Source organism: Staurois parvus, unplaced genomic scaffold (genome assembly GCF_062004578.1).
Source record: "Staurois parvus isolate SC_StPar_1 unplaced genomic scaffold, SC_StPar_1.0 ptg000647l, whole genome shotgun sequence".
NCBI classification, from domain to species: Eukaryota; Metazoa; Chordata; class Amphibia; order Anura; family Ranidae; genus Staurois; species Staurois parvus.
The window spans coordinates 1,806,065-1,876,050 of record NW_028318443.1 but is presented as its reverse complement, the minus strand read 5'-3'; the positions used below and the strand labels follow the sequence as shown (position 1 = coordinate 1,876,050).

General features: G+C 45.7%; 1 protein-coding gene across 1 annotated transcript; it reads right to left on the bottom strand.

Annotated features, from left to right (window-relative positions):
- Window positions 1–28,196: 28,196 nt before the first annotated feature.
- LOC149448968 (uncharacterized) lies at window positions 28,197–57,716 on the bottom strand. Its single transcript, XM_089694020.1, has 8 exons — window positions 57,674–57,716; window positions 50,433–50,837; window positions 42,280–42,576; window positions 39,100–39,465; window positions 33,215–33,316; window positions 31,061–31,082; window positions 30,068–30,110; window positions 28,197–28,331 (listed from the first exon to the last, which is right to left on the bottom strand). The coding sequence occupies exons 1-8, from the start codon at window positions 57,714–57,716 to the stop codon at window positions 28,215–28,217; spliced, it is 1,395 nt and encodes a 464-aa protein (XP_089550146.1). The 3' UTR covers window positions 28,197–28,214.
- Between the last annotated feature and the right edge of the window lie 12,270 nt (window positions 57,717–69,986).

The window sequence follows — 69,986 nt, the reverse complement described above, 5'->3', positions numbered from 1 at the left end:
TATGCTGTGGAGATGGAGGCAGGGAGTCCCTCGCATTCCTTGGCACAAATGGCCCATAGCATGCTCACTTGCTTGCGTAGCGACAGCCGAATAATAACCATCAGACAGAGGGATGACTTTTGGCTGTCCACCTTGTTGGACCCTCGCTACCGTTCAAAAATGGTGGCCTTTTTCACACCTGCTGAGAGGGAGGCCAAAATAATGTACTATAAAAACCACCTATGTAGTCAGTTGGTCTCTGCCTTTGTGCGCCAACGTCCATCCTCAGACACTGTGGGCCCTGTGCGCTCGGGTTCCGCTGCCATGGCAGCAGGGGAGGGGTGGGGTGGTAGGAGCAGTGGCAGCTCCACCAGCAGCGCCCCCCTCAGTCTGCAGTCGATGATGAGTAGCTTTCTTCACCAGCGCAGTGAGGAAACTACTAACCAGCCGCAGCAGCAGCAGCATCAGGTGGACCTGGAGCAGGAGCTCAAACAACAGGCTTGGGCCTACTTGGACAGCACCCTGCCAACCGAGGTAGACAATCCCCTTGACTACTGGGCAACGAAACTTGACCTTTGGCCCCAACTAGCTGAATTTGCCCTTGAAAGGCTGTCATGCCCGGCCAGTAGCGTGGCATCGGAGCGCGTGTTTAGTGCGGCAGGAGGTATTGTAACTCCGCGGAGGACACGACTGTCCACCCAAAGTGTGGAGAGACTCACGTTTGTGAAAATGAATCAGGCGTGGATTAGTCTGGATTTCAAACCACCAGTTCCTGACACAACTGACTAAATCCGCCATGAATCATGCCCCAAACATGTGCCACTTTCAGGTCTCCTCACACTGCTGGTGTGTTCCATTTTTTGTCATAGGGTGCTGGCAGATTACGGGCCTCCCATTGCTGCTGCCAGGCCCGTAATCTGCCATGGGCCCCAGTACCGCCTCCTCATGCTGCTGCCATGTCCAGAGTGTCTCATGGATCCCTGTACGGCCTCCCATTGCTGCTGTCTCTATCGCCACACTCTGCCATGTGCCACTTTCAGGTCTCCTCACACTGCTGGTGTGTTCCATTTTTTGTCATAGGGTGCTGGCAGATTACGGGCCTCCCATTGCTGCTGCCAGGCCCGTAATCTGCCATGGGCCCCAGTACCGCCTCCTCATGCTGCTGCCAGGTCCAGAGTCTCTCATGGGTCCCTGTATGGCCTCCCATTGCTGCTGTCTCCATCGCCACACTCTGCCATGTGCCACTTTCAGGTCTCCTCACACTGCTGGTGTGTTCCATTTTTTGTCATAGGGTGCTGGCAGATTACGGGCCTCCCATTGCTGCTGCCAGGCCCGTAATCTGCCATGGGCCCCAGTACCGCCTCCTCATGCTGCTGCCAGGTCCACAGTCTCTCATGGGTCCCTGTACGGCCTCCCATTGCTGCTGTCTCCATCGCCACACTCTGCCATGTGCCACTTTCAGGTGTCCTCACACTGCTGGTGTGTTCCATTTTTTGTCATAGGGTGCTGGCAGATTACGGGCCTCCCATTGCTGCTGCCAGGCCCGTAATCTGCCATGGGCCCCAGTACCGCCTCCTCATGCTGCTGCCAGGTCCACAGTCTCTCATGGGTCCCTGTACGGCCTCCCATTGCTGCTGTCTCCATCGCCACACTCTGCCATGTGCCACTTTCAGGTGTCCTCACACTGCTGGTGTGTTCCATTTTTTGTCATAGGGTGCTGGCAGATTACGGGCCTCCCATTGCTGCTGCCAGGCCCGTAATCTGCCATGGGCCCCAGTACCGCCTCCTCATGCTGCTGTCAGGTCCAGAGTCTCTCATGGGTCCCTGTACGGCCTCCCATTGCTGCTGTCTCCATCGCCACACTCTGCCATGTGCCACTTTCAGGTCTCCTCACACTGCTGGTGTGTTCCATTTTTTGTCATAGGGTGCTGGCAGATTACGGGCCTCCCATTGCTGCTGCCAGGCCCGTAATCTGCCATGGGCCCCAGTACCGCCTCCTCATGCTGCTGCCAGGTCCACAGTCTCTCATGGGTCCCTGTACGGCCTCCCATTGCTGCTGTCTCCATCGCCACACTCTGCCATGTGCCACTTTCAGGTCTCCTCACACTGCTGGTGTGTTCCATTTTTTGTCATAGGGTGCTGGCAGATTACGGGCCTCCCATTGATGCTGCCAGGCCCGTAATCTGCCATGGGCCCCAGTGCCGCCTCCTCATGCTGCTGCCAGGTCCAGAGTCTCTCATGGGTCCCTGTACGGCCTCCCATTGCTGCTGTCTCCATCGCCACACTCTGCCATGTGCCACTTTCAGGTCTCCTCACACTGCTGGTGTGTTCCATTTTTTGTCATAGGGTGCTGGCAGATTACGGGCCTCCCATTGATGCTGCCAGGCCCGTAATCTGCCATGGGCCCCAGTGCCGCCTCCTCATGCTGCTGCCAGGTCCAGAGTCTCTCATGGGTCCCTGTACGGCCTCCCATTGCTGCTGTCTCCATCGCCACACTCTGCCATGTGCCACTTTCAGGTCTCCTCACACTGCTGGTGTGTTCCATTTTTTGTCATAGGGTGCTGGCAGATTACGGGCCTCCCATTGCTGCTGCCAGGCCCGTAATCTGCCATGGGCCCCAGTACCGCCTCCTCATGCTGCTGCCAGGTCCAGAGTGTCTCATGGGTCCCTGTACGGCCTCCCATTGCTGCTGTCTCCATCGCCACACTCTGCCATGTGCCACTTTCAGGTCTCCTCACACTGCTGGTGTGTTCCATTTTTTGTCATAGGGTGCTGGCAGATTACGGGCCTCCCATTGATGCTGCCAGGCCCGTAATCTGCCATGGGCCCCAGTACCACCTCCTCATGCTGCTGCCAGGTCCAGAGTCTCTCATGGGTCCCTGTACGGCCTCCCATTGCTGCTGTCTCCATCGCCACACTCTGCCATGTGCCACTTTCAGGTCTCCTCACACTGCTGGTGTGTTCCATTTTTTGTCATAGGGTGCTGGCAGATTACGGGCCTCCCATTGCTGCTGCCAGGCCCGTAATCTGCCATGGGCCCCAGTACCGCCTCCTCATGCTGCTGCCAGGTCCACAGTCTCTCATGGGTCCCTGTACGGCCTCCCATTGCTGCTGTCTCCATCGCCACACTCTGCCATGTGCCACTTTCAGGTCTCCTCACACTGCTGGTGTGTTCCATTTTTTGTCATAGGGTGCTGGCAGATTACGGGCCTCCCATTGATGCTGCCAGGCCCGTAATCTGCCATGGGCCCCAGTACCGCCTCCTCATGCTGCTGCCAGGTCCACAGTCTCTCATGGGTCCCTGTACGGCCTCCCATTGCTGCTGTCTCCATCGCCACACTCTGCCATGTGCCACTTTCAGGTCTCCTCACACTGCTGGTGTGTTCCATTTTTTGTCATAGGGTGCTGGCAGATTACGGGCCTCCCATTGCTGCTGCCAGGCCCGTAATCTGCCATGGGCCCCAGTACCGCCTCCTCATGCTGCTGTCAGGTCCAGAGTCTCTCATGGGTCCCTGTACGGCCTCCCATTGCTGCTGTCTCCATCGCCACACTCTGCCATGTGCCACTTTCAGGTCTCCTCACACTGCTGGTGTGTTCCATTTTTTGTCATAGGGTGCTGGCAGATTACGGGCCTCCCATTGCTGCTGCCAGGCCCGTAATCTGCCATGGGCCCCAGTACCGCCTCCTCATGCTGCTGCCAGGTCCACAGTCTCTCATGGGTCCCTGTACGGCCTCCCATTGCTGCTGTCTCCATCGCCACACTCTGCCATGTGCCACTTTCAGGTCTCCTCACACTGCTGGTGTGTTCCATTTTTTGTCATAGGGTGCTGGCAGATTACGGGCCTCCCATTGATGCTGCCAGGCCCGTAATCTGCCATGGGCCCCAGTGCCGCCTCCTCATGCTGCTGCCAGGTCCAGAGTCTCTCATGGGTCCCTGTACGGCCTCCCATTGCTGCTGTCTCCATCGCCACACTCTGCCATGTGCCACTTTCAGGTCTCCTCACACTGCTGGTGTGTTCCATTTTTTGTCATAGGGTGCTGGCAGATTACGGGCCTCCCATTGATGCTGCCAGGCCCGTAATCTGCCATGGGCCCCAGTGCCGCCTCCTCATGCTGCTGCCAGGTCCAGAGTCTCTCATGGGTCCCTGTACGGCCTCCCATTGCTGCTGTCTCCATCGCCACACTCTGCCATGTGCCACTTTCAGGTCTCCTCACACTGCTGGTGTGTTCCATTTTTTGTCATAGGGTGCTGGCAGATTACGGGCCTCCCATTGCTGCTGCCAGGCCCGTAATCTGCCATGGGCCCCAGTACCGCCTCCTCATGCTGCTGCCAGGTCCAGAGTGTCTCATGGGTCCCTGTACGGCCTCCCATTGCTGCTGTCTCCATCGCCACACTCTGCCATGTGCCACTTTCAGGTCTCCTCACACTGCTGGTGTGTTCCATTTTTTGTCATAGGGTGCTGGCAGATTACGGGCCTCCCATTGATGCTGCCAGGCCCGTAATCTGCCATGGGCCCCAGTACCACCTCCTCATGCTGCTGCCAGGTCCAGAGTCTCTCATGGGTCCCTGTACGGCCTCCCATTGCTGCTGTCTCCATCGCCACACTCTGCCATGTGCCACTTTCAGGTCTCCTCACACTGCTGGTGTGTTCCATTTTTTGTCATAGGGTGCTGGCAGATTACGGGCCTCCCATTGATGCTGCCAGGCCCGTAATCTGCCATGGGCCCCAGTACCGCCTCCTCATGCTGCTGCCAGGTCCACAGTCTCTCATGGGTCCCTGTACGGCCTCCCATTGCTGCTGTCTCCATCGCCACACTCTGCCATGTGCCACTTTCAGGTCTCCTCACACTGCTGGTGTGTTCCATTTTTTGTCATAGGGTGCTGGCAGATTACGGGCCTCCCATTGCTGCTGCCAGGCCGTAATCTGCCATGGGCCCCTGTACCGCCTCTTCATGCTGCTGCCAGGTCCAGAGTGTCTCATGGGTCCCTGTACGGCCTCCCATTGCTGCTGTCTCCATCGCCACACTCTGCCATGTCCCACTTTCAGGTCTCCTCACACTGCTGGTGTGTTCCATTTTTTGTCATAGGGTGCTGGCAGATTACGGGCCTCCCATTGCTGCTGCCAGGCCCGTAATCTGCCATGGGCCCCAGTACCGCCTCCTCATGCTGCTGCCAGGTCCACAGTCTCTCATGGGTCCCTGTACGGCCTCCCATTGCTGCTGTCTCCATCGCCACACTCTGCCATGTGCCACTTTCAGGTCTCCTCACACTGCTGGTGTGTTCCATTTTTTGTCATAGGGTGCTGGCAGATTACAGGCCTCCCATTGCTGCTGCCAGGCCCGTAATCTGCCATGGGCCCCAGTACCGCCTCCTCATGCTGCTGCCAGGTCCAGAGTGTCTCATGGGTCCCTGTACGGCCTCCCATTGCTGCTGTCTCCATCGCCACACTCTGCCATGTGCCACTTTCAGGTCTCCTCACACTGCTGGTGTGTTCCATTTTTTGTCATAGGGTGCTGGCAGATTACGGGCCTCCCATTGATGCTGCCAGGCCCGTAATCTGCCATGGGCCCCAGTACCGCCTCCTCATGCTGCTGCCAGGTCCAGAGTCTCTCATGGGTCCCTGTACGGCCTCCCATTGCTGCTGTCTCCATCGCCACACTCTGCCATGTGCCACTTTCAGGTCTCCTCACACTGCTGGTGTGTTCCATTTTTTGTCATAGGGTGCTGGCAGATTACGGGCCTCCCATTGATGCTGCCAGGCCCGTAATCTGCCATGGGCCCCAGTACCGCCTCCTCATGCTGCTGCCAGGTCCACAGTCTCTCATGGGTCCCTGTACGGCCTCCCATTGCTGCTGTCTCCATCGCCACACTCTGCCATGTGCCACTTTCAGGTCTCCTCACACTGCTGGTGTGTTCCATTTTTTGTCATAGGGTGCTGGCAGATTACGGGCCTCCCATTGATGCTGCCAGGCCCGTAATCTGCCATGGGCCCCAGTACCACCTCCTCATGCTGCTGCCAGGTCCAGAGTCTCTCATGGGTCCCTGTACGGCCTCCCATTGCTGCTGTCTCCATCGCCACACTCTGCCATGTGCCACTTTCAGGTCTCCTCACACTGCTGGTGTGTTCCATTTTTTGTCATAGGGTGCTGGCAGATTACGGGCCTCCCATTGATGCTGCCAGGCCCGTAATCTGCCATGGGCCCCAGTACCGCCTCCTCATGCTGCTGCCAGGTCCACAGTCTCTCATGGGTCCCTGTACGGCCTCCCATTGCTGCTGTCTCCATCGCCACACTCTGCCATGTGCCACTTTCAGGTCTCCTCACACTGCTGGTGTGTTCCATTTTTTGTCATAGGGTGCTGGCAGATTACGGGCCTCCCATTGCTGCTGCCAGGCCGTAATCTGCCATGGGCCCCTGTACCGCCTCTTCATGCTGCTGCCAGGTCCAGAGTGTCTCATGGGTCCCTGTACGGCCTCCCATTGCTGCTGTCTCCATCGCCACACTCTGCCATGTCCCACTTTCAGGTCTCCTCACACTGCTGGTGTGTTCCATTTTTTGTCATAGGGTGCTGGCAGATTACGGGCCTCCCATTGCTGCTGCCAGGCCCGTAATCTGCCATGGGCCCCAGTACCGCCTCCTCATGCTGCTGCCAGGTCCACAGTCTCTCATGGGTCCCTGTACGGCCTCCCATTGCTGCTGTCTCCATCGCCACACTCTGCCATGTGCCACTTTCAGGTCTCCTCACACTGCTGGTGTGTTCCATTTTTTGTCATAGGGTGCTGGCAGATTACAGGCCTCCCATTGCTGCTGCCAGGCCCGTAATCTGCCATGGGCCCCAGTACCGCCTCCTCATGCTGCTGCCAGGTCCAGAGTGTCTCATGGGTCCCTGTACGGCCTCCCATTGCTGCTGTCTCCATCGCCACACTCTGCCATGTGCCACTTTCAGGTCTCCTCACACTGCTGGTGTGTTCCATTTTTTGTCATAGGGTGCTGGCAGATTACGGGCCTCCCATTGATGCTGCCAGGCCCGTAATCTGCCATGGGCCCCAGTACCGCCTCCTCATGCTGCTGCCAGGTCCAGAGTCTCTCATGGGTCCCTGTACGGCCTCCCATTGCTGCTGTCTCCATCGCCACACTCTGCCATGTGCCACTTTCAGATCTCCTCACACTGCTGGTGTGTTCCATTTTTTGTCATAGGGTGCTGGCAGATTACGGGCCTCCCATTGATGCTGCCAGGCCCGTAATCTGCCATGGGCCCCAGTACCGCCTCCTCATGCTGCTTCCAGGTCCACAGTCTCTCATGGGTCCCTGTACGGCCTCCCATTGCTGCTGTCTCCATCGCCACACTCTGCCATGTGCCACTTTCAGGTCTCCTCACACTGCTGGTGTGTTCCATTTTTTGTCATAGGGTGCTGGCAGATTACGGGCCTCCCATTGCTGCTGCCAGGAGGCAGCAGGGTCGCAGCAGTGTCAGTGGAGGCAAACGGCCACGGAGTAGAGCACCAGCTCCACTGCAGCCTACCACCACGGCCAGTAGTGGTGCCGGTGTGCACGGAGAAAGTAGCAGTCAGCCAGTGAGGAGTAGCGGGGGCAAAGTTTCCTACTCGGCAGTGTGGCAATTTTTCGTCAAGCCGCCCGAGGAAGTAAACGTAGCCGTATGTCGACTATGTGGCCAGAAAGTCAAGCGTGGCCAGGGGGCCCATGTTGGGACTACAACGTTGCGTCAGCATATGCAGCGTCGCCATTCGGTGGCCTGGGAAAACCGTGATAAAGATACGGCGGTTCTGCCTGCCCCAGCCCAGGGTTCCATTTTGTCATAGGGTGCTGGCAGATTACGGGCCTCCCATTGCTGCTGCCAGGCCTTAATCTGCCATGGGCCCCTGTACCGCCTCCTCATGCTGCTGCCAGGTCCACAGTGTCTCATGGGTCCCTGAACCGCCTCCCATTGCTGCTGTCTCCATCGCCACACTCTGCCATGTGCCACTTTCAGGTCTCCTCACACTGCTGGTGGTTTCCATTTTTTGTCATAGGGTGCTGGCAGATTACGGGCCTCCCATTGCTGCTGCCAGGCCCGTAATCTGCCATGGGCCCCAGTACCGCCTCCTCATGCTGCTGCCAGGTCCACAGTCTCTCATGGGTCCCTGTACGGCCTCCCATTGCTGCTGTCTCCATCGCCACACTCTGCCATGTGCCACTTTCAGGTCTCCTCACACGCTGCTGGTGTGTTCCATTTTTTGTCATAGGGTGCTGGCAGATTACGGGCCTCCCATAGCTGCTGCCAGGCCCCTAATCTGCCATGGGCCCCTGTACCGCCTCCTCATGCTGCTGCCAGGTCCACAGTGTCTCATGCCATGTGCCACTTTCAGGTCTCCTCACACTGCTGGTGGGTTCAATTTTTTGACATAGGGTGCTGGCAGATTACGGGCCTCCCATTGCTGCTGCCAGGCCCGTAATCTGCCATGGGCCCCTGTACCACCTCCTCATGCTGCTGCCAGGTCCAGAGTCTCTCATGGGTCCCTGTACGGCCTCCCATTGCTGCTGTCTCCATCGCCACACTCTGCCATGTGCCACTTTCAGGTCTCCTCACACACTGCTGGTGTGTTCCATTTTTTGTCATAGGGTGCTGGCAGATTACGGGCCTCCCATAGCTGCTGCCAGGCCCCTAATCTGCCATGGGCCCCTGTACCGCTTCCTCATGCTGCTGCCAGGTCCACAGTGTCTCATGCCATGTGCCACTTTCAGGTCTCCTCACACTGCTGTGTGTTCCATTTTTTGTCATAGGGTGCTGGCAGATTACGGGCCTCCCATTGCTGCTGCCAGGCCCCTAATCTGCCATGGGCCCCTGTACCGCCTCCTCATGCTGCTGCCAGGTCCACAGTGTCTCATGCCATGTGCCACTTTCAGGTCTCCTCACACTGCTGGTGTGTTCCATTTTTTGTCATAGGGTGCTGGCAGATTACGGGCCTCCCATTGCTGCTGCCAGGCCCCTAATCTGCCATGGGCCCCTGTACCGCCTCCTCATGCTGCTGCCAGGTCCAGAGTCTCTCATGGGTCCCTGTACGGCCTCCCATTGCTGCTGTCTCCATCGCCACACTCTGCCATGTGCCACTTTCAGGTCTCCTCACACACTGCTGGTGTGTTCCATTTTTTGTCATAGGGTGCTGGCAGATTACGGGCCTCCCATTGCTGCTGCCAGGCCCCTAATCTGCCATGGGCCCCCGTACCGACTCCTCATGCTGCTGCCAGGCCCGTAATCTGTCATGGGCCCCTGTTGTCGCTTGTTGGTATATTCCGCTCATTCAGATGCTCCTTCTCCTGCTACTCCTCTTCACGGATTCCGTCAGCAGTCTTTCTTGGAATCCGTTTCCAAGAGACAACAGTTTGCGAGCACGCACCCGACGGTGCAGAAGCTGAACGTCCTCCTGTCCAAGTTGCTGCTGCCAGGCTCGTAATCTGTCATGCGCCCCTGTACCGCCTCCTCATGCTGCTGCCAGGTCCAGAGTGTGTCATGGGCCCCCGTACCGACTCCTCATGCTGCTGCCAGGCCCGTAATCTGTCATGGGCCCCTGTACCGCCTCCTCATGCTGCTGCCAGGTCCAGAGTGTGTCATGGGTCCCTGTACGGCCTCCCATTGCTGCTGCCAGGCCCGTAATCTGCCATGGGCCCCCGTACCTACTCCTCATGCTACTGCCAGGCCCGTAATCTGTCATGGGCCCCTGTACCGCCTCCTCATGCTGCTGCCAGGTCCAGAGTGTGTCATGGGTCCCTGTACGGCCTCCCATTGCTGCTGTCTCCATCGCCACACTCTGCCATGTGCCACTTTCAGGTCTCCTCACACTGCTGGTGGTTTCCATTTTTGTCATAGGGTGCTGTATGGCCTCCCATTGCTGCTGCCTCCACCGCCACACTGTGGCTCCACACTCTGGTTTTGGCCCTGTGACTGCCCAAATGAGTGAAGTGTGCGGTGATTCTAAGATCGACGGCACTCATCTGCATGTCATACTGACTGACAGTATTATTTCTCTTCCCCAGCAGACTCCAAGGGCATTTAAATTAAAGGTACAGTGTTCTGCACTAATATAAAGGCTCTCTGAAGCCTAGAAACACCCTTTTATAAGTTAAATTCGCAGCGAATATATTCGACTCGAATCGAAATTTTTCCACGAATTCGCCGAATTAGTCGAATCGAATTTTTTAATACTTCGCTCATCTCTATTCACGACTATTCTGCTTCCATTTGTTGTGGTCGGGTTGAAGTGGATTGGTGGGAGTCCACGGGTAGGATGTTCCATGTCTTCAGGAGTTCTATGCCTGCTTCTAGGTTTTTGACCGTGTAGAGCCTTCCTTGATGCTTAACGATGAGTTTCGTGGGGAAACCCCATTGGTAGCCGATACCATGGTTCCACAGCACTTTGGTTATGGTAATAAGTTTCTTGCGGTTGAGAAGTGTAGCTTTGGATAAATCTGCAAACAATTTTATATTCGCCTGAGAAGCCGGAATTGAGGTAGGGTTTCTAGCAGCCGTCATGATTTTTTCCTTCACGTGGTAGAAGTGCACACGCGCTAGGATATATCTGGGTATTGCGACCGGTAGGAATGATGGTTTTGGTATCCTATGTGCGCGGTCTATGGCAACTTCCACGTCCGTCAGAGAAGGAATGAGGGGTTTCATGTATTGCTGGATGTAAGGTACTATGTCACCTGTAGCAATAGTTTCCGGTATTCCGCGGAATTTAATATTATTGCGCCTGGAGCGGTCTTCTAGGTCTGCCAATTTTAGATAAATTTGTTCTATGTCAGCTCCGTGGTCTGTGTGGGCGTCTATGAGGTCATTATGTGCCGTGAACATTTCCCCCATTCTGTTCTCAATATAGCGAATGCGTCGGTCCTGATTTTGTACCGCGGATGAGATTTGCGATATAGTTGTTGTCAGGTCGCCATATAGTGTTTGTCGCAGGGATAGTAGCATACTTTTCATTGAAATTTCAGTGATAGGGTGGGCAGTAGCAGGAAAGTTATCAATTAGAGATGAAGTAGAAATGGCGGTAATTGTAGGAGGAGAAGAAGATTGCAGGTCAGAGTTAGATAGTATGTCCAGTCTGGGTCTGGACTTAGCAGGGCTTGTAGAAGGAGACGGGCGGAGAGGACTCACCCGGGTCTCCTGGGTATAGTGGAGCCTTGAGCCTGGGGTCTGTGTGCTGCGCTGTGTCTCCCTCTGCTTGTGTGAGGAGACTCTCAGCAGAGGAGCCGGCGCCATCTTGGATGCAGGAGCTGAGAGCAGGGAAGAAGCTCGTCAGCTTCCCTGGCTGCCCTGGTGATCTGCGGCGTCGGGGCATGATCCGGAGGGTGGCAGGAGCCTCTGCTACCCCTTATGTCTCTGGGGAGAGGCTGCGGTGTGTCTGGGTCCGGTGTGTGCCGCAGTAATGCTGACGGCGGGATGGAGCTCTCACTCACGAGCTGTCATCCCAGAGCCGGCCGCGCATGCGCCCTGGAATTCTACTTTATAGAGCAGTATGTTTGTATTATTGTAAGTAATATTAGATAAAGGATAGGTTCACCTTTGGGAACGTTACCATGTTCCACCTGTTTTTTGAGTGGAACATGTAACATGTTCCCACTGCCGGAGTCACTTAGGATGGAGAGTGAATATGTAATTTACTGCCCTCTTCCTTTTCTACATAGTTACATAATTAGTCCATCCAGTTCAACCATTAAAAAAATTAAAAAGTTATAATCCTTCACCCACAGTTGATCCAGAGGAAGGCAAAACACCCAGCAAAGCACGATCCAATTTGCTCCTGTAGGGGGGGGAAATTCCTTCCTGATCCCCCGAGAGGCAATCGGATATTCCCTTCACATGAACACAGTGAGTGATGGATACCGATTACTCACTGTGTTCATTCATAACTGATGCATAGTAAACTGTGTTTACTGTGCTTCAGTTTATGATTGGACAGGAGACTCTGTACAGAGCACTTTCTGTTCATTCACTGTCCAGTGCAGCTGAGGATGCAGAAAGGAACTGGGGAATGTGTTTCCTCAATCCCTTTCTCTGTCTCAAAAGTGAGACTTTGGAGGTTTGTTTATTTATTTATTATTTCAGGTACTTATATAGCGCCATCAATTTACGCAGCACTTTACATATATATTGTACATTCACATCAGTCCCTAACCTTCAAGGGGCGTAAAATCTAAGGTTTAGACCCTGGATAACTCACTAATGATCCCGCGACAACATTGTGAAAACAAAATGTAAAAAATTGTAAAACAATAAAAAATGTAAAAAAATGTCAAAGCCACACCTAATATGCAGCATAATTTAGTAACATTCACTGTTTTCCACAGTACACTACCCACACCGCAGTTCACCATCTCCCTGGCATCAGCATTACTTTGCCCAGGGGCTATTAAGATGCCACTGCCCTTTACTCCTGAACACTGAACGAGCGTTATACTATGTGTAATATATCTTCTCTGTTCTGAGGTTGGGGAGATCACTTTTTACATACATGCAGAAGGAAACATGCAGTTTGACACATTGAGAACATTTTCATACCCCTGTAGCACTACCTCCATAGGGGTTGCTGATGAATTAGGTCCCTCTATAGTCCTGCACAGCCAATCATTCAGCATTTTCTACATAAGCTTGCATTCAGAGACAGAAATCAATACTTAAGTGTTGGTTTTGGTATTTATTGAGGGGATTAGAACTTGGATAGGGTAAGGAGAGGGTATAGGATGCCCAAAGGAACAGATATGAGGACAACTTCCTGAACTATTCACAAGCTTTTCTTCTTCAGCAACACAGTCCCTGATGGAGAGCTAGCCAGCGTCTCCTTAGTGTACCACCCCAGACCCTAGATGAACCTCTCTTCATCCAGCAATCTGGAGACCTTCGTCCTGAGCAGGGGATCTGGCTCCTGATCCATTAAATAAGGTGCACAGTGTCATGGAAATTTTGTATTGTTGGTCGAACTTTAAATGTGTCATATATTCGTGTTATTCATATGTCTCTCGTGTGGCTTAATTAAAGCTCTGAAGGCTGCAATTGGGCCATGCACATGTACAATGTATGTATTACAGTACTCAGCTTGGTAATGGATGAGATGGCAGATCTGCGCTTATAGACCGGCGTGTATACCACCACGGCATTCCATGCGAATGCTGCTGTCAGTAGACCGTGGGCCTGTATCCACATATCAGCAGCATAGTACCACGTGGGCTTCATAACGCAATGCGCAAGCGGTGTGAACTCCACGTGTAGGCTTATGCATATCTTACAACCCATTACTAATCTGAACTGTATCTTGGATGGATGTGTTTTAATAAAGATCGTATCGGGCCCATCCAGGTACAGACTGATATTTTTAGGAGATGCTTGTGCAGAGAATTTACATACCAATAGAAGCTAGTAGGACAGGAAATATGACCTCAGATGGCTCATAGGGGGGAAGGGGAGGAAGTCTGCTGACCTCAGAAGACTCATGGGGGAGGACCAGTGATAGATAATAGCAAAGGCTATGCTCCAATTGGAATGTACATCCTCTGTATAGGTACTCCCCATTGCATTGTTCGGTGGGAGGGGATTGACTTTATTCATGTGGGGGGCATGTGTGTATTTTTAATAAAACAGAGAGCTGAGCCTGAAGCCGGCCCTTATGTGGATTGCAACCAGCCTTAGAGTGTCGTGTGATCATTCTAGGGTAACGGAGCTCCAATCACCTACATTTCAACAGAACCAAAGTATTTGGATGGGCAGGAATCGTGTAGTTTAGCTGCAGTCGTGGTAAGCGAGATTCGCACAGCTTTATGGGGGATTTCTGCGCATCCAACTGCGAGTACTCACGGTAAGGAGAAATTCGTTAAAGCGAATTTCCAAGACAGTTTGGCGAGCCTGGTGGATACTAACGCGTATTCTTGCGTAGCTAACCAAGAACGAGGGGGGAATGAACTATCATGAACTAGCAAAAAGTATGCCGGCACATTTCAGGTCTCTCTGCCATTAAGAGGATCGCTTTTTGCGCGTTCGTATGGCTGATTTCGCTCTCTGTTAGCTAACAAGAAATACCGCTTAACAAGGACCTCGTTTTTTGTCCTAAACTCTTGATTTGTGGGTGAAAGACAAGGGTTTGTCTCTGCGGAGAGCAGCAGAGGGGTGGGTTTGGTTGGCTGGATTTGGTCAAGTTTAAAAATCTTCCAACCAAAAATTAAACGGGTATATGTTTTAGTGGGTAAAAGTTGTTGCATAGTGTTAGGTAAGTATTTGTGGGCTGTAGGTACTGTGGTGATTGCTTTACCCCCCTCCACGTGAGGTAATTATTACAGTGCTGAAAGGCTTAGGTTAATTGTTAACTGTTGTAAGATCTGTGTTATGTAGTCTGTACAATGTTTTGTGGTACTACCGCTCCCAGCAAGCATGCAGCAGTGGGTCCTTTCTGTTACATGTGCATGTTAGTGTGATATGTTGGTGTTTTATGTCTGTTCTGTGATCGTGCCAAATTGTGTTGTATGTGTGCTTCATATTGTTGTGTAATTCTCCAGTGTATGTTCTGTCCAAACGTCTGTTTTATGTAAGAGGCAATTTTGAGGCTAGAGTCTGCCGTGTGCTTCCCTGTGGGGGGCCATTCTAGTGTTACCATGTGCTTCCCTGTGGGGGGTCATTCTAGTAATGACCATGTGCTTTCCCTGTTGGTGGCCATTTTGTTGGCTACCATGTGCTTTCCCTGTTGGTGACCATTTTGTTGACTACCATATGTGCAGTAATCTCTATGCAATGTGTATGCAGTTTTCTATATGCATTTGACCCATATTGTGTTTTTAATCCAAATTTTTTACAGTTTCATTTGTTTGCTTTTAGCTTTAAATTTGCGTATTGCCAGCCAATTTAAAGTGTGTTAAGCGAGTTTTCCCCTCACGTGTTCCACATTTAGTGAGCGCGGTGAAGTCTGGGTTTTTGCACATAGATTTCTTGTATAGTGATTATGTTTTTCTTGTGTTTTTCCTGTTAAAAGTAGTTCCTTATTGTAAAGCGGGTTTGTTTTAAGCTGCTGTGTCGCGTGTTTCACGTCCAGCAGACTTTTTGTGTAAACGGTTCTAGGTGGTTGCAGTGAAGATTGCGTGTGTAGCGCAGATCGTTTAGCGGTGTTGGTATGAGTGATTTTTGCGTCAGCAACAAGGTTACTTTTGCCGCAGTTTTTCGGTTTACCTCTGTGTAATTGTTTTACTGTGAAACGTCCCGTGTTTTTCATAAGGATCCACTTTGTCCTTTTTAACAGTTTTTCAGGTTGAAAAGGGTTTTTTTCTGTGTGTATTAGGAAAGTTTTTTTCTTTACACAAATTTCCTAAAGGTCAGTTAGCAGGTTTCTGCCCAACCAGTGACCCCTAAGTAACATCCAAGAACCCCTCTTTTTGTTTTGACTTGTGTTAGCTACTGTGTGCAGGGAGAGAAAAGCCACTTTCATCATTGTGCGGTGTGGCCTGCCAAACACAGTGGGTGATGAGAGCCACATAAATTACGCTGTGTGAGTGGGCGGTCCAGGGAAATCCTGGTCACCACAAACACTTCGGGTGGTCAGGATCACATAAATTGCGCTGTGGGAGTGGGAGGTGTGCTCTCAGTCTGACCGCCACTTGATGCGCTTCGGGTGATCGATAAGTATCACATAAATTACGCTGTGCTGGGAAAGTGGTGGAATCAGGCCTCTCGGTAGGATCCCACCGAGTGCTCCAGGGGGTAAACAGGTACCCGGACGCGGGATATATACCAGTGACTAGTCACGATGGGCAGTAGTCAGTCCATGAAGAGAGAGGGGGAAGCAGCCCTCTTCAGGGTAAGGACAGCTGCACAACTGATGAAGGTGAGTTTGGGGGGGAAGTCTACAGAACCCCTCAAAAGGTGGAATAAATGGTCGAAGGGTACCAGATGGGAAATTCCCCGGGAAGGTACATTTGACGCATGGAGGTGGGAAAAATTCATCTCTGAATTTGAAACACGGATGCAGGCGTCAGAACTAGAGATCGCACAGTTATGGCTTCACAGGTCAATCCGATTAGGGAAGCAGGGCATACATAAACTGGTGTCTGTCCGGAAGAACCAGGTGATGTATACCTGGCCTCCAGAGGGAATAAAACAAGAGGATCCGGTGTCAGAGGTGGAGGAAGCTCTTTCAGGGCTGACTCTACTAAGGCAGGCAGGATCAGGGTCTGCTGGGGTTCCCCAACAACCAACAGTGGCTGAGATAAGTATAACTGCACCTGTCTCTTCTGTTAGTGGCGTCACTTTTGATGTACCTTCTGTGTCTTCTGTATCTATGCCTCAGCCTCTGCCTCTACCTCTCCCTTCTCCCTGCTTCACCCCAGCTCCTTCTGTTTCCAACTACGAAGCCTTCTCAACAACCGATTTGCAGACTATCTGTGAATCAAGGGGAATAGACACCCGGTTAAGAAACAGGGCGGATTGCATCAAAGCGCTACGAACCACTGATCAGACCCCTGCCCCCCAGCTATACCCTGATCTGAGGGACCTCAAACCTGAAGGTGCAGTAAGCGAGGTGGTTAATCTAAGCCCACCGATGAAGCTGGGTCAGCCCTTGCACTCTTCCCGGACCGAGGCCTATCCAGTCAGGGTGCAGCAATTTGAAGGTCCTCCCAATGCACGGGGGGAACGGACTTTAGGGGAACGGGTAGTTTGGCATGTCCCCTTCACCCCGGCAGAGATCCGCACTATTCTGGCTGAGCTCCCGGACTATCGAGTCAATCCGAGAGGATTTGCTCGAATGTTTGGACAAAACCAGTTCAGCTATGGTATGAGCGGGTCAGATTGTGCACAGATCCTACGGGCAAAGGTGGGCATGGAAGTGGCCAGTACAGTGATTGCAGGGTGCTCTATAACCACGCATGAGGAGATGACTTCAGGGGGCAAAGAGTTCTGTACACAGCTAAAGGCAAAGCTTCCAGAAATGTATGGTGCTACCTCTACTACGGACATGATGAAGCTCACCCAGGGTCCTAATGAGGAAAGCGCCTGCTTCTGGCGCCGTCTCAAGCAGACGGCACTGGATGCGGATCTGGAAGTTGGACCTGATGCTCCAACTGAAGGGGTAAAGGTGACCACGACGCACATTCTGTTGCGGGCCAAATTTTTGGAAGGCATCAATATTAAAATTCGGGAAAGTCTGGTTCTGGCCCGACCCGAATATAATGAGATGTCTATCCCTGCTATCCTTTCCACTCTTGCGGCAATAGAGAGGGAAATGGATAGAAGAAAACAAGACAAGGCCAAAGTTCTTATGTCCCAGACCCCACACGAAAAACCAAGGGATCTGGGTCACAGGAAGGATAGGCCCCCACCCAGGTGCTTCCAGTGCCACCAAACGGGGCACATGAGGAGGAGCTGTCCCCAATTACCTAAAGGTCGGTGGCAGTTCATTCCTGATGAGTCCTCCGCCCCTATGACCACCATGGTAAGTAACTCCTATGAATCCTCATAGGAAGTTGGCAAATCGGTGTCGGCCCAGATCCATCTTTTTCTAGAGGAATTAAAATATCCCCTCCCTTGCCTCACCGACACCAGTGCAGCAAGAACGGTCCTGCGAAAACAGGACATCCAAGGCAAGGTTCCCCTCTCAGGGGAAAGCCCTCCTAACCCCTACTAACCTCACTATCAAACGATACACTATTCTTAACCCAGCTTCTCTTCTTCCTGTGTCGGAAGATGAGAAGGGGGGGGAGGACAGCAATGACAGTGCTGAATTTTGCAACACGACTAACAATACTAACACCTCTTCTGCTAACATGTCTTCTTTGTCCACTATTAACCTCTCTTCCAAAGGACACGACTGCATTTCTTTGGTGGAACTGGAGTCAGCGGCAACACACCCCATATCACCCCGAGAGTAGCGGTAAGGTTGAACGTCTTCCGATACCCAAAAACCTTGGCCTGAGTGTCTCCCCATTGCCCCCTATTCCATCCGGAATGCCCCTCGGCAACCACATGGGCTGTCACCCTACGAGGTGTTGTTTGGGGGACCTCCCAAAACAGGGTTGTACTTTCCTCAACAGTTGTCGTCTTTGCATTCACAGCTTACAGGTTATGTGCAATCTCTGCAACGGGAGCTGCAGAAGATACACCATCGGGTTCGCGAATCGCTCCCCGATCCAAATACAATAACAGGTGTTCTTTCTATTGAGCCAGGTGATTGGGTCGTCCTAAAGAAACATCAAAGAACCGGACTCGAGCCACGGTTCACCGGACCATACCAAGTCCAGCTGACGACACCTACCTCACTCAAACTCGAGGGACGAGACAACTGGGTGCACGCAAGCCACTGCAAGAAGCTTTTCAGCCACACCAGAGAATGAGGGGTGTCATTTTCCTTTTTCTTTTTGTTTGTATGTCTTACATGTGTGTGAACGGAGGAAAAGACGGCAGATACCCCAACCTTTTATTTAAAATGCACCTGCGTTTAGCCAGAACCGCCAACAAAACCAACTGTTGGGTATGCTCAAAGCCCCCACCCAGTCATCACATGTCCGCAATGGCCGCTGTTCATGCCCTATATGACATCCGCGTCGGCATGAAAAAGCAAGGGACCCCTGGTCAGCCCCCACGTAGACATTTGTCGGTAGAACTTAATGACACATTTTTAGCAGGTAACATCAGTTTCAGCACCAATATTAGCTCTAGCTCCTGTAGGACCCTCACCAGTCCATTATGGGTAACTGGACAGCTAGGCAGCCCTCAGGTGTGCTTTAACATCAGCTTTGGCACAGGTAACAAGTTTGTTGGGACTACCACCTGCGAGGGAGGTATAACTGTCAATCTGACTAACCAGACTTCCCTTCTGAGTAACCACACTGACCGACCAGACCACGTGTGTTGGAAGGACGGATGTGATGTGCAGACTGAGGGAGCAATCCCCCAGTCTGTGCAACTGTTGCTCAGTGCCAGAGGCCGAACGAGGAACTCCTCCTGTTCTGCTCTGACAGGTCCATACTATTTTCTGTGTGGTTCGGCAGCCTATAGAACATTTCCCCAGAACGCGAAAGGTTCATGTGCCCTCATAAAGCTAGTCCCCGCATCCTATGTAGTGATGGATCATGAAGAGTTGATGGTCCACAAGAAGGTAAGGATGGCAGGGAGAGTTCGCAGGGAGCTGTTCTCTGAGGGCGACCAAGCATGGGCTTGGTTCCCCTCATGGACAGGATGGGGAATAGAACTTATGAAGCGCCTGAACAATTTTTCTGTCATCGTGGATAGTATGTTTAACGAAACCGTAGAGGCTGTCAGAGAAATTGCCCAAGAACAACGGCAGATGGGAATTTTAGTGCTTCAGGAGAAGATGGCCCTTGATTATCTTTTAGCCGCCAAAGGGGGGTTCTGTGAGTTCATCGGAGAGGATTGTTGTACTTGGATAGAAGACACCGATGACAAGGTCCAGGCCCATATGGACAAAGTTAGTGAACTACAGGGAAAAGCTAGAGCTATAGCTAGTGAGGGTTGGAATCCGTTCAAGGGTTTGGGAGGATTGGGGGATTTCCTGTTCTCCATCGGATCTTGGTTGAAGGAAGTGGGAGTGTATATCCTGATGCTTCTCTTTTTCATCTGCCTTTTATATGCCGCGGTGAGATGTTCCTGTTGCCTCATCGACCGTGTAAACCAAGCTCGGGCAGACGACCACATCTCCATGCCCGCTCCTGGGATCCCACTCCAACCACTGATCGGAGGAAGACCTCACCAACCATCCACCTTCTCTACAGATTATGTCCTGGCTTCCCTCTAATTTATCTCTCTGAAGACCACATTCTCCAAGACCTTCAAGCAAGCTTCAAGCCTCATCATGGTTTGTGTCTGCGATTTGGAAAACTGTCTGGGTCGAGACCAGCCTTGTGTGGCCCCGTCTGCAGGGGCAATTTGAGAATCTATTGCTGGATCTCCCCAGACCACCGTGGGATCACAAGCTTTATTCATACCACAAGTCTGTTTGTGGTTTTTGCAAGAGCCTTCCTGTAGTGAAGGTTCCAACGCTCTTGAGGATCATCGCTTCAATCAAGCCTGTTTGCGTCGAGTCTGCGTCGGGTCTTGTTGTTTCAGGTACCCCGTGGAGCTTTATTCTCAGGGACAACTACAGGAACTCTTTGAAGTTTGAGACTACACCCATCAAGCTGAAGAAGATCAAGAAGGGACACGAGGAGAATATGATAAAACAGGAGGGAATGTCATGGAAATTTTGTATTGTTGGTCGAACTTTAAATGTGTCATATATTCGTGTTATTCATATGTCTCTCGTGTGGCTTAATTAAAGCTCTGAAGGCTGCAATTGGGCCATGCACATGTACAATGTATGTATTACAGTACTCAGCTTGGTAATGGATGAGATGGCAGATCTGCGCTTATAGACCGGCGTGTATACCACCACGGCATTCCATGCGAATGCTGCTGTCAGTAGACCGTGGGCCTGTATCCACATATCAGCAGCATAGTACCACGTGGGCTTCATAACGCAATGCGCAAGCGGTGTGAACTCCACGTGTAGGCTTATGCATATCTTACAACCCATTACTAATCTGAACTGTATCTTGGATGGATGTGTTTTAATAAAGATCGTATCGGGCCCATCCAGGTACAGACTGATATTTTTAGGAGATGCTTGTGCAGAGAATTTACATACCAATAGAAGCTAGTAGGACAGGAAATATGACCTCAGATGGCTCATAGGGGGGAAGGGGAGGAAGTCTGCTGACCTCAGAAGACTCATGGGGGAGGACCAGTGATAGATAATAGCAAAGGCTATGCTCCAATTGGAATGTACATCCTCTGTATAGGTACTCCCCATTGCATTGTTCGGTGGGAGGGGATTGACTTTATTCATGTGGGGGGCATGTGTGTATTTTTAATAAAACAGAGAGCTGAGCCTGAAGCCGGCCCTTATGTGGATTGCAACCAGCCTTAGAGTGTCGTGTGATCATTCTAGGGTAACGGAGCTCCAATCACCTACATTTCAACAGAACCAAAGTATTTGGATGGGCAGGAATCGTGTAGTTTAGCTGCAGTCGTGGTAAGCGAGATTCGCACAGCTTTATGGGGGATTTCTGCGCATCCAACTGCGAGTACTCACGGTAAGGAGAAATTCGTTAAAGCGAATTTCCAAGACAACAGTCACTAGCAAAAGGCTAATCTGGTTTCCCACCAGAGTGTTCCTTCCCCTGTCCACCCAGGGGGTGCAGGTGTACTCATTTAGATCCTCTCCTGTACCGCTTGTGGGTTGGTGGCTGCTACCATCAGCTGGGCTGCTCCTTCTCTGCCATACAGTTGGTCCTCTCTCAGTTGGTCCTCTCTCAGTAAGTCCTGAGTTTTCTTCCTTTCCAGCTCCAGGCTCGCAGGCAGGCCCCATCCCACTAAGTCTCCTGGCAGCCTTCCTCCTCCAGCCTCACATCTTCCTACTCCTTATTCAATCCGATTCCTCACACTCCTGCCACTGAGCAGACTCCAACACTTTTAAGGGAGTCCCAGCCCCCTGCCAAGCCTTCCATTGGGGATTGGCTGAGGTCCCTCAAGAGTGTGGCCAGCCACTCCTTAGATCCACCCACTGCCTCCAAGGCTCTGCTCCGAAAGCCTCAGAGCAGGGGGAAATTTCAGAGGGACTCGCCTGCAGAGTCTCTCAGTCCTGACTAGAATTTGGTCCCCCTGGCTATTACACTTGAGCTGCTAACCAGCTCCTGACTAACCATTAGAATCTAGCTACACTGGAATGGTGTTACACCACTATTACTATATTTTTTACATTATAATGTTTTAATGATTTTATTTAACCTGTAATTATTTATTTACTAATAAACACATTTTTATTAATACGGAATAAAATGTTCATCTTCACAGTCTTAAACGGTATTTATTCAAAATGTTTAATTAGCAAAAATAAAGTTTTACACTCTCCCTGGATGATTTCATATATTAACCACTTACCCTCTGGAAGATTTACCCCCTTTCCTGACCAGGTCGTTTTTTTATACGGCGCTACGTTACATTATTTGTCAATTTCACAGTCATGCAACACTGTACCAAAATGAAATTTATATCCTTTCTTTCCCATAAATAGAGATTTCTTTTGGTGGTATATGACCACCTCTGCGTTTTTTACTTTTTGCATTATAAACAAAAAAAAATTAAAATTTTGAAAAAAACCCAATATTTTTTATATTATACTATAAACATATCCAATAAAAAAATTTAAAAAGAAGATGTCTTCATAAATTTAGGCCAAAATGCATTCTGCTACATATTTTTGGTAAAAAGATTCCAATAATTGTACAGTTGCAAGAAAAAGTATGTGAACCCCTTGGGATTACGTGGAGTTTTGCATGAATTGGGCATAAAATGTGCTCTGAATGTCATCTAAGTCACAACAATAGAAGAACACAGTCTGCTAAACATAATACTACACAAACATTAGACGTTGCCGTGGTTTAATTGCACATAACATGTAAACATTCACAGTGCAGGGAGGAAAAAGTATGTGAACCTTTGGACTTAATAACTGGTTGACCCTCCTTTGGCAGCAATAACCTCAACCAAACGTTTCCTGTAGTTGCAGATCAGACCTGCACAACGATCTGGAGTAATTTTGGACCACTCCTCTTCACAAAACTGTTTCAGTGTAGCAATATTCTTGGGATGTCTGGTGTGAATCGCTCTCTTAAGGTCATGCCACAGCATTTCAATCGGGTTGAGGTCAGGACTCTGACTGGGCCACTCCAGAAGGCGTATTCTGTGCTGTTGCAGCCATTGTTTTGTTGAATTACTTGTATGCTTTGGGTCATTGTCTTGTTGCATTACCCATCCTCTGCGGAGCTTCAGTTGGCGGACAGATGGTCGTACGTTTTCCTGAAAAATATCTTGATAAACTCTGGAATTAATTTTCCCATCAATGACAACAATCCGTCCAGGCCCTGAGGCAGCAAAGCAGCCCCAAACCATGATGCTCCCTCTGCCATGTTTTACAGTGAGGATGAGGTTTTGATGTTGGTGTGCTGTGCCTTTTTTTCTCCACACATGGTGTTGTGTGTTCTTCCCAAACAACTCAATCTTGGTTTCATCTGTCCACAGTATATTTTGCCAGTAGTGCTGTGGAACATCCAGGTGCTCTTTTGCAAACTTCAAACGTGCTGCAATATTCTTTTTGGACAGCAATGGCTTCCTCCGTGGTGTCCTCCCATGTACTCCATTCTTGTTTAATGTTTTCCTTATTGTAAATGTGTCAACAAAAATGTTAGCATGTGCCAGAGATTTCTGTAGGTCTTTAGCTGACACTCTGGGATTCTTCTTTACCTCATGCAGCATTCTGCGCTGTGCTCTTGCAGTCATTTTTACAGGACGACCACGCCTAGGGAGAGTAGCAACAGTGCTAACCTTTCTCCATTTGTAGACAGTCTGTCTTACCGTGGACACATGAACATCAAGGCTTTTAGAGATACTTTTGTAACCCTTTCCAGCTTCATGCAAGTCAACAATTCCTGATCGTAGGTTTTCTGAGAGCTCTTTTCTGCGAGGCATGGTTCACATCAGACAGTGCTTCTTGAAACCAGTAAACCCAAAACAGGTGTGTGTTTTTTATGGGCAGGACAGCTGTCAGCAACACATCCATTATCATCACACTGATTGGAGTCAAGGTTGGCTCACTCCTGGCTCCAATTAGCTCTGGGAGAAGTCATTAAGCTAGGGTCTCACATACTTTTTCCTCCGTGCACTGTGAATATTTACATGTTATGTGCAATTAAACCACGGCAACATCTAATGTTTGTGTAGTATTATGTTCAGCAGACTGTGTTCTTATATTGTTGTGACTTAGATGACGTTCAGAGCACATTTTATGCCCAATTCATGCAAAACTCCACGTAATCCCAAGGGGTTCACATACTTTTTCTTGCAACTGTATATTGATTAGTTTGCACAAAAGGTATAGCATCTACAAACTATGGGTCATATACTGGAATTTTTTTACTTTTTTTTAACATTAGTAATGGCGGTGATCAGTGACTTATATCGGGACTGCGATCTTGTGGCAGACATTTTTACACTGACACTTTGTGGGAACCAGTGACAATAATACAGTAATCAGTGCTAAAAATACCCTGATCACTGTACTAATGACACCGGTTGGGAAGGGGTTAACATCTAAGGTGATCAAAGGGTTAACTGTGTGCCTAGCTATGTGCTTGGTGTACACTAGATTGTGCTGGTACAAGAGGAAGTGATGTATCGTGTTCTCAGATCTGCAGGGACACACAATGGATCACTTTCTCCTGTCACAACACAGCTGTGTCTATAGAAATAGCTGTGTTCTTCCTCCCTGCCCGATGATCTGCGAGTATTGGCAAAGATCCATTCAACTCGCAGATTACCTTCTGCTGTGAAAGCTCACAGCAGAGGCAATCTGCCGGCTACACACACTCTCCCTCCAGTGAGGCAGAAGGTCTACAATCTTGTCCCTGACATCCTTGGACAGCTCTTTGGTCTTTGCCATGGTGGAGAGTTTGGAATCTGATTGTTTGATTGCTCCTGTGGACAGGTGTATTTTATACAGGTAACAAAATGAGATTAGCAGCACTCCCTTTAAGAGACTTCTTCTAATCTCAGCTTGTTACCTGTATGAAAGACACCTGTTAGCCAGAAATCCTGCTGAATGATAGGGGATCAAATACTTATTTCCCTCATGAACATGCAAATCAGTCTTTATTTGTTAGACGCATTTCTGCTGAATTTGTTGTTGCTATTCTGTCTCTCAGTGTTAAAATACACAGAACATTCGATTTTTAGACCGATCATTTGTTTGTGAGTGGGCAAACATTCAAAATCAGCAGGGGAACAAATACGCATTTCATTCACTGTATATATATACTGTATATATAGATATATACAGTGAGGAACAGAAGTATTTGCACACCCTGCGATTTTGAAAGTTCTCCCACTTAGAAATCATGGAGGGGTCTGACATTCACATTGTAGGTACATTCCCACTCTGAGAGACAGAATTTAAAAAAAAATTCAGGAAATCACATTGTATGATTTGTAAAGAATGTATTTGTCTTGCACTGCTGAACAGAAGTATTTGAACACCTAAGAAACAGCAAGACTTCTGGCTCTCAAAGACCTGTTACTGTGCCTTTAAAAAGTCCACCTCTACTCCACTCATTAATCTAACTTAGTAGCACCTGTCTGAGCTCTTTAAAGACACCTGTCCACCCCACAGTCAGTCAGACGCTAACTACTACCATGGGCAAGACCAAAGAGCTGTCAAAAGACACCATAGACAAAATTGTGGACCTCCACAAGGCTGGAAAGGGCTACGGGGCAATTGCCAAGCAGCTTGGTGAAAATAGATCAACTGTTGGAGCAATTGTTAGAAAATGGAAGAGGCTAAAGACGACTGTCAGTCTCCCTCGGACTGGGGCTCCATGCAAGATCTCACCTCGTGGGGTATCACTGATGGTAAGAAAGGTGAGGAATCAGCCCAGAACTACAAGGGAGGACAATGACATGAAGAGAGCTGGGACCACAGTTTCAAAGGTCACTGTCGGTAGAACACTACGCCGTCATGGTTGCAAATCATGCATTGCACAGAAGGTTCCCCTGCTCAAGTCATCACATGTCCAGGCCCGTCTGAAGGTTGCCAATGACCATCTGGATGATCCAGAGGAGGCATGGGAGAAAGTCATGTGGTCAGATGAGACCAAAGTAGAACTTTTTGGTCTAAACTTCACTCGTCGTGTTTGGAGGAAAAAGAAAGATGAGTTGCATCCTAAGAACACCATCCCTACTGTGAAGCATGGGGGTGGTAACATCATGCTTTGGGGATGATTTTCTGAGAAGGGGACAGGATGACTGCACTGTATTAAGGAGAGGATGAATGGGGCCATTTATTGTGAGATTTTCAGCAATAACCTCCTTCCCTCAGTCAGAGCATTGAAGATGGGTCGTGGCTGGGTCTTCCAACGTGACAACGACCCAAAGCACACAGCCAGGATAACCAAGGAGTGGCTCCGTAAGAAGCATATCAAGGTTCTGGAGTGGCCTAGCCAGTCTCCAGACCTAAATCCAATAGAACATCTTTGGAGGGAGCTGAAACTCCGTGTTGCTCAGCGACAGCCCCGAAACCTGACAGATCTAGAGATCTGTGTGAAGGAGTCGGCCAAAATCCCTGTTGCAGTGCAAACCTGGCCAAGAACTACAGGAAACGTCTGACCTCTGTAATTGCAAACAAAGGCTTCTGTACCAAATATTAACACTGATTTTCTCAGGTGTTCAAATACTTCTGTTCAGCAGTGCAAGACAAATACATTCTTTACAAATCATACAATGGGATTTCCTGAATTTTTTTTAAATTCTGTCTCTCAGAGTGGGAATGCACCTACAATGTAAATGTCAGACCCCTCCATGATTTCTAAGTGGGAGAACTTGCAAAATCGCAGGGTGTTCAAATACTTCTGTTCCTCACTGTATATATGCGTGATTTTGCACAGGAGAGCCGCCCTATAGGGCAGAGGGAAACTGGTTATATTTAAATTTACAGTTAAAAATAGATAATTTAAGTATAATTTAATCCAAGATATTAATCCAACTATGCAAGGAATTCCAAAGGATTTTTCCCCTCCATGTGCCAAAGTTGTTGAGGCAATTTCGTTTTGACTTCCTCTGGGCCAAACCTCTAGGACAGTGGTCTCCAAACTGCGGCCAGGGGGCCAGATGTGGCCCTTTTCTTGCCTTTATCTGGCCCTCGGGGTCCACTTATACAAGACACTATTCCTTTCCTCCCATCAACAATGGGGCATAATTACTGCTACTGACGTCAACAATGAGGCACTATTTCTCCCATTGACACCAACAATAGGGCACTATTTCTCCCACTGACACCAATAATGGGTCACTATTCCTACCACTGACACCAACAATGGGGCACTATTTTAACCCCCAATGACACCAACAGTAGGGTACTATTCCTCAAACTGACACCATTGAAAGGGGCACTATTCCTCCCACTGACACCAACAATAGGGCACTATTTCTCCCACTGACACCAATAATGGGTCACTATTCCTACCACTGACACCAACAATGGGGCACTATTTTTACCCCCAATGACACCAACAGTAGGGTACTATTCCTCAAACTGACACTAATGAAAGGGGCACTATTCCTCCCGCTGACACCAACAATTGGGCACTATTCCTCCCACTTACATCAATGAAGGGGTGCTATTCCTCCCCCTAATACCAACGATGTGTTGTTTACTCCCACAGATGCTGGAACAATTTCTACTCCCAATGGCCAAAGTCCGGTCCCCGAAAGTCTGATGGAATGTAAACTGGCCCTATGTTTAGAAAGTTTGAAGACCTCTACTCTAGGAGGTTGAGTGTGATTGACATTAGTCTTGTTGTGGAATCTCTTATTTGCATGGTGACTAAATGACCAATTACCAGGGATGCTTATGGGGGTGGCATGGGGGTGTACATTATGGTTACCATACGTACCTGCTTCCTGAGGAAGTCCCTGTTTTGAGGTTTCTATCCCCCAAAATAACATGCTCCCCCCAGCACTGTCCCTGGCCATCCAGTAACATAGCATACACATTGTATTGTACAAGTGTCAACCCACCAGTAGCACTGTGTAGACACCAACCCACAATGGAGCCACTTGACTTTCTCTTCTTGATACCTTCAAGGCATCTCTCTTAACTATGCATGAATATCTTGATGCCTCTTATTTGAAGTCTATTTGTCTTCTGTCCTCTTTTTCCGAAAGTCTTGGACCCATTGTTTGAAGACATTAAAAATGGAGGAGTGCTTTTGATGGTATAACAACATATGGGGGCATCATTTTGGGATGGTGGGTGGTTAAAAGTGGATAAGGCCAGCAGGGTGTCCCTGCACTTCATTTTGAAAATCTGGTAACCTCAGTATTCATAGCTCTGCAGACGTTTTGACTTTACTAGCAAGTCAAGGCAAAGCTTCATACTGTAGGTCAAAAAAAGATTTGTTTTAAATGCTTTCATATTTGTATGACTTCTAGAGCTAAGTTGGGGGCTGTAAGCAATGCTGCATGCACATTCTGCATTTTTATTGGAAACATGAAGTAGAGGAGGTGGAGGGGATTTCCTCCCCAGAAAACCTGTTTGCAAAGTTCCAAAAAACCCCCAGAGTTAAGCAACATCACGAATCTCCAGTCAAGTTTGTTTTTTTTATTAGTTCTTTTTCACATCTGCATAGACAATCTCTGTATCGGGATCCAATGAGCTCTCTGTCTTTTTCGTTGTAGAAGATGATGAGTGATTCACAGTAGCATATACCAAATTTTCACCCTGTTGGAATATTTAAATGAACAGTATAGGTTAAATAATTATAGCCATGTACAGTGCTCAGCATAAATGAGGACACCGCTTTCTTTCTGAAAAAAAAAAAAGAAACAAAAAACAATATATACAGACACACAAGGTGACACACGCAGGTTAAAATGGCAATTAAAGTTTAAGTTCCCACATCTGTGGCTTTTTAAATTGCAATTAGTGTCTCTGTATAAATAGTCAATGAGTTTGTTAGCTCTTACATGGATGCACTGAACAAGCTAGATACTGAGCCTTGGGGAGCAGAAAAGAACTGTCAAAAGACCTGCGTAACAAGGTAATGGAACTTTATAAAAATGGAAAAGGATATAAAAAGATATCCAAAGCCTTGAATATGCCGGTCAGTACTGTTCAATCACTTATTAAGAAGTGGAAAGTTCAGGGATCTCTTGAAACCAAGCCACGGTCAGGTAGACCAAGGAGGATTGCAGATCGCAAAGAAAAAGCAACAGGTAAATTCAAGAGAAATACAGGCTGCTGTGGTTGTTTCAAGGAGCACAAAACATCGATACTTCATCAAAAATGAGCTGCATGGCTGAGCTGCCAGAAATAACTTTTACTGTGCCGATGCCACAAAAAGACCCGGTTAAAATATGCCAACACCTTAACACATCTCACAGCTTCAGGCACACTGTATTCTGAAATGATGAGACCAAAATAGAGCTTTCTGGTCGTAACCATAAGTCATTTGTTTGGAGAGGGGTCAACGAGGACTATAGCGCCAAGAATATCATCCCCACTGTGAAGCATGGTGGTGGCTCACTGATGTTTTGGGGGTGTGTGAGCTCTAAAGGCACAGGGAATCTTGTGGAAATTGACAGGAAGATGAATGTAGCATGTTATCAGAAAATACTGTCAGACGATTTGCATTCCTCTGTACGAAAGCTGCTCATGAGACGTTCTTGGACTTTTCCATCACAACAATGACCCTAAGCACAAGACCAAGTTGACCCTCCAGTGGTTACAGCAGAAAAAGGTGAAGGTTCTGGAGTGGCCATCGCAGTCTACTGACCTTAATATCATCGGGCCGCTCTAGGGAGGTATCAAATGTGCGGTTCACGCAAGACAACCAGACTTTGCAAGACCTGGAGACATTTTGCCAAGATGAATGGGAAGCCATACCAGCGGCAAGAATTCGGGGGCCTCATAGACAATTATTACATAAAGACGGCACGCTGTCATTGATGCTAAAGGGGGCAATACACAGGATTAGGAACTAAGGGGATGCAGACTTTTGAAAGGGGGGGGGGGCGCATTTCATTTGGTTTCTTGCCATGCCTTGTTTTAAGATTGTACCATTCTGTTATCACCTACAGATGAATAAGAATCCAATAAGAAATAAAAGAAATGTGTTTTGCCCGCTTACTCATGTTTTCTGTAGAAATGGTCCATACTGTATATTACCAATTCTCCAAGGGGAGGCAAACGTTTGAGCACAACTAACTGTGAACCTGGAACAAGTAGATTTCTAAAATCACATTACCCTTACTCCAAAAAACATAACAGAGGTTTACCACACTGCCAGTCAGATGTAACCTTTCCTAATTCCATTAATGTACGTGGTGTACAATGTATCTGTATACTCAGAACTAGTTATTTACTAGCCCTAGTAGCCAAACGGAGAGCTCGTGTCCCTCAGAAGTGTAGGAGTAATGTGTGTATTGGAACTTCTGCGTGAATTTATTTTTACCTACTTTTGTATCCTCTGTCTTCTCTGTAGTTTCAGCAATAGCCTTCCTGATCAATAAAGATAATTTGTGTTAGTCGGAGAGGTGCGTAGATACTCATACATTTGTATTGAAGCATCAATTACATTTAATTGTTGTCATTTATTAAAGATTAAAGTTTTATTTAGAGAGATAGACAACTAGGAAGACAGAATTTGATATAGATAGACGGACGGACAGACGGAAGGACGGACGGACGGACAGACGGAAGGAAGGACGGACAGACGGAAGGAAGGACGGACAGACGGAAGGAAGGACGGACAGACGGAAGGAAGGAAGGACGGACAGACGGAAGGAAGGAAGGACGGACAGACGGAAGGAAGGAAGGACGGACAGACGGAAGGAAGGAAGGACGGACAGACGGAAGGAAGGAAGGACGGACAGACGGAAGGAAGGACGGACAGAAGGAAGGACGGACGGACGGCAGGAAGGAAGGACAGACGGAAGGAAGGAAGGACGGACAGACGGAAGGAAGGAAGGACGGAAGGACGGACGGAAGGACGGACGGACGGACGGAAGGACGGACGGAAGGACGGACGGAAGGACGGACAGACGGAAGGACGGACGGACGGAAGGACGGACGGAAGGACGGACGGACGGAAGGACGGACGGAAGGACGGACGGACGGAAGGACGGAAGGACGGACGGACGGAAGGACGGACGGAAGGACGGACGGAAGGACGGACGGAAGGACGGACGGACGGAAGGACGGACGGACGGAAGGACGGACGGACGGACGGAAGGACGGAAGGACGGACGGAAGGACGGACGGACGGAAGGAAGGACGGACAGACGGAAGGAAGGAAGGAAGGACGGACGGACGGAAGGAAGGACGGATGGACGGAAGGAAGGAAGGACGGACGGAAGGACGGACGGACGGAAGGACGGAAGGACAGACAGACGGAAGGACAGACAGACGGAAGGAAGGACAGATAGAAAGGTCATAATGGATGAGCATACCTAGAGCTGTGTACTTTGTTACCTACATGGGGAAATAAAAAAAAAATCACAATGTTATCTTCTCTGTAACCACTCTCCAGGGCATTTTTTTTTGCACACACTTGTAAAAATCAGATTTATTTTTTTTTGCCAGAAAATTACTTAGAACCCTCAAACATATTTTTCTGAAAGCAGAGGCTCTGAAAAATAAAATGGTGGCTTTTGGAAATTGTCAGGAAAAAATACACTAAAATGAATTGCAATGGACACAAACACAAATAGAACACAGTTTTGGTAAAATGTAAAAGACGATGTTGCATTGATTAAATAGATACCTACGGTGTGGAGACACCAAATTGTGCACATCTGTGACATGGCGACAAACTTCAGTACCTACAATTTTTTATAGGTGATGCTTGAAAAGCCTTTACAGACTATCAGTGTAAATGTATTTGTGAATGACGACCATAGAATTATTGAGCTCACGCTGAGGTTTATGGCCATAACTGCAATTGCTATTGATAAATACGCGCGGGGCCTACAGTACGGGTGCAATTGCATTTGCGTGTATCCTCAGGGTGATGGGGGTGCTGTAAAATTTTATACAATTTTGACTTCCCCTTACTTTCTTTGGTCACCAGTACAAATAGCGGGAGAATCTCCGAAGTGGGGGACACAGAGAGCAATAAAAACATACATTTTAATAGTTTGTCTCCTCTTATTCCGCTCTCCAGTGTCCCCACCAAAATCTCCTTACTCATGGTCCTTTAGGACATAATGCTGTTTAGGACATAATAACATAAGCTCCCACTATATTTATGTTACAGTCATATGTACGACTAGTGCCTACACCTAGAATATCGTGTTGAGCAACAACATAGCTACCTTGTATTTCAGATTTAGAATGTTTTCCTTCTTCCAAAATTTACACCAATTTCCCCCATTCAACTAATAAGCCACAATACAATTTTACTAGAAAACCTTTATATCAGGGGTCTCCAAACTGGCGGCGGATGTGGCTTCTTGTTTGCTTTTATTCGGACCTTGGGTCACTATTCCTTCCATGAAGAGGGACTATTACTCTCACTGATACCAATGATGGGGCAATATTCCTCCCACTGACACCAACATTGGGACACTATTCCTCCCACTGATACCAATGATGGGGCACTATTCCTCCCACCGATACCAATGATGGGGCACTATTCCTCAGACTGATACCAATGATGGGGCATTATTCCTCCCACTGATACCAATGATAGGACACTATTCCTCCCACTGACACCAATGATGGGGCACTATTCCTCCCACTGATACCAATGATGGGGCACTATTCCTTCCACTGACACCAATGATGGAGAACTATTCCTCCCACTGACACCAATGATGGGGCACTATTCCTCCCACTGATACCAATGATGGGGCACTATTCCTTCCACTGACACCAATGATGGAGAACTATTCCTCCCACTGACACCAACGATGGGGCAATATTCCTTCCACTGACACCAATGATGGGGCACTATTAATCCCACTGACACCAACATTGAGGCACTATTGCTCTCACTGACATCAATGATGGGGCACTATTTCTCTCACTGACACTAATGATGGGGCAATATTCCTTCCCCTGACACCAATGGTGGGGCACTATTCCTTCCCCTGACACCAATGGTGGGGCACTATAACTCCCACTGATATCAACGATGGGGCACTATTCCTCTCACTGACATCAACGATGGGGCACTATTCCTCCCACTGACACCAATGACGGGACACTATTCCTCCCACTGATACCAATGATGGGGCACTATTCCTCCCACTGACACCAATGATGGGGCACTATTCCTCCCACTGATACCAATGATGGGGCACTATTCCTCCCACTGATACCAATGATGGGGCACTATTCCTCCCACTGATACCAATGATGGGGCGCTATTCCTCCCACTGATACCAATGATGTGGCACTATTCCTCCCACTGAAACCAATGATGGGACACTATTCCTCCCACTGATACCAATGATGGGGCGCTATTCCTCCCACTGACACCAACATTGGGGCACTATTCTGACCACCAAACCTATTGTTTACTCCTACCGATACCAGAGAATTTTCTACTCCCGCTGCCCACAATCCAGCCCCCTAAAGTTTGAATGGCAATGCAGGATTACCTCTTCTTTTTATCAAGGCGATAATCAACAGAATGAAGATGACCAGGAAAACCAGGACAAGGACCACACTCAGTACAATTAGTAATAATGGAGAGGGGTTACCTGGAAATTAAAAGATACAGGCAGTTATAAGAGATATCGGGGGTCATATAAAGGCAATTTTATTCATTATAGGTTTGCATCACCAGCCTAAAGCAAGGGACAAATCTCTAATGACCCTGAACAGGGGCGGACTGACAACTCAAGGGGCCCCGGGGCAATAGGGGATCATGGGGCCCCTGTGTCCTCACCCACACTCAAACCACACACAAAAAAGCCTATGAAAAGTACCAGGGGCATCTCATGGGGCCCCCTACTGTTTTTGGGCCCTTGGGCAGTGCCCGAGTACCCAAATGGTCAGTCCGCTCCTGACCCTGAACCCTCCTCATCAACCGGCACATTCTTATTGGGCATCAACTGGGGATTTCACCAACCCCAGATTTGCTGTAAATTTATTGATTTGGCGTTGGGTGACATTCCAGTGAATTTGTTCTCTAATGTTGTCTTCCCACACTGGAAGGTGAATTTTGAAAAAAAAAAGTACATCATTTAACCACTTAAGGGCCAGGCCTTTTTCTGACACTCTTTGTCTACAAGTAAAAATCAGTAATTTTTGCTAAAAAATTACTTAGAACCCCCAAATATTATATATACTGTATATATTTTTTTAGCAGAGGCCCTACAGAATAAAAAAGTGGTCATTTCAGTCCTTTATGTCACATAGTTTTTGAGCAGCGGCTTTTAAAACACAATTTTTTGGGGAAATACATTTTAGTGAATTTGAAATATACAAAAAAGCACAATATGTACCCGAATTTTGTTTTAATATATGAACGATAATGTTACTCCGAGTAAATAGATATCTAACATGTCATGTTTTAACCCCTTCCAGTCCGGACACTTTCACCCCCTTCCAGTCCAGACACTTTCACCCCCTTCCAGTCCAGACACTTTCACCCTCCTCCAGTCCGGACACTTCCCCTCCTTCCAGTCCGGACACTTCCCCCCATTCCAGTCCGGACACTTTCCCCCCCTTCCAGTCCGGACACTTTCATCCCCTTCCAGTCCGGACACTTTCCCCCCCTTCCAGTCTGGACACTTTCATCCCCTTCCAGTCCGGACACTTTCACCCCCTTCCAGTCCGGACACTTTCACCCTCCTCCAGTCCGGACACTTTCACCCCCTTCCTGTCCGGACACTTTCCCCCCCTTCCAGTCCGGACACTTTCACCCTCCTCCAGTCCGGACACTTTCACCCCCTTCCTGTCCGGACACTTCCCCTCCTTCCAGTCCGGACACTTCCCCCCATTCCAGTCTGGACACTTTCATCCCCTTCCAGTCCGGACACTTTCACCCCCTTCCAGTCCGGACACTTTCACCCTCCTCCAGTCCGGACACTTTCACCCCCTTCCTGTCCGGACACTTTCCCCCCCTTCCAGTCCGGACACTTTCCCCCCCTTCCAGTCCGGACACTTTCACCCCCTTCCAGTCCGGACACTTTCCCCCCCTTCCAGTCCGGACACTTTCACCCCCTTCCAGGCCGGACACTTTCACCCCCTTCCAGGCCGGACACTTTCACCCCCTTCCAGTCCGGACACTTTCCCCCCCTTCTAGTCTGGACACTTTTACCCTCTTCCAGTCCAGGCTAATTTTCAGCTTTCAGTGCTATCACACTTTGAATGACAATTGCGCGGTCATGCAACACTGTACCCATATGATATTTGTAGCATTTTTTTGAGACAGATAAAACTTTATTTTGGTGGTATTTATTCACCACTGGGATTTTTTTTTGCTGTATAACTGAAAAAGTCCAACTATTTTGAAAAAAAGTGCTTTTCTTATAAAATTTTGCAAATAAATAATCTTTCTTCATAAATCTTGGCCAAAATGTATTCATCTATCTTTTTAGTAAAAAAAAAAATAACCAAAATTAGTTTATAACCAAAAATTATAATTTTTCAAAAATGATTTTTTTATATTTGTATTTTTTTTTTAACATACTGTCACCCTAGCAGTACAGTGTCACCATAGTGACACTGTACTACTTGTGGGGGGTAATAAAGATTTTATTTTTTTACACTGATTGTTTTTACACCCATAAAGGCTGTAAAAGCAATAATTTCTCCTCTCTGGCTGAATTCTTGCAGCCATTGAGAAATACTGTGTGAGCTGTGATTGGTCACAGCTTGTCACATGGTACAAGGCTGTTATTAATAGCCTTGTACCATGTGACCTCTGTGATCGTTCACAGATTTCACTAGTAGTAAGCAATGATGTCACAAGTGACATCTTGCTTACTACTCTTCATGTGATCACTGATTGGCCAATCAGTAATCACCAGGGGCGGACTGACCATTCGGAAACTCGGGCACTGCCCGAGGGCCCGGGGTTAGTAAGGGGCCCCATGAGATGCCCCTGGTACCTTTCATAGGCTTTTTTGGGTGTGGTTTGAGTGCGGGCAAGGACACAGGGGCCCCATGATCCCCTATTGCCCAGGGGCCCCGTGAGTTGTCAGTCGGTCCCTGGCAATCACATGATCGGGACCTCACACAAAGGTCCCGTACACCGGATCGCGATGCTGCGCGCTTCCAGTCCAAAATGACGGGCGCCGTTTATGAACGGCAACCCGCCCCTACACAGCCACCCTCCAGTCGTTTATATACATTGGCCAGACGGGAAGTAGTTAAAAAAAAGGCCTTGTTTATGTGGTGCAGAAACCACAAGTGACATCACTTCGGTCCTCCTAGTCTATCGAGATGAGTGGAGGCCATATTTCCTTTATTTAACCTCTATGTTCAGCCGTCAACAGCTCCAGGTCAGTTCCTGGAGCTACTGTTCATCCAGGTTAGCCTAGGAAGCACAGGAAGGCAGCGGGAGAGGGGGGGGTGACCCCCTCCTGTCACTTCTAAAAGTGATCCAGCGGTAAATCCACCACTAAGATCACTTTTAACAGAAAGTCCGGCACCTGAGGGAAAAATTAATGCCGGGGTCATGGCGTCTAGCTGCAGCCATACTTCCATTATTAAGTAAGGTCATATTTTCCCAGTTAGGCGGTCGACAAGTGTCCAGTTCCAGTTGCTCTGTGCACTTGATTTATAGTTACATAGTTAGTGATGTGATGAAAAAAGACACTAGTCCATCTACAATGAAGGAAATAAGTATTTGCTCCCCTGCTGATTTTGAATGTTTGCCCACTCACAAAGAAATAATCGGTCTAAAAATCGAATGTTCGGTGTATTGTAACCCTGAGAGACAGAATAGCAACAAAAAATTCAGCAGAAATGCATGTCTAACAAATGATGACTGATCTGCATGTTCATGAGGGAAATAAGTATTTGATCCCCTTCACAAAACATGACTTACTGAGGTCAGATGTTTCCTGGAGTTGGCCCCCAGGTTTGCAGACATCTCAGGAGGGATTTTGACCCACTGCTCTTGGCAGATCCTCTTCAAGTCATTAAGGTTTGGTGGCTGACATTTGGCAACTCGAACTTTCAGCTTCCTCCACAGATTTTCAATCGGATTAAGGTCTGGAGACTGGCTAGGCCACTCCAGGACCTTAATGTGCTTCTTCTTGAGACACTCCTTTGTTGCCTTGGCTGTGTGTTTTGGGTCATTGTCAAGCTGGAACACCCATCCACCACCCATTTTCAATGCCCTGGCTGAGGGAAGAAGGTTCTCACCCAAGATTTGATGGTTAAATCTCTTTTCCTCCAGATGTAAAGAGCACCCCCTTGTCCTCTGTAATGCCCTGAAAGTGAAACTCTACACCAGGTTCACCATATGGGTCACTTATGTATTTGTACATGGTGATCACACCCCCCTCCCCCCCAATCTCCTTTTCCTAAAAGAGAATAAATTAATTTCAGCTAATCTTTCCTTATAGCTGAGCATCTTATCAGTTTGGTTGCCCTTCGTTTTTCATATAAACAATTCAATGCATTAAGATGTTCCCACCATCATTTCCCGGTCACTCTATAAGAAACAATTTGCTTCTTAAAGAAAAATCCTGAAGGGAAAGATCCCCTAAAGACCCTGGGCCCCCTTCTTCAAAAGACACATTCTTATTGGCCACAGGTCCCGATAAGAACCCCACCCACAGACCCACTCCACCATCAGGTCAGGGTTGTGGGGAAGAGGCCTTTGACCTCATCAACATGGGGATAAGATGCATTGCCAAGGAGAGATTCTCCCTGTCTAGGAATGGTCCCAATGGTGAGGACCTGTGGCCTGGTAGGGCTTGGGAGAGCATGCTTTCCCTTGCCTGCATGCATTGATAAGGATCTAATATGGATTTTTGGAGTAGACCCACACTTTTATTTTGAGTGAGTCTAGTGTAAACTTTTTTTTGGAGGGGGGAGGGGAGCGCGTTCCATTTCTGTTTAGCACCATTCCTGCTCCTTTGTTTACATTCAGCCAACGGCCAGGAGTCCCAAGCTGACAGCTGAGTTGGCTGGGTGGGGAGGACTCACTGGTTGTCAGCATGTTAAAAAAATGTAATAAAATAAATAAATTAAAAAAATGTTTAAAGTGCCCCCATTCCCCATGCTCGCATGCAGTGGCTAACACATACGAAGGTCACAGAATAAGCCTGGTTCTTAACCACTTTCTGTCCAGCCCATGTACATAAACGGACGGATGGGAGCAGTGCAGGGACGGGTAGCCGTTTCTAAATGGCCTCCCCGCTCCCTGCTTGTGCTCGCTCCCTGGGAGCGTGCAGCACCGTGATCCAGTGCCCACAGTGGAACACCGATCATTGTACGGGACCTCTGTGTGAGGTCCCGATCATGTGATCACTGATTGGCCAATCAGTGATCACATGAAGAGTAGTAAGCAAGGTGTCACTTCTGACATCATTGCTTACTACATGTGAAATCTGTGTATAATCACAGAGGTCACACGGTACAAGACTATTCACAACAGCCTTGTACCATGTGACAAGTTATGACCAATCACAGCTCACACAGTAGTTCTCAATGGCTCACCCCCCACAAGTAGTAGTGTTACCATGGTGACACTGCACTGCTAGGGTGACAGTATGTTAAAAAAACAAATAATAATATAAAAATAAAATAAAAATGTAAAAAAAAAAGATTTATAAACTAATTTGGGTTATTTTTTTTTTTTTACTAAAAAGATAACAGAATAAATTTTTTTTAAAGATTTATGAAAAAAGATTATATATTTGCAAAATTTTATAAGAGAAACACTTTTTTTCAAAATTTTTGGACATTTTCATTTATATAGCAAAAAAAAATAAAAATCTCAGTGGTGAATAAATACCACCAAAATAAAGTTTTATCTGTCTCAAAAAAATGGTAAAAAATTTGTATGGGTACAGTGTTGCATGACCGCGCAATTGTCATTCAAAGTGTGATAGCGCTGAAAGCTGAAAATTGGCCTGGACTGGAGGGGGGTGAAAGTGTCCAGACTGGAAGTGGTTAAGTGGACCATTGGTTACACACAGAAAAGGTAAAATGAGGACATGAGATGAATGAAGTAGTCGTTTTACATTAGCTGGAGTCACTGAATGACATTTTATTGGAAAACTAAATCCACAAAGTTAACAAAATTGTAGTAATAAAAATAAAGCACAACATTTTAGATCCTTTTCAGCATGTTTATGTATTTTGTGATTCGAGGATTAAAAGAAATAGCCAATTAAAAGGAACATTAACCCAAATATTGTGCAATATGTCAAAATACTTTTTTTTGCTAAAAAAAAAATAATGAAATGATCAATAAATGACACCAAAAATTAGTAAAAACAAAAAGCAAAACTAATAACAGCTGCTGCAATAGCAGAAGACTACTTTCAATTTTTGTCATTTGCAAGTTATTACATACCTCTAATTCCTAAACGTGTTCCAGCACCGTCTTCTAAGATTGTCCCCACAAAGTTCGGGTCATTCATGGTAGCCAAACATCTTCGTATTATCACTCGGCAGTAGAAGGTGGTGTTATCTGAACCATTGAAGTCTTGCAGGAGAAGATTGGAGCCATTTACCAGTCTGGTCTTGCCCCTGTAATCCGGGTGTATGTAGTCCGGGTTTGGGTGGTAGACGTAGTCCTCTCTTGGGTCTCCGATCATCCAGTACACTTCAGTCATTAATACATTGCTCTTATTCTGTACTGTGAAGCTGCAAGTGATTGTTGTGGGTCCATAGAATTCAGCTTCCTCTGGCTGACTGATGTTTAATGAATTTGTTTTATCTAACAGTTAAGAAAAAAAATGAAGAGTTACATCCTAATGTAGTATTCAGTGAAATCATATCTAAGGCGTCAAGAAAAGTATTAAACTCCCGGCAGCTTTTTGTTTTCTGCCTGGGTCCCCTCTGGGAAGATTTACCTTCACTTCCTGTCCTGTCTAAGGGCTTTTACCTTTGATAATCAAGTGGGAACATTGAACTTTCTATGTCTTTTCCACGACGTCCAGCACTGTCTGCGCCAGCTGCTAGAACTAAAACCTGGTTAACCAGTCTGAACCCAATTGGGTCCCATCTGTGGTGCCTGTTACAGATGTGTAATAAATAATACCAATAGTAGTAAGTAATATTGATCATTTTGATAATAATGAAGCCATATATATATATATATATATATATATATATATATATATATATATACAGTATATGTGTATATATATATATATATATATATACAGTATATATATATATATATACTGCTCATAAAAATGAAAAGAAGACTTTTTAATCAATGAATCTCCTGGGATATTGATCTGGTCAGGTAAGTAGCAGAGGGGGTTGTCAATCAGTTTCAGCTGCTTTAGTGGTAATTAAATTAACAACAGGTGTACTAGATGGACAACAATGAGATGACCCCCAAAACAGGAATGGTTTTACAGGTGGAGGCCACTGACATTTTTTCCCTACTCATCTTTTTTCTGACTGTTTTTCACTAGTTTTGCATTTGGCTAGGGTCAGTGTCACTACTGGTAGCATGAGGCCATACCTGACCAAATAATCAGAAACAGACTTCATGAAGGTGGCCTGAGGGCTCAACGTCCTCTAGTGGGCCCTGTGCTCACTGCCCGGCACCATAGAGCTTGATTGGCATTTGACATTGAACACCAGAATTGGCAGGTCCACCACTGGCATCCTGTGCTTTTCACAGATGAGAGCAGGTTCACCCTGAGCACATGTGACAGACGTGAAAGGGTCTGGAGAAGCCGTGGAGAACGTTCTGCTGCCTGTAACATCGTTTAGCATGACCGTTTTGGTGGTGGGTCAGTGATGGTCTGGGGAGGCATATCCATGGAGGAAAGCACAGACCTCTACAGGCTAGACAATGCCACCCTGACTGCCATTAGGTATGATGAAATCCTTGGACTCATTGTCAGACCCTACGCTGGTGCAGTGGGTCCTGGGTTCCACCTGGTACAGACAATGCCCAGCCTCATGTGGCGAGAGTATGCACGCAGTTCCTGGAGGATGAAGGAATTGATACCATTGAATGTCTCCCACGCTCACCTGACCTAAGTCCAATAAAACATCTCTGGGATATCATGTTTCGGTCCATCCGACGCCGCCAGGTTGCACCTCAGACTGTCCAGGAGCTCATTGATGCCCTGGTCCAGATCTGGGAGGAAATCCCCCAGGACACCATCCGTCCTCTCATTAGGAGCATGACCCGACGTTGTCAGGCATGCATACAAGCACGTGGGGGCCATACAAACTACTGAGGACCATTCTGAGTGGCTGCAATGACATTTCAGCAAAATGGACTTGCCTGCTGCATCATTTTTTCACTTTGATTTTTGGGGTGTCTTTGAATTCATTCCTCTGTAGGTCGATCATTTTTATTTCCATCAAACAATGGGGCATCTTTATATTCTCAACACATTACCCCGTCCATATCAGTATAGAGATCCAGCAGGAGATTTTTTCCCATTGAGATCTGATGGGTTTCAAAGTGTTCCTTTAATTTGTTTGAGCCGTGTATTTAAAGTGAAACTATAATGATTTTATTCCATTTTACTTTACATATGTTATCATCTTTTCTCCACACTTAAGCTTTTAACACATGAAAATGCATTCACAGAGCACTACTAATTATCTAAAGATACAGCCTAGCAGTATTCATGTCCTTTCAGACACTCCTTCTCAGACAGAGCTGTAGAGAAGGAGGGTAGCAAGGTGAGGAGTCCCTGCACTGATTTACTTGTGTGAGTAAATTTCAGCTTAAGCTACTGAGGTCTGTAAGCAACTACATTTTTATAACATTAGATAAGGAGAAACTGGAAAGCAAAATTTCAAATTTACTCAACTCAACTAAAAAATATATACAAATATATATAAATATATAAATATTTTTATAGTTAATATTTAAGTCCTGACCTTTGACAATAAAGAAAACAAGTAAAATATTTTTGCACGTTGCCATTATTTTTTTTTTATTAAAATGTGTCACTTCCACCTAAGAAATGAATAACAATAAATTATGCATTACAATTACATACACATGTACCTATTTTGGTAATAATGAAGTAATTTGCATACATTTTTAAAGGGAATGAACTTTAGTCCCCTTTACTTTGCATATTTTATCATCTTTATTCTAAACCTAAACATTTATTATATGACAAAGGATTCACAGAGCACCACAAGTTAGCTAAAGAGACAACCTAGCAGTAGTCATTTCCTTAAAGGCACTCTATAGCTGATAGGAACCTCAGACAAAGCCGAAGAGAAGGAATGTAGCAAGGTGAGGAGACACTGTGTAAATATCAACTTGCGCTATTGTGCCCTGTAAACAACTGAATTTTTTTACCATGAGGTAAGGAGGTACTGGAAATCAATATTTCATGTTTACATAGCTAAAATGAAAAATGTACACAGTATATGCATTTTAAAGTTCAGCCCTGACTTTTGGAAATAAAGTAAACATGAGAAAATAGTTTTGCTAGTGAAACTGTTCTGTTACTATTATTGCTCCTATCAAAACGTGTCACTTCCACTTAAAATAATGAATAACAATAAATGATGCATAAAAATACATAAAATGTACCTATAATTTGAAGTTCTGGTCCAAGAAGGTTAGATGATGTATTTCCATGACTTGTAGAAGTTGTTATATTCCACCAATAAGATCCTTGGTGTGAATGAGTCACTTGATTTATTTTGAAAGATAAAATCGAATCTTTGAACACGCAGTTTTCTGTTTCTGTCGTAGAACTTATACGGCAGGCAGTAACGTTGGGTAAAGTATTTACATTCCTAATTCTGATGCGACTGAGAAGTGTCACATTTTCTCCAGGAGCAGAAAAGATAACAGGAATCGTCTCCACACTGGGGTCATGTTCTCCTGACGGATTCAAAGAAATAAAGTATAAAGTATGGTATAGAAAGAGTAAAGCAATGCACAGAACAAAACAGCAAATTCTAATGGAATGCTTTTTACGAGAGGCATTCAAGTCAAACTGGGACTTCTAATTTTACAGGTATAAAAATGCTACACTCAGCAGTAAGTGGCAAGTGCGTCCTATTACTGATAGGCGCATGTCGGGGGCCAGTCTGGAGACCGTTAATCAAGATGGCAGATAACAATGTTAGTGCAAACATGGAACAACATGTGGTGATGATGTTTCTTGAAAACGAAGGCGTAAAACCTATAGAATATATCTACAGAAGACTTCAAGCACAGTACGGTGATCAGACGTTCAGCCGCAGTAAGACATTTGAATGGTGCAACCCGTGGATGATCAGTGTTTAAATTCGATGTTAGGCAGCATGGCGCTTCATGTTCTCTTTGCAGCTGCCCTAAGTCCTGAAATTGTTATGAGGCCCAAAGCATCTGTCCCTGGAGCCCACAATTAGCATACTAACAGTGCCGGGACAGTCCCACTAATTGGTCCATTGTCCTGGGATGTCTGTGTCCTGGAAAGCTGGATCCCAAGTTTAAGTAATCTGCAACATGCCTCTGTTTGCCCTGGTCACTATGGTGCCTGGACATTGGAGCCGCGGTTCGCAGCATTAGTATCTGATCCCTTTCACTGTGGGGAGAAATTGGGCAGGTCTGCAGGCAGGCTCCAATTCTTGCAAGGAACCTGTAGAAAACATCCTGGTCTCACCCCCTCCTCCTCAGAAGCACAGCTTTTTTTTTTATGTATTGCATGCTGGTGGACGGTTTGGCTGTCGAAAAAAAGAAGAAAAAATGGTGCTGGGGGTACAGTGGTGACAAAGAGTATGGTTGAGATATGTTAAGGGTACAGAGGTATGCAGGAGTATTGATGACAGTGGTAGAGAGGCAAAGTGCAGTGGTGGCAGGAGGCACATGGTTTGCATAGGATTGCAGGTGTGGGATAGGGTACAGTGGTAGTAAAGGTGTGGGATGAACAGTAGGGAGCAATCAGTGAGCAGTAATAATGTGCAGTAACCTCTAGCAACCAATCAGTGATTGATATGCAACCAATCGATTGATATGCAGTAATCTCTAGCTACCAATGGGTGAGCAGTCATGATGTGCAGTAACCTCTAGCAACCAATGGGTGAGCAGTAATAATGTGCAGTAACCTCTATCAACCAATCAGTGAGCAGTTATGATCTGCACTAACCTCTAGCAATCAATAAGTGAGTGGTAAGGATTTGCAGTAACCTCTAGCAACCAGTTAGTGAGCAGTAGGGATGTGCAGTAACCTCTATCAACCAATCAGTGAGCAGTAATGATATGCAGTAATCTCTAGCTACCAATGGGTGAGCAGTAATGATGTGCAGTAACCTCTATCAACCAATCAGTGAGCAGTAATGATATGCAGTAATCTCTAGCTACCAATGGGTGAGCAGTAATGATGTGCAGTAACCTCTATCAACCAATCAGTGAGCAGTTATGATCTGCAGTAAACTCTAGCAACCAATCAGTGAGTGGTAAGGATTTGCAGTAACCTCTATCAACCAATTAGTGAGCGGTAAGGATGTGCAGTAACCTCTAGCAATTAGTCAGTGAGTGGTAATGATATGCTGTAAACCAATAGCAATCACTGCCTGATCTGCTGCAGTAAACTGATTTTGAGACCGCAATCGTAAAGAAACACCAAATGATGGGATTTTAAATACCCCTCCAAGGGTCAAATATACACATAACAACCTAATTAAAAATATCTTACAACACTTTATTCCACTGATATAAAAACATGATTACATTATAAACATTAGTAATATAGGATGTAGAATCCGTCCCTTATCTCCCACATATAGTGGTGGAGGGACTGTTACGTTGGAATCCTATGGAGATCTGAACTGTAAGTCGATACGTTTCGTGGGGTGACCCGCTTCCTCAGGACCTTAGATCTCAGAGAAGTGGATATGGTAATCGATGCATCTATGTGTCCCTTATTGTAGTCCAAAGTGCCACCAAATGTAAAGGCACTGGAAAACAAATGGTATGTTCAAAAATTGATGGAGAGCCCAAGCCTGGTATGTCCTGCCGGCCCATGGGACGACCACTACCGGAGAGGAATAGTGGACTCAAGCCCTTGACGCCGATGTAACACAAATATGCTTCCTCACAGAACTGGGCTTTTTCCCGTGAGGCCGCATATTTGCGTACTTTCTTTCTGCTGGCAGCGTGCCGCACGGCGCACTCCCAGCACAAAGACCGGGGTGTCACTGAGAGCCCCGGATCCCGTTCTAACGATTGGGTCCCGGGACTCCCCATTCCGGGTCACATGGTCGCTGTGATAGCCTCTGATTGGCTATCACAGTGATCAGTCACTGTGCAGCCCGTCCCCCTTGTTTTTTTTTCTCTCTATGAATGGAGGAGAGAGATACATTGTATCACTCTAACTCCTGGCATAGAGAGAAAAAAATGTTTGTTTAAAAAAAAGACAAATAAAAAAATATAGAAAAATTACCTAGATCAAGGTTTGATCTAGTTCAGTGCCAGGGTTAGTGTTTGGGTCAGGGTCAAAGGTCAAGGTCAAAAGGCCATGTTTTTAAAAAATAATTGGTATCAGTATCAGTTATTGTCAGTGTGTTTTAGGTAAAAAAACAAAAAAACAAAACAAGATGCGCACTATTGTTTCTGGGCTGTACTACGGGTACGAACAACAAATAACATACACATAGATGGTATCGCTGCGATCGTCAAAAGCTGGAGAATTTATTTTGGGTTGTTCTTTGGTGGTAGGTTATGGTGTTTTACTATTTTGAGCCAGTTTTCCTTTGATAATGAAAAAAAATCAGGAGATATCCATTACCATTTACCACCAAATGAAATTTGTCCTGAGAAAAACGCAGTATAATTCACCTGGATGTACAAAGTAGTTGTGATGATATGTACGGTTTTACTAACACAAGTCAAAGTTGCAAAATTGTGCTTAGGCATTAAGATTTGTTTTACCCTTAGGTGTGAAGGGGTTTAACAGCAGTGAATTGTTGAATGTATGGGCCAGTTACAGTGAGGAACAGAAGTATTTGAACCCCCTGCGATTTTGCAAGTTCTCCCACTTAGAAATCATGGAGGGGTCTGACATTCACATTGTAGGGGCATTCCCACTCTGAGAGACAGAATTTAAAAAAAAATAGGAAATCCCATTGTATGATTTGTAAAGAATGTATTTGTCTGGCACTGCTGAACAGAAGTATTTGAACACCTGAGAAAATCAGTGTTAATATTTGGTACAGAAGCCTTTGTTTGCAATTACAGAGGTCAGACGTTTCCTGTAGTTCCTGACCAGGTTTGCACTGCAACAGGGATTTTGGCCCCCTCCTCCACACAGATCTCCTCTAGATCTGCCAGGTTTCGGGGCTGTCGCTGAGCAACACGGAGTTTCAGCTCCCTCCAAAGATGTTCTATTGGATTTAGGTCTGGAGACTGGCTAGGCCACTCCAGAACCTTGATATGCTTCTTACGGAGCCACTCCTTGGTTCTCCTGGCTGTGTGCTTCGGGTCGTTGTCATGTTGGAAGACCCAGCCACGACCCATCTTCAATGCTCTGACTGAGGGAAGGAGGTTGTTGCTCAAAATCTCACAATAAATGGCCCCATTCATCCTCTCCTTAATACAGTGCAGTTGTCCTGTCTCCTTCACAGAAACGCACCCCCAAAGCATGATGTTACCACCCCCATGCTTCATAGTAGGGATGGTGTTCTTAGGATGCAACTCATCCTTCTTTTTCCACCAAACACAACGAGTGAAGTTTAGACCAAAAAGTTCTACTTTGGTCTCCTCTGACCACATGGCTTTCTCCCATGCCTCCTCTGGATCATCCAGATGGTCATTGGCAACCTTCAGACGGGCCTGGACATGTGATGACTTGAGCAGGGGAACCTTCCGTGCAATGCATGATTTGAATCCATGACGGTGTAGTGTTCTACCGACAGTGACCTTTGAAACTGTGGTCCCAGCTCTCTTCATGTCATTGACCAGCTCCTCCCTTGTAGTTCTGGGCTGATTCCTCACCTTTCTTATCATCAGTGATACCCCACAAGGTGAGATCTTGCATGGAGCCCCAGTCCGAGGGAGACTGACAGTCGTCTTTAGCCTCTTCCATTTTCTAACAATTGCTCCAACAGTTGATCTATTTTCACCAAGCTGCTTGGCAATTGCCCCGTAGTCCTATCCAGCCTTGTGGAGGTCCACAATTTTGTCTCTGGTGTCTTTTGACAGCACTTTGGTCTTGCCTATGGTAATAATTGGCGTCTGACTGACTGTGGGGTGGACAGGTGTCTTTAAAGAGCTCAGACAGGTGCTACTAAGTTAGATTAATGAGTGGAGTAGAGGTGGACTTTTTAAAGGCACAGTAACAGGTCTTTGAGAGCCAGAATTCTTGCTGTTTCTTAGGTGTTCAAATACTTCTGTTCAACAGTGCAAGACAAATACATTCTTTACAAATCATATGTCAATGTGATTTCCTGAATTGTTTTTAAATTCTGTCTCTCAGAGTGGGAATGCACCTACAATGTGAATGTCAGACCCCTCCATGATTTCTAAGTGGGAGAACTTGCAAAATAGTTCCTCACTGTATATATCCCATATGTCCTCACTAACAAGAGAAATCAGGGAGAGCAGGACCTCAATCCCATAGAAACCTGAGGACAGAGGTCACATGTCGCATGGACTCAACAAATGAACGCATTTTTTGCACATTTCCATCTGGTATTTCTTACAATATTTATGTGATTACATTTGTTGATTGCACTATGATTTAACCTATTGAATGGTTGTATATTTGATAGGTGACAGCAGACAGCACACTTGTGTTTTTTTTTGTTTTTTTTTTTAGAAAAAAAAAAGTGTTTGCAATGAATACCAACTACTCCGCTACTCACCGCTCACCCGACCAAAGGGTGCTGGCTCCAAGACGGGCCATGCTCCGTTAACATCAAAGGCATAAAAACAAAAATGGAGATGCTCAACTTAACCATTTCAATACCGTGCAATTTTACACCTTCCTGCCCAGGCCATTTTTCAGGTTTCAGCGCTGCTCTCACACTTTGAATGACAATTGCGCGGTCATATAACATTGTACCCAAACTAACATTTTATTATTTTCTTCACACAACTAGAGCTTTCTTTTGGTGGTATTTAATCACCGCTGGGGTTTTTATTTTTTGCTAAATTAACAAAAAAAGACCAAAAATTTTGAAAAAAAAACACATTTTTCTTTGTTTCTGTTATAAAAGTTTACAAATAAATAATTGTTCTTCATAAATTTAGGCCGAGATGTATTCTGCTACATGTCTTTGGTGAAAATAACCCAAATTAGGATGTATTTTTTAGTTTGTAGGAAAGTTATAGAGTTCACAAACTATGGTGTATATCTGAATATTGATCAATCCTGAAGTACTGACGGCCAATCTAATTTCTTGAGGTCCAAGAATGTCAGAACAGTACAGATATCCCCCAAATGTCAGAACAGTACAGATATCCCCCAAATGTCAGGACAGTACAGATATCCCCCAAATGTCAGGACAGTACAGATATCCCCCAAATGTCAGGACAGTACAGATATCCCACAAATGACCCCTTTTTGCAGAGTAGACAGTCCGATGTACTTCATAAGAGGCATGGCGAGTTTTTTGAAGTTGTATTTTTATGTCATAATTTTTCGGAAAATGAAAAAATTAAAAAATTATTTTCACTATTTTTTTTTACATACTGTCACCAGTGCAGTACAGCGTCATCATATAACTGGCATGGCGGTGAACAGGGACACTGACTGGTGACAGTATGAAAAAAAATATATATATATTTTTTTTTTTTATTATATTTAATTTTTTATTACATTTTTTTTAAGATTTTTTTTTCATATTTTACTATGACCAAAGTAGTACAATGTTACCATAGTAACACTGTACTACTTTGGGGAAGTGATCAGTATTTTATTTTTTTTTTTTACACAATTTGCTTATAGCAAAGAATTACTTTGCTATAAGCAAGCATTTACCTGAATGAAATCGATTCATTCAGCTTTTTTTCTTTTTTTTTTTGTGCTTAGCTGTGATTTGGTCACAGCTAATCACATGACATGTGCATGTGATTAGCTGTGACCATCACAGCTAGGCACTAGTATACAATGGATGGCATCATGAATGAAGCCATCCATTGTATACAACTGTCATGTGACCTGCTGTGATTGGTCACAGCAGGTCACATGGTACCAGCAACGGGAGCCGGTACTCGGATCTGTCATCGGCCGTGTCCCAGGTGCACGGCCCGTGACAGATCCCGCTGCTGCGCCGCTCTGCATTACCGCAAACGGCGCATGTGCGGGAGCACGCCAAATGGCGTGCACCCGGAATGAAGAGGCACATCTGAAGCCGCCAAACGGCCTTTGGCCGGGCGGCTAATGGTTAAAGGGTTCAAGGTACATTTATTGGTACCGCCTGATACGGAAATAATCCACCCGCTCCTGGCTGATCAGATCCATTCTTGTTTTTATGCCTTTGATGTTAAGGGCTCCATGTACACTGCAGCTGATAAACTCACGTTTAGGATCTGTTCAGTGTTTTTTTCAGCAGCCCCTGAACTCCCCCTAATGTTTTCCTATGTGTCCGTGTACACATCGTCCTTTACAGGCAGTTGAGTTTACAGTCGTTTTTTTGAACACAATAAACTCAGTTCAGACGTCGATTTTGTCAGTGTTTCAAACGCAAAACGCTTGTAAACGAGGCTAAACGCGTAAAATCGCGTTTATAAGCATTTGCAATTTTTTTTTACTCTTCCAGTTCCCAATGCTGTCCAGAGCCTTTTTCATCATGCAAAATGCATGCAAAGCATTTTTAAGGTGCTCAGATGGACAAAACACTGAACACAGGATGTTCCTATCAAGCTTGTCACACATTGTAATGGCCAATTCACACCTCAGACCTCTCCCACCCTTGGAAACAAAAGATATGTTAATGACCATTCACACCTCAGACCTCTCCCACCCTTGGAAACAAAAGATATGTTAATGACCATTCACACCTCAGACCTCTCCCACCCTTGGAAACAAAAGATATGTTAATGACCATTCACACCTCAGACCTTTCCCACCCTTGGAAACAAAAGATATGTTAATTACCAATTCACACCTCAGACCTCTCCCACCCTTGGAAACAAAAGATATGTTAATGACCATTCACACCTCAGACCTCTCCCATCCTTGGAAACAAAAGATATGTAAATGACCATTCACACCTCAAATTCCTCATGCCAGGTGACCTTAATGACTCCTCCACCAGACACCTTTCCCACCCTTGGAAACAAAAGATATGTTAATGACCATTCACACCTCAAATTCCTCATGCAGACCCCCTGCCAGGTGGCCTTGGTGACTCCCTCCACCAGACACCTTTCCCACCCTTGGAAACTAAAGAAATGTTAATGAGCAACTCACACCTAAGCTAATCTTAACACATACTGCTGTCTCTGCTTCTACTCTCTGTATTCCTCTAAAACAGTCTGAAATAATTAATAATTTACCACTTTTCAGTACATTCTGGGCATTTGGGAGGTTCTCCTGTGCTTATCTTTAAAAAACGCTTCTAGAGGCAAACATGCAAAAACGTGTATAAACGCGGCTAAACAGACGTTTTTTTAACCTACGTGTTCCAGGAGTCAGTTTCCATCGTTCAGAAGCGTCCCGTGTACATGGGGCCTAACAGAATAAGTGTGGGGTGCTAAAAGGGAAAAGGGGGGGCTGATGTTGGCCATTAAAACATTTGTTCTTGCCTTACCTTTTACCAAAACTTGAGTTCCATCTGGATTCTGCCATTGTTCAATCTCTTCAGTGTCTTCAAATTGTAATTTTAAACGGAAACAATAATTTTTAGCATCAGAAGTCATTAAATTATTTATAGTTATGGTCGCATTTCTGTAGTTTGGATCCAGATGGACGCTTAGTCTGCCTGAATAGCTGGGGGATATGTTGGGGGTTTCCGTGTCATTGTAAATTTCATCTTTTTCACGTCCACAATAATTTTCGGTGGCTGATGCTTTTACTGCAAGATTTACAGACGCGATTTTGTTCTTCTGTACTGGAAAGGCAATCTGGCAGGGGATTGTTATCGCTCCTCCAACCACTGATTCCCTTCCTCTCGGCTGATCGATGCAGTATTGTGTGGAAGTTTCATGGAACCCGCCTATGAAAAGAACATATCGGAATTATCACTCAGGTAGGAAAAAGGACAAGAAATCATATTTTAAAAGGTGGACATTCGCTTTCCAATATCTGTGTGTCTATTCCAACAAACATTTGTCCCGGCGCTTATGTCAAGTTATCTTGTGAGTGAAACCGAGAGTTCTGATTTCCCTGAAATTTTAAAAAATTCTGAAACCTGAAAAATCTGATGACTTCAGTAAATTTTGCTGTTTTCACAAAACGCATTGGAGTCAAATGGGAAGGGGAAATTACAGTGGGGGGGTTTTTTTTGTGGTTCTTTTTTTTTCATAGCACCATAGCGCAGAAAAGCTGTGTATTTGAAATTCATACTTTTATATAAATAATTTGCCGTTCATTTGAATGTGCTAGAAAACTTGACAAAACAATATAACAATGTTGTTATTTGGTATGTCTGAAAGAACTTCTGAACGGCATTCTTTCAATAACTGCAACTGTCTCTCCATTGAAACAGAAGTATTGCAGGGGCAGTGGTGTATTTAGGTTTTGTGCTGCCCTAGGCAACACAAAAATCGTCTGGCCCCATGAACATGACCAACACACACCCCCTTTCCCCCTCCCACAGAGAGAGCCTGACATTGACCAACAACAACCCTGCCCCCCACCTGGGAGAACCTTCCACTATCAACAATTCTTTTTTTCAGATCCTCAAAAAGTTCTTTGCCATGAAGTGCCATGTTAAACTTCTAGTGACCAGTAGGAGAGAGTGAGAGCGATAACACCAAATGTAACACACCTGCTCCCCATTCACACCTGAGACCTTGTAACACTAATGTGTCATGTGACACCGGAGAGGGAAAATGGCTAATTGGGCCCAAATTGGACCTTGTCACTTAGGGGTGGACTCACTTTTGTTGCCAGCAGTTTAGACATTAATGGCGGTGTGGTGAGTTATTTTGAGGAGACAGCAAACTTACATGTTATACAAGCTGTACACTGACTACATCACATTGTAGCAAAAGTGTCATTTCTTCAGTGTTGTCACATGGAAAAATAGAATCAAATATTTACAAAAATGTGAGGGGTGGACTCACTTCTGGGAGATACTGTATATATATATATATATATATATACAGTCATGGCCGAAATTGTTGGCACCCTTGATATTTTTCCTGAAAATCAAGTATTTCACACAAAAAAGGTATTGCATTAACACATGTTTTGCTATACACATGTTTATTCCCTTTGTATGTATTGGAACAAATATAAAACAGAGGCAGAAAAGCAAATATGACATAATGTCACACAAAACCCCAAAAATGGGCTGGACAAAAGTATTGGCACCCTTAACTTAATATTTGGTTGCACACCCTTTGGAAAACATAACTGAAATCAGTCGCTTCCTATAACCATCAATAAGCTTCTGACACCTCTCACCCGGAATTTTGGACCACTCTTCCTTTGCAAACAGCTCCAGGTCTCTCTTATTGGAAGGACACCTTTTCCCAACAGCAATTTTAAGATCTCTCCACAGGTGTTCAATGGGATTTAGATCTGGGCTCATTGCTGGCCACTTCAGAACTCTCCAGCGCTTCTTTGCCATCCATTTCTGAGTGCTTTTTGACGTATGTTTGGGGTCATTGTCCTGCTGGAAGACCCAGGATCTTGGACGCAAACCCAGCTTTCTGACACTGGGCCCTACAGTGCGACCCAAAATCCTTTGGTAATCCTCAGATTTCATGATGCCTTGCACACAGTCAAGGCACCCAGTGCCAGAGGCAGCAAAACAACCCCAAAACATCATTGAACCTCCACCATATTTTACCGTAGGTACTGTGTTTTGTTCTTTGTAGGCCTCATTCCGTTTTCGGTAAACAGTAGAATGATGTGCTTTACCGAAAAGCTCTATCTTGGTCTCATCTGTCCACAAGACGTTTTCCCAGAAGGCTTTTGGCTTACTCAAGTACATTTTGGCAAACTGTAGTCTTGCTTTTTTATGTCTCTGTGTCAGCAGTGGGGTCCTCCTGGGTCTCCTGCCATAGCGTTTCATTTCATTTAAATGTCGACGGATAGTTCGCGCTGACACTGATGCTCCCTGAGCCTGCAGGACAGCTTGAATGTCTTTGGAACATGTTTGGGGCTGCTTATCCACCATCCGGACTATTCTGCGTTGCAATCTTTCATCAATTTTCCTCATCCGTCCACGACCAGGGAGATTAGCTACAGTGCCATGGGTTGCAAACTTCTTGATAATGTTGCGCACTGTGGACAAAGGCAAATCTAGTTCTCTGGAGATGGACTTGTAACCTTGAGATTGTTGATATTTTGCCACAATTTTGGTTCTCAGGTCCTCAGACAGTTCTCGTCTCCTCTTTCTGTTGTCCATGCTTAGTGTGGCACAGACAGACACACAATGCAAAGGTTAAGTGAACGTCTCTCCTTTTTATCTGCTTTCAGGTGTGATTTCTATATTGCCCACACCTGTTACTTGCCCCAGGTGAGTTTACAGGAGCATCACATGCTTGTAACATTCTTATTTATCCGCAGTTGTGAAAGGGTGCCAATACTTTTGTCCAGCCCATTTTTGGAGGTTTGTGTGACATTATGTCGAATTTGCTTTCTTTCCTCCCTTTTTTTGTTTTGTCCCAATACACACAAAGGGAATAAACATGTGTATAGCAAAACATGTGTTAATGCAATACGTTTCGTGAGAAATACATGATTTCCTGGAGAAATATCAAGGGTGCCAACAATTTCGGCCATGACTGTATATATATATATATATACAGTGAGGAACAGAAGTATTTGAACACCCTGCGGTTTTGCAAGTTCTCCCACTTAGAAATCATGGAGGGGTCTGACATTCACATTGTAGGGGCATTCCCACTCTGAGAGACAGAATTAAAAAAAAAAATTCAGGAAATCCCATTGTATGATTTGTAAAGAATGTATTTGTCTCACACTGCTGAACAGAAGTATTTGAACACCTGAGAAGATCCGTGTTAATATTTGGTACAGAAGCCTTTGTTTGCAATTACAGAGGTCAGACGTTCCTGTAGTTCCTGACCAGGTTTGCACTGCAACAGGGATTTTGGCCGACTCCTCCACACAGATCTCCTCTAGATCTGTCAGGTTTCGGGGCTGTCGCTGAGCAACACGGAGTTTCAGCTCCCTCCAAAGATGTTCTATTGGATTTAGGTCTGGAGACTGGCTAGGCCACTCCAGAACCTTGATATGCTTCTTACGGAGCCACTCCTTGGTTATCCTGGCTGTGTGCTTCGGGTCGTTGTCATGTTGGAAGACCCAGTCACGACCCATCTTCAATGCTCTGACTGAGGGAAGGAGGTAGTTGCTCACAATCTCACAATAAATGGCCCCATTCATCCTCTCCTTAATACAGTGCAGTTGTCCTGTCTCCTTCACAGAAAAGCACCCCCAAAGCATGATGTTACCACCCCCATGCTTCACAGTAGGGATGGTGTCCTTGGGATGCAACTCATCCTTCTTTTTCCTCCAAACACGACGAGTGAAGTTTAGACCAAAAAGTTCTACTTTGGTCTCATCTGACCACATGACTTTCTCCCATGCCTCCTCTGGATCATCCAGATGGTCATTGGCAACCTTCAGACGGGCATGGACATGTGATGACTTGAGCAGGGGAACCTTCTGTGCAATGCATGATTAGAAACCATGACGGTGTAGTGTTCTACCGACAGTGACCTTTGAAACTGTGGTCCCAGCTCTCTTCATGTCATTGACCAGCTCCTCCCTTGTAGTTCTGGGCTGATTCCTCACCTTTTTTATCATCAGTGATACCCCACGAGGTGAGATCTTGCATGGAGCCCCAGTCCGAGGGAGACTGACAGTCGTCTTTAGCCTCTTCCATTTTCTAACAATTGCTCCAACAGTTGATCTATTTTCACCAAGCTGCTTGGCAATTGCCCCGTAGCCCTTTCCAGCCTTGTGGAGGTCCACAATTTTGTCTCTGGTGTCTTTTGACAGATCTTTGGTCTTGCCCATGGTAGTAGTTGGCGTCTGACTGACTGTGGGGTGGACAGGTGTCTTTAAAGAGCTCAGACAGGTGCTACTAAGTTAGATTATTGAGTGGAGTAGAGGTGGACTTTTTAAAGGCACAGTAACAGGTCTTTTAGAGCCAGAATTCTTGCTGTTTCTTAGGTGTTCAAATACTTCTGTTCAGCAGTGCAAGACAAATACATTCTTTACAAATCATACAATGTGATTTCCTGAATTTCTTTTTTAAATTCTGTATTTCAGAGTGGGAATGCACCTACAATGTGAATGTCAGACCCCTCCATGATTTCTAAGTGGGAGAACTTGCAAAATCGCAGGGTGTTCAAATACTTCTGTTCCTCACTGTATATATCTATATATACAGTATATATATACAGTGAAGGGAATGTGTATTTGCTCCCCGGCTGATGTTGAATGTTTGCCCAATCACAAAGAAATGATCGGTCTGAAAATCAAATGTTCGGTGTATTTTAACACTGAGAGACAGAATAGCAACAACAAATTCAGCAGAAATACATGTCTAACAAATGATGACTGATTTGCATGTTCATGAGGGAAATAAGGATTTGATCCCCTATCATTCAGCAGGATTTCTGGCTACCAGGTGTCTTTCATACAGGTAACAAGCTGAGATTAGAAGCAGTCTCTTAAAGGGAGTGCTGCTAATCTCATTTTGTTACCTGTATAAAATACACCTGTCCACAGGAGCAATCAAACAATCAGATTCCAAACTCTCCACCATGGCAAAGACCAAAGAGCTGTCCAAGGATGTCAGGGACAAGATGGTAGACCTACACAAGGCTGGACTGGGCTACCAAACTATCACCAAGCAGCTTGGTGAGAAGGTGACAACAGTTGGTGCAATCATTCACAAATGGAAGAAACACAAAACAACTGTCAGTCTCCCTTGGTCTGGTGCACCATGCAAGATCTCACCTCGTGGAGTGTCAATGATCATGAGAACAGTGAGGAATCATCCCAGAACTACACGTGAGGATCTTGTCAATGATCTCCAGGCAGCTGGGACCACAGTCACCAAGAAAACAATTGGTAACACACTACGCCGACAAGGACTGAAATTCTGCAGTGCCCGCAAGGTCCCTCTGCTCAAGAAAGCACATGTCCAGGCCCGTCTGAAGTTTGCCACTGAACATCTGAATGATGCAGAGGAGGACTGGTGGAAAGTGTTGTGGTCAGATGAAACCAAAATCCAGCTCTTTGGCATCAACTCGACTCGCCGTGTTTGGAGGAGGCGGAATGCTGCCTATGACCCCAAGAACACCATCCCAACTGTGAAACATGGTGGTGGAAACATTCTGCTTTGGGGGTGTTTTTCTGCTAAGGGGACAGGACAACTGCACCGCATCAAAGGGACGATGGATGGGGCAATGTACCATCATATCTTGGGTGAGAACCTTCTTCCCTCAGGCAGGGCATTGAAAATGACCAACTACAGGAAACGTCTGACCTCTGTGATTGCCAACAAGGGATTTGCCACCAAGTACCAAGTCATGTTTTGTGAAGGGTATCAAATACTTATTTCCCTCATGAACATGCAGATCAGTCATCATTTGTTAGACGCATTTCTGCTGAATTTGTTGTTGCTATTCTGTCTCTCAGTGTTACAATACACCGAACATTTGATTTTTAGACCGATCATTTCTTTGTGAGGGGCAAACATTCAACATCAGCAGGGGAGCAAATACGCATTTCCTTCACTGTATATATTACATACCCCATAGACACAGCATGAGCAGGACCAGCACCCTGTATATAAGAATCACGACAGACTGTATATACTACATACCCCATAGACACAGCATGAGCAGGACCAGCACACTGTATATAAGAATCACTACAGACTGTATATACTGTATACTACATACCCCATAGACACAGCATGAGCAGGACCAGCACTGTATATAAGAATCACTACAGACTGTATATACTACATACCCCATAGACACAGCATGAGCAGGACCAGCACTGTATATAAGAATCACTACAGACTGTATATACTACATACCCCATAGACACGGCATGAGCAGGACCAGCGCCCTGTATATAAGAATCACTACAGACTGTATATATACTACATACCCCATAGACACGGCATGAGCAGGACCAGCGCCCTGTATATAAGAATCACTACAGACTGTATATATACTACATACCCCATAGACACGGCATGACCAGGACCAGCACCCTGTATATAAGAATCACTACAGACTGTATATATACTACATACCCCATAGACACAGCATGAGCAGGACCAGTGCCCTGTATATAAGAATCACTACAGGCTGTATATATACTACATACCCCATAGACACAGCATGACCAGGACCAGCGCCCTGTATATAAGAATCACTACAGACTGTATATATACTACATACCCCATAGACACAGCATGACCAGCACTGTATATAAGAATCACTACAGACTGTATATATACTACATACCCCATAGACACGGCACGACCAGGACCAGCACCCTGTATATAAGAATCACTACAGACTGTATATACTACATACCCCATAGACACAGCATGACCAGGACCAGCACACTGTATATAAGAATCACTACAGACTGTATATACACTACATACCCCATAGACACAGCATGACCAGGACCAGCACACTGTATATAAGAATCACTACAGACTGTATATACACTACATACCCCATAGACACAGCATGACCAGGACCAGCGCCCTGTATATAAGAATCACTACAGACTGTATATACTACATACCCCATAGACACAGCATGAGCAGGACCAGCACCCTGTATATAAGAATCACTACAGACTGTATATACTACATACCCCATAGACACAGCATGACCAGGACCAGCACATGGGACATCATGATTGCTAACTGATATCAGGACAATCTTTGCTGATTATAAAACATCCAAAGAGGAACTTATATTGTTACAATATCTGCATTATATGTGGAAAGACGCCGACGCAGATGGACTTCCTCTTCTCCCCGACTCTTCACAGACAAAGATAGAAGTAGATATTGACGCAAACCTGTAGTATCGTTACAAAACACTCTTTCAGAAGAAGTACTAATACACAGAGCATTGTACATCTAGTAATAAGGGCTGAGTCACACCATGCTTTTGTGATCCAGATGCATGTTTTTGATACATTTTCATGCGTTTTAATACGTTCCAGTGCATTTTTCCCCCTCTTGTCTTTTTTGCTAAAGCTTCCAGTTTTTTCGCCGTGATTTTATTGGTTGTTAGGAACCCGCACAAAAAAAAAATGTATGGGCACCACCCAAAATCCATACCAGGCCCTTCAGTTAGGTATGGATTTTAAGGTGAACCCCATGGCGAAAACATGGCCTCCCCCCAAAATTATTATTAATATTATTATACTGTATTTATAAAGCGCCAACAGTTCACTCAGCGCTGTACATTAGAAAGGGCGACAATACATGCTATAGTACAATAACAATACAATGCGATACATGAGGGGTTTGAGGGCCCTGCTCTTTCGAGCTTACAATCTAGGAGGGAGGGGATGGTGGCACAGGAGGAGATAGCTGTGGGGGATGGAGTGGTAAGAAGAGTTGAGGAGGTCTGAAATTAGCAGGGGGTGGGGTAGGCTTCCCTGAAGAGATGGGTTTTCAGGGTGCGCCTAAAGGAGAGGAGAGTAGGTGATAGTCTGATGGATTGGGGTAGGGAGTTCTAGAGGATGGGAGACACCCTGGAGAAATCCTGGAGGCGGGCATGGGAGGAGGAGACCAGGGAACTAGAGAGAAGGAGGTCTTGTGAGGAGCGGAATGTGCGTGCTGGGTGGTACTTGGATATTAGGTCGGTGATGTAGTTCGGGGCAGTATGGTGGACAGTGGACATCAGTGTTAGGATTTTGAATTTGATCCGTTGTGCAATCGGAAGCCAGTGGAGGGATTGGCAGAGGGGGGTGGCGGAGATGGAGCGGTTGGTAAGGTGAATGAGTCTGGCCGCTGTGTTCAGGATCGACTGAAGCGGGGATAGCCAGCGGCGAGGCAGGCCAGTGAGGAGGGAGTTGCAGTAATCGAGTCGTCTTACGATGAGGGAGTGGATGAGCTGTTTAGTGGTTTCTGGGGTTAGGAACGTGCAGATTTTGGCGATGTTGCAGAGGTGGAGTCTGCACGAGTTTGTTAAAGATTGGACTTGGGGCTGGAAGGATAGGTTGGAGTCCAGAATGACACCAAGTACTCTGGTCTGCGGGTGGGTTTGATGGTGGCGTTGTTGGACGTGATGGAGAAGTCAGTAGGGGGTGGGGTCTGGGCTGGGGGGAAGACAAGAAACTTGGTTTTGGAATGGTTCAGTTTAAGGAAGTGGAGCGACATCCAGTCTGATATGTCGCTCAGTAGGTGTGTGATTCGGGCGAAGACCGAGGGGGTGAGGCGAGGGTTGAGAGATAGATTTGTGTGTCGTCGGCATAGAGGTGATAGTTGAAGCCGAGAGAGAGTGTATGAGTTGGCCAAGGGAGGAGGTGTAGATGGAGAAGAGAAGGGGCCCAAGGACGGAGCCTTGAGGGACCCCAACAGAGACGGGGAGTGAGGGGGAGGTGGTAGCGTTGTAAGTGACGCTGAAAGAGCGTTGTGACAGGTAAGATGAGAGCCAGGAGAAAGCAGAATCTCTGAGGCTGAGGGAGTGTAGTTTGTTAAGGAGGAGGGGGTGGTCAACTGTGTCGAAGGCTGCAGAGAGGTCAAGGAGTAGGTTCACTGAGTAGTGGCCATTAGCCTTTGCAGTTAGAAGGTCATTGGAGAGTTTGAGTAAGGCAATTTTGGTGGAATGTAGGGGATGGAAGCCGGACTGTAGGGGATCGAGGAGGTTGTTGTCGTTGAGGTGAGAGCTTAGGTGAGTGTAGACTAAGCGCTCGAGGAGTATGGATTTGAATGGGAGCAGGGAGATGGGTCTGAGGTTGTTCGGGTCATTGGGGTCCAGAGAGGGCTTTTTAAGTATGGGGGTGATGTATCCATGCTTCAGAGGGGAGGGGAATGTGCCAGAAGAGAGGGAGAGATTAAAGATGTGGGTGAGGTCAGTGTGAGGAATGTTGGGTGGGGTGGAGGTCAGAGCAGTGGTGGGGCCGTGGGAGAGGGGTGATGAGGGGGTAGCTGTGTGAGAGGGGACGGGGTTGGAGGGAGTTTGAGCAGCGACTAAGTGTCGAGGGAGAGGGGTGATGAGGGGGTAGTTGCGTGAGAGGGGGCGGGTCTGGAGGGAGTGTGAGCTGCGGTGATGTCCTTGCGAATTGTGTCAATCTTGTTTTTGAAGTGATTGGCAATTTCAAGGGAGGTGAGTGAGGTGCTGGGTGGAGCTGGGGGCGGAGAGAGTAGAGAGTTAAAGATGGAGAAGAGTCGGCGAGGATTGAAGGAGAGGGTGTTGATGAGGGTCAGGAAGTAGGCTTGTTTGGCGGCGTGGAGGGAGGAGGTGTAGGTGTGGCTGGCAGATTTATAGCTGGTGAAGGCTGGTTGAGATCTGGTTTTGCGCCATAGTCACTCCAGGGCATGACCAGGGGTGGACTGACCATTTGAAAACTCGGGCACTGCCCGAGGGCCCGGGATCAGTAGGGGGCCCCATGAGATGCCACTGGTACCTTTTTCATAGGCTTTTTTGAGTTTGGGCAAGGACACAGGGGCCCCATAATCCCCTATTGCCTGGGGGCCCCATGAGTTGTCAGTCCGCCCCTGCCTGGTAACTTTCATTGGCTTTTTCATAGGCTTTTTTGGGTGTGGGCGAGGACACAGGGGCCCCATGATCCCCTATTGCCCGGGGGCCCCGTGAGTTGTCAGTCCACTCCTGGGCATGACTGTGTCATTTGAAAGTGTTGGTGTGATCAGTCTGCCAGGGCTGGAGCAGTCGTGGTCTGATGGTTCGTGTGGTTAAAGGCGCTAGTGAGTCAAGGGCTGTTGACAGCGCGTTGTTGTAGACAGTCATAGCCAAGTCGGGGCAGGACAGGGGGAGGATGCCATCATGGAGTTGATCAGCTGCAGAGTGGAGGGAGGCAGGGTTCAGGTTGCAGAGGTTACGGCTGGTAGTAGTGTGACATTTGGAGGGGTAGGCGTTGGAGGACGAGGAGATAGAGAAGGTAATCAGGTGGTCAGAGAGAGGAAAGGGGGTGTTTGTGAGATTGTGGGTAGCGCAGCGATTGGAGAAGATAAGGTCCAGGATATTTCCGTCGTAATGGGTGGTGGATTGTATGCACTGTGCAAGTGCAAAGGAGGGGGTTAAGTGGAGGAGATGGGATGTGTCCGGGTTGTCAATGTTGACAGGGATGTTGAAGTCCCCAAGGATGATGATGGGTAGCTCGGAGGAGAGAAAGAAGGGTAGCCAGGCGGAAAAGTCATCAAGGAAGCGGGATATGGATCCAGGAGGCCGGTAGATTACGGCAATCTTCAAATTCATACCAGACCCTTATCCAAGCATGCGGTCAGGGTTACTATGATGTCTATGGGTGGGGTCTCAGGGGGAGGCCTGTGATGTCACCCTTTTGTGTACTTAGTAAAGCAACGCTGTCATTCAATGATTGTTGGGACCGGGTTGGTCATGTTTGATGGGCAGTAATTTTTTCAGCTGCTGGCATTCATCAAGATTTATGATGTAGGGACATATTTTTTTTCTAATCAGGGCTGATCAATTTTCAAATGTACATTGCTCAAAAAAAACGAAAGGAACACATTTTAACCCCTCGCCTACCGGTACTTATACCCCCTTCCTGCCCAGGTCAATTTTCAGCTTTCAGCACTGTTGCACTTTGAATGACAATTGTGCGGTCATGCAACACTGTACCCATATGACATTTTATCATTTTTTTCACACAAATAGAGCTTTTTTTGGGTGGTATTTAATCACATCTTTTTGTTTTATTTTTTGCACTATAAACAAAACAGCAAAAAAATTGAAACATTTTGTTTTTATTATAAAATTTTGCAAACGGGTAATTTTTCTCCTTCACTGATGTGCGTTGATGAGGCTGCACTGACGGGCACTGGTAGGCATCACTGATGGGCACTGATAGGCTGCACTGATGGGCATTGATGATGCAATGATATGCAGCAATGATGGTCACTGATAGGTGGCAGCGATGGGCGACACTGACAGCACTTACTGGCAGCAATGACTGATGACACTGACTGGCGACACTGCTGGCTTGTAACAGCGTGAGAAAGTGCTGCCGATAACTGGCAACTGTAGTTGCTCCATGATCTGCTGTGTCATTGGACACAGCTGATCACATGGTAAAAGTCCACTGTGATTGGCCTTTTACCTCATCACGTGATCAGCTGTGTCTGTAGGGCACAGCGATCACAGAGATTGCCGGGTGGGCATACAAAGTCCAGGCAGGTAGTGCCATAGTTGGGACTTGAACCAACAACCCTAGTGCTGCTAGGTAGAAGTGCTAACCACTTAGCCACTGTGCTGCCCACAATACAAATCATTCTTCGAATGATTGGCTCTTGTGACTCAGCTGACCAGGGCCCCGCATTATAGGCTGTTCCTTATTTCTGATAGCAAACCTATAAACTTTCTGGACGAAAGGCTGCAATTTGCAAATTTTGCACCTCAATATGGCCGGTTGTTTCCACATGTATTTGCAATAGCATCCAGCTGAGACTACCATTTTTTTTCTGTCAAGTGGGGATGAATGCTGGTAAGTATTTTTTAATTGTAAACAAACACTCGAGTTCAGATTTTAAAACAACAAAAATAAATAAAAGCAGCTTGCACATATGAAGGCAATAATGTAATATAAATAAATGCAGCGCTAATTATATAATAGTCTTATAGGACTTTAAATTTCATAAACTCCATATAAATTCCCAAATGAATGGAAACAGGTGCATAAGAGGAAAAGTTTAATCCAAAAAAACATCACCGTTAGACCCCCCCTTTTCTTTATTTTTTCATGTGCAATTGAAGGCCTCTGCGTGGGCGTGTCTTGTTGCTCCTGTGTTTTTTAAATGTTTATAAACTAGTAAAAATCATTGAAATACAAAAAGCCGTCACCATACACCCAAACAGATTGGCCTCTTACCAGACAGTTTGACCACACAAAGGTCGGTCAACATGAGCAGTGTGATATAACATCATATGCAGCAATCGATCGTCCATAGAGATCCCCTGCAGAATAATAAGTAGCTTCTCCAACTTCAATAAACCTCCAAATGGCAGAAACTGCCATCAGGTGGTAAGGGAATGGATAGAGAAGAAAGGCAGCTCATAGTGTAGTATTTAAATGTAATTCAATAAATTTATTTATTTCCACATACATCAATGAATAAAACAAGCACCATGGTAAAACAGGATGTTTCTGACCGACAAGATGGCCACTGTCCCTCCAGAGCGTGATGACGTCACACGGAAAGGCTCCACCCTATGCGTTTCGTCATCAAAAAGACGTCAGCAAGGACGTGGCCAGCACGGTGCATCACTGCCAATAAATAGAGCTTGGAGGGACACTCCCCCTAATCGAGATGTGTTCCAGTAAGCGGAAGACATGCTGGAAACAGGAAGTGAAGGGTAAACGGACCTCAGAGGGACCCTCCCACACATTGGAATGCGCTCCAACGGCAGGAAGCAGATATCAATCAGAATGTTATTAAATTAAGAGGAATCGCACTCCCATAATAAGAAGCAACCCTCCAATACAAGTAATTTAACAAAGGTTCCTGATCCAAATAATACAAATATAATAACCAATCTCTATATTTCAACCAATAAAGATTAAACTATAATATGTTGGTATATATAACAACCTCAAATAGAGATAGCAGTAATAAAGAAGGGACAGAGCGATCTTGTGGTTCCAAAACAAATTACAATACAACATTCTAAAATCAATAAAAAATTAATAAAACATTTTAAAAAACAAAATACAATGTACGCAGCTATTACTAATGAAATCGTTTACGTCCCACTTTATGTTGAGACCAAAAGGAACATAGGTTTTAATGGAATAAATCCACGAGGTCTCTAGTTTGGAGATTTGTCGTCTAACATGATTACCTCTCCAGTTTGGTATAAATCTATCGATAGCTAAAAGTAAAGTACCATCTGGATTTTTATTGTGGTGTGTTGCATAATGCTTTGAAAGACTGTGATTAGGAAAACCCCTACGGATATTTCTAATGTGCTCATCCAACCTAGTGCGCAACATGCGTACTGTTTGGCCCACATATTGTAACCCACATGGGCACTGAATTAGATTACATTCTTAGTGGAACATGTAATAAAATGTCCAATATCATATGCACTAGAAGTGCAACTCAATTGAAAATTGAGTTGCATATCCCCCCCTTATGTATTATACATGGAGATCATATCCCCCTTATGTATTATACATGGAGATAATATCCCCCTTATGTATTATTCATGGAGATCATATCCCCCCCTTATGTATTATACATGGAAATCATATTCCCCCCTTATGTATTATACATGGAGATCATATCCCCCCTTATGTATTATACATGGTGATCGTATCCCCCCTTATGTATTATACATGGTGATCATATCCCCCCTTATGTATTATTCATGGTGAACATATCCCCCCTTATTTATTATACATGGTGATCATATCCCCCCTTATGTATTATACATGGTCATCATATCCCCCTTATGTATTATACATGGAGATCATATCCCCCCCTTATGTATTATACATGCAGATCATATCTCCCCCCTATGTATTATACATGGTGATCATATCCCCCCTTATGTATTATACATGGTGATCATATCCCCCCTTATGTATTATACATGGAGATCATATCCCCCCCTTATGTATTATACATGCAGATCATATCTCCCCCCTATGTATTATACATGGAGATCATATCCCCCCTTATGTATTATACATGGTGATCATATCCCCCTTATGTATTATACATGGTGATCATATCCCCCCTTATGTATTATGCATGGAGATCATATCCCCCCTTATGTATTATACATGGAGATCATATCCCCCCTTATGTATTATACATGGTGATCATATCCCCCTTATGTATTATACATGGAGATCATATCCCCCCTTATGTATTATACACGGAGATCATATCCCCCTTATGTACTATATATGGAGATCATACCCCCCCTTATGTATTATACATGGAGATCATATCCCCCCTTATGTATTATACACGGAGATCATATCCCCCTTATGTACTATATATGGAGATCATACCCCCCCTTATGTATTATACATGGAGATCATATCCCCCTTATGTATTATACATGATGATCATATCCCCCTTATGTATTATACATGGTGATCATATCCCCCCTTATGTATTATACATGGAGATCATATCCCCCCTTATGTATTATACATGGAGATCATATCCCCCCTTATGTATTATACATGGTGATCATATCCCCCCTTATGTATTATACATGGTGATCATATCCCCCTTATGTATTATACATAGAGATCATATCCCCCCTTATGTATTATACATGGAGATCATATCCCCCCTTATGTATTATACATGGAGATCATATCGCCCCTTATGTATTATACATGGAGATCATATCCCCCTTATGTATTATACATGGAGATCATATCCCCCTTATGTAATATATATGGAGATCATATCCCCCCTTATGTATTATACATGGAGATCATATCCCCCCTTAATCTCCTCTTCTCAAGAGAGAATACATTCAGTTCCTCTAATCTTTCCTCATAGCTGATCTCCTCCAGGCCTCTTATCAGTTTGGTTGCCCTTCTCTGTACTTTCTCCAGTTCCCCAATGTTCTTTTTGTGAATTGGTGCCCAAAACTGAACTGCATATTCAATTAATATTGCATAATGATTTGTAAATGATGTCTCTATCTCTGGAGTCTATACCTTTCTTAATACAAGAGAAGATTTTGCTCGCTTTTTGCTTGCTATTTGCCCTAAAGATGCTCAGAATTAAATGACACCCCCCCCCCTCCCTTTCCCAATAGACTACAAAAGGGTTTGCAGCAAAGTATGTAAGTTTTGAGCAAAATTTGCTGAGCTGTAGAAGATAAAAGAATCAAACCCAGGCGGATTTGCTCATCCCTATTGATTATAAAAGACATGCGATAGGACTTTATTTGAAGCTAAAAGTAATAAATAAAGAGCATGAAAAGAGCAAATCCTAAAAATAGATAAATTGTATGCATTTTGTTTATGTATTTTTTTGTCGTTTTTATCAGTCATGTTTTAAAGCCACAAACTTGGGTAATTTAAACTGAAAAACATTTAAACAAACATGCAGGAGCAGGTTTCCTTCCTGCTCGTCAGAACAACCAGTAGGTCCAGATATACTGTGTAGCCACCCTGCCATGAGGGTTTTGTCATTGTTGCTGGCTGGTGGCAGTAGGTATCACTGGCACCTTTTGGCAGTAGATAGAGGAGCAACAGCAATGATGGGTTATGAGTAAACAGCAATGATGGGTTATGAGTAAGCAGTAGTGATGGGTTATGAGTAAACAGCAATAATGGGTTATGACTAAGCAGCAATGATGGGTTATGAGTAAGCAGCAATGATGGGTTATAAGTAAGCAGCAATGATGGGTTATGAGTAAGCATCAATGATGGGTTATGAGTAAGCATCAATGATGGGTTATGACTAAGCAGCAATGATGGGTTATAAGTAAACAGCAATGATGGGTTATGAGTAAGCAGCAATGATGGGTTATGAGTAAACAGCAATGATGGGTTATGAGTAAACAGCAATGATGGGTTATGAGTAAATAGCAATGATGGGTTATGAGTAAGCAGCAATGATGGGTTATGAGTAAACAGCAATGATGGGTTATGAGTAAACAGCAATGATGGGTTATGAGTAAATAGCAATGATGGGTTATGAGTAAGCAGTAATGATGGGTTATGAGTAAATAGCAATGATGGGTTATAAGTAAGCATCAATGATGGGTTATGAGTAAACAGCAATGATGGGTTATGAGTAAACAGCAATGATGGGTTATGAGTAAGCAGCAATGATGGGTTATGAGTAAACAGCAATGATGGGTTATGAGTAAGCAGCAATGATGGGTTATGAATAAGCAGCAATGATGGGTTATGCTGGATAGAGATATAAATATTTGGGGAGTTGCCTAATGAGTCCTCTCCTTCCTGGTCTGTAGCCTTGGGAGGTGTATAAAGTAGTTTGTGATTGCTAGGCCTGAGGCCTGCTTTAGCCTAGCCACGAATGCCGAGGCTGCCCTGCCTGGCTGAGAAGGGCACACCAACCAAGGTGGAGAGCCAGTTAATAAGTCCAGCTGGAGGGAGGATGAGTCTCCCCCTAAGAGAATCCTGTTATTCCTTTGGAGGAGATGCATGAAGGTGTCCACTGCTTGGCTGTGGAGCTCTGAAGACATTGCTGCCAGTAACAGTGAAGTGGTGAGCGGGCGACCAGATATGATTATTGCACCACATCCCTTAAAATTGCAAATATTCAATAGAGAAGATGGGACTTTCAGGGTGCATGAGCATGAATACCAAATATATTAAAAAGTTATATAATTTTGTATTTTGTATTTTTGTAAAAAAACACAACAAGAAAGGATAAAATACAGAAACATAAAAACAATTTCAGTACTAAGGGTAAAACTGAGATTCCAACTTGGTTAGATAATTGTAGTTACTCCCTACATGTTTCGCCCTCACGGGCTTCTTCAGGGGAGATTTTTTGAAGGAATTTCAACCGCCGAGGCAGTCTACAGATATATCACAGGAAAATTATATAATTACCAAACAATCTTAATATATCCAATACAAAGTGTTTAATCAAATATATGTATATATGGGACTCAATGGCTCACCCTGGATGTGAAAGTTCACGGAGCTAGGAGAAAATGACCTAACAAAGATCTTAATTGGCCTACACGTCCAGTGTTTGCCTGATGGCCCTCCTTTTTGTAATACATTGTGATCCATGTTCGTTTATGCACTTTGACAGCAAGAAAATATGTTGTTGAAGGTATCTAAAATCCTAACCCTTTCTCCCGTGAGCCTGGAGCAAATAAAACATCTGGCAAAAAGTGACTGGCACCCATCATTATATCAATCCTCCATTACAACCATAGATCCCCTCTGGGGTACTGTCAGCCCACCCTATTAATGTAAAAATAAAGCTTAGCTCAGATCCACCCTCATCTTCCAAGTCTCCCTCTTAATGAGAATTCCATCACCCTATAGGTGGGTAGGGTAAGGCTTTACACCCAACTCCGGACTTCATACAGAATGGTTTAACCACATGCCACCCAGCAGCTGTAGAAATACATTGGCAGGGCGACACGGCTGGGCAAAACCACGTTTTAAAACATGTGTTTTCAAAACAGGTAGGGGGCACGAGCGGGGCGTGCCACCGCCCTACCTGTCCCGCCGATCACGGCCGCGGATGTTAGCCGCCGGGTCACTGCCGGTCATTACCGGTTGTGTCCCGGCGATTAGCGGCAAGCACTGACAGAGAGCACAGCTGCAGTAGCTCTGTCAGTTCCCTGTCAGCTCCTGACATGCTGACACTGAGAGAAGAGTTTATCTCTCCCAATCAGCTTGTCCCTGTGCAGTACACACCCCCGCCCCCTAGTAAAACACTCCCCTCACACAGTTAACCCTTTCACTGAATAATAAACGTAACCCCTTCCTCCCCAGTGCCATTAGTACAGTGTCAGTGTTTTTTTTTTGCACTGATCACTGTATTGGTTTCACTGGGGATTTCAGTGACCCCAAGTCAGTTCCCCCCAGTGTTAGAATGTCCGCCGCAGTCCCGCAGTCCCTCCATAAGTCGCTGATTGCTGCCATAAGTCACTGATCGCCGCCATAAGTCGCTGATCGCCGCCATTATTAGTATAAAAAAAATTTAAAAATCCCAGTATCTTTCCCGCCATTTGTAAATGCTATAACTTTCACGTAAACCAATTAATTTACACGTATCGGGTTTTTTTTTTTAGCAAAGACATGTCGCAGAATGCATTTTGGCAGAAATTTCTGACAAAATTTGATTTTTAAATTTTTTTTTACTGGACATGTTTTATAGCAAAAAGTCCAAAATATTGTTTTTTTTCCTCAAAATTGTCAGCCTTTTTTTTTTATAGCACAAAAAATAAAAACGCACAGGCGATCAAATACCACCGAAAGAAAGCTCAATTTGTGGGAAAAAAAGGATGTAAATTTCATTTATGTACCGTATTGCATGACCGCGCAATTGTCCGTTAAACTATCGCAGCACTGTATAGCAGAAAAATGGCGTAAATTGCAGTATTTATATCATAGTTTGTAGACACTATAACTTCCACACAAAGCAATCAATATACACTTATTGGGATTTTTTTTACCAAAAACATGGAGCAGAATACATTTTGGCCTAAATTTATAACCAACTTTGAGTTTACTATATATTATTTATAGCTGAAAGTAAAAAATATTGTTTTTCTTCAAAATTTTTGGTCTTTTTTTGTTTATAGCGTGAAAAATAAAAAGCGCACAGGTGATCAAATTCCACCGAAAAAAAGCTCTATTTGTGTGAAAAAAAGGACGTAAATTTCATTTGGGTGCAGCATTGCATGACAGCGCAATTATCAGTTGAATTAGTGCAACGCCGAGTAGCAAAAAGAGGCCTGGTCATTAAGGGGGGTAAATCCTCTGGAGGGCAAGTGGTTAAGAAGCTCACAGATACACTCCCAGATTATATTATAGGTCCACAAACCTAAAAATGACAACAATCTGGGGATTTTTTCCTGACCTCCTGGTTTCTGCCAGGGTGTCATTGGAAGGAATTACACTCCATAAATGCTTTCAGTGGAAGGAAATATGCTTTATTGGTGCTGACAATGGGAGGAATTGTGCCTCATCCCATCGCTACTAATCTGTTCTCCAGGTGAGAAATCCTTACAAAAATTTGAGATGCCCATAGTACATATCTTACAGTATACTATATTTGTGGGTTGACTTGAAGTTACTTGGACTTGGGGATTTGTCCTCATAGGCTCCGTTTAAACGGTTCAGATCTGCAAAGCATTTTCAGAAAACTCCTTTCTTGTATTTAGAAGCTCATAGTTTATTTATTGCTTAAAAGATAAGTACGGTCAAAGCTTGTTGACCAAACTTCTCATGTAGGTCACAGGAGTGCAGTGAGCTAAAGTCTGCTGTCAGCTGACAT

Coding starts and splice junctions, on each gene's coding strand:
- LOC149448968 (XM_089694020.1), bottom strand. CDS start 57,716: ATGATGTCCCATGTGCTGGTCCTGGTCATGCTGTGTCTATGGG. Junction 39,466..42,279: donor ACCAGAACTTCAAATTATAG/GTACATTTTATG, acceptor CTTAACTGTTAG/ATAAAACAAATTCATTAAAC. Junction 33,317..39,099: donor AACACGTTTAGGAATTAGAG/GTATGTAATAAC, acceptor TTTAATTTCCAG/GTAACCCCTCTCCATTATTA.